The following is a 72,089-nucleotide window of genomic DNA, read 5'->3' as shown; positions in this document are numbered from 1 at the left end:
TGCATCTTTGATCAGCTTTTAGGAGTCGATTACGAGCTCAGACCGAGAGTGATACAGATGGAGAGAGAGCGCGCGCGAGAGAGAAATGGAGACAGAGAGACTGTAATAAAACGGGGGCACTTTAATAAACCACTGTCTTGCTTTCTCTCTCTCTTTGTCTCTCTCGCTGTCTCTCTCTATCTCTCTCTCAGTAAGCCACTCCAGTGATTATTTCCAGTACGGATCTCTCAGTAAAGGGAACAGTGATGATTATTTACAGGTGAGATCATGAAGGACGCTGTTATTACTGTCCATCATGTCTATATTTGAGCATTAATAACGTCTCTAAGCCAGGACTTTACACTGCTGTAAATCGTCTTCAGTGATCCGAGTGTGAACAAACCTGCAATCCCACCATCACTAACTGACCTGCTGAGATGAGCTCTGTTTTATATAGGAGCCATGATTATTTTACATAAAGTATGAGAATGAGTGAGAGATCACCAAAATACAACCAGCTGATGATGGAACACTAATATTACCACTTTAATATCAAACATGTTCTGGTTCACATGTTTACATCAACAATAGAAATGAGGGATAAAATTAATGAGAGTAATAATATTGACACCATTAATGACAGCAAAAACATTAGTGACATTTCCACTCCTGAAAAGCCGATGCAGGCAGTGGTGGCTCAGTGGTTAAAGGCTCTGGGTTACTGATCAGACAGTCAGGAGTTCAAGCCACAACATTGCCAAGCTATCACTGTTGGACCCTTGGGCAAGGGCTTAAGCTCAATTGTATAAATGAGATAAATGTAAATCACTCTGGATCAGGGCTTCTGCCAAAAAGCCGTAAATGTAAATGTAATGCTATAAGTGTGTAATGAAATCAGTGGTGTTTTGGAGCCGGAACACAATTAAGTGAATGAAGACCAGCAAAGACTGAAGTGCATCACCTGATATAGAGTTTAGTAGGAAGTGAGGATCACATCATCACACAATCACAGAATCCACCATCACATCATCATGGAATCACTTAATCACAGAGTCCATCATCACATTATCTCATCATCCCAGAATCCATCATCACATCATCATGGAATCTATCATCACAGAATCACAGAATCCATCATCACATCATCACAACATCACAGTGAATAAACTAAACCCTGAGCTGAACTGTGATGAGGAGGTGAGTCTCAACAGTGCTGACGTGTGGAACTGAAAGAAAACCTTCAAATAAAAACTTCATAAAACTTGTTTAAGTATCACCTCTGCACTTTATTTTCCCTTAATATACATTTCTTTCCTGAGATGATGGAGGGATAACAGCAGAATGACTGATAAATATTTTTGCATATTAATAGTTTCAGCTTCTCCTTTTTATTTTCAGTTTTGCTGTTTGAACTCAGTGCACATCGATTCTGCTTCTCATTTATCATCAACAATGTTCATATATTGATCCACATGCTTGCAGAAACAGTGGGAATGGAGGTGTGTGTGTGTGTGTGTGTGTGTGTGTGTGTGTGTGTGTGTGTGTGTGCATGTGTGTGTGTGTGTGTGTGTGTGTGTGTGTGTGTGTGTGAGAACCTTTCCTGAAGCCCACTTATCCCCTCACTGACAGCATCCACACTTCACATTGCTGTTTGCATCTGGCCGCTGTTCTCTACCAATCAATCACACACACACACACACACACACACACACACACACACACACACACAGCAGGCTCCTTGTTTCTGTTTCTGTGCAGGGCTTCATCTCATCCTCATTACTAGCTCTCTCTCTCTCTCTCTCTCTCTCTCTCTGTCAATTATTAGCTAAGAATGTGCTAAATTATCAGCCAATAAAAAACATTTCAAGCATCAAATGAGAAAAATAGATAAATCAGACTACAATCTAAATATTTGATATGACTTTGTGTAGATCTCCCCCACACATACACACACAGACACACAAACAGGCTGAGTATCAAGGAACATCACACACTTTGTTATACATTTATACATATTCATCAGCTCATTTACATTTCTGTTCATGTGAGCGGTCCTGCCGTGAATGCACTGTGTATATTCTCTCTCTCTCTCTCTCTCTCTCTCTCTCTCTCTCTCTCTCTCACACACACACACACACACACACACGTACAGACAGTGTGTGTGTGTGTGTGTGTGTGTACACACTGGGGAGAAATGCAAGTGTAAGCTACAGCAGGATCAATAACATACTGACACTCAGGGCTTTTACACAGCTGTGTCTCAGTCACACAGAGAACCAGGTTCTGTAAAGCACTTGACATTTCTTTTAGAAAATGCGCATGTGGTTTTTATTCAGTACATGATCTTTAACACACTGTGCAGGAAAGAAATCAGTAATAAAGTGATAAAGTAAATGAGTGTGTGGCAGTGCTGGGATTTGAACCGACACCCTTCTGGATATTAGAACAGCTTGGTAAACAGGGCCTGTATTCACACTAGAGTTAATTACTTACTGAGGATTAGTACTGAATTTACACACGTCAGTATTTAGAACTCAGACATAAGCGCTATGCAGAAGTTGCGTGAGAGCAGCTGCGTAACCTGACTCTGAATACCAGGAACATTCCTCACGTAAACACTGACATAACTTGAATACGACTCTGTGTGAGCAAGTGCTACTTCAGATAAATCTATTATTAATCTCACATTAAAAGAAATGCAAAGTGAGATCCAGAAGGGTTTACTGATGCAATCTGAAAGTTCATGGCCACGAATTACCAGATCTTTATTCTGTCAACAAAGAGGAAAGAAAGCATGAGCAGAGAGTAAAGAAAAACAAAAGAGAGTAAGCCAGAGCATGATTAAAGCCGTGCTTCATGACAACAAGCTGCTTCTTTTCATTCCAGCAGCATTAATCGTGCAGAACTCTTTTATGGGCTGCAATTACACGCCGCTGAGAGACATGTACAGTACAGCACTGTCGCTTCTCCTGCATCACTCGCCCTTCTTCATGCTGTTCATTTTCTCACGATAAAGAACAGAGCAGGACTTCAAGAAACCGAATCTCTCGGGCTCAGCATCTCAGGATGCGAGGACATGATGAAAGTTTTAATAAAGGAAACGAACACTTTCTACTCCGTAATACTGAGTAACACAGTAAAGTGGATTATTACAGCAGTTGGAGATGATTTTCCTGCAGTATGAGTGTGATATCAGCTCCAGTTCCTGACTCTCCTGCAGCTCGCGATTTTATTACAGAAATCAGGATATTCTGAATAACTCCCAAATCACTATAATAAAAAAAAGTCTGTCCACTCGGCGGCCATGTTGGCAAAACTCCCATAGATATCTCCAGTCCTATCAGTACAGATGTTAAATAATATAGAATACAAATTAAATACAACTACTATACCAATTATAATTTGATATTAATGGTGACAATAATACATTTTCATGCTCATTTATAGAAAAAAAAATCTTATATTAGCAATGTGGAAATATTTTGGTATGAGTGTGTGTGAGGAGTGTAATGCATTAATTCAATTCAATTCAATTTTATTTGTATAGTGCTTTTAACAATGAACATTGTCTCAAAGTAGCTTTACAGAAACATATAAACACAGGATACAGAATTTAAGTGTGTGAATATATCTATAATGAGTGAGCCGATGGTGCTGGTGGTGAGGAAAAACTCCCTAAGATGATTAGAGTAAGAAACCTTGAGAGGAACCAGACTCATCCTCATCTGGGTAACAACGGATAGTGTGAAAGTAAAGGAAAGTTCATTATTGTTTTTATATGAAGTATTTTATTGAACTAATCCACTGTTCTCTAAAGGAGACTTGAGAGCAAAATTGTATGTGGTAATTGCAGTCCTAAGACCATAGCAGCAACTGTAGTCCCAGCAACCACAGCGAAAATGTCATTGTGGAATTGAGATCCAAAACCATTACCATGGTACTTCAAGCGGCACCATCCTCAGCAATCTCCAGGTTGCACTGCTTGGGGTCATCCTCAGTGGCAGAATGTAGCCTCCAGTTGATGAGCGCTCCATCCAGAGGTAGGGCATTATGTTTAAGAAGTGGGTTGAAACTTTTAAAATGCATTTTATGCTAAAACTGAAGGTCACACAGTGCTGGTGAGTTAAATTACGCTCTTAGATCAGAAACATTAACTCTAATTCGTCTATAATATTATTGTTGAGAGCTTGTGTAATAGGTTATTGGTGATGTTCTCACATGGCTGCACCGATAAAAGAAGCAGGACCTCAACGGCTCCCAATTAACTCCCAGGTTGATCCTGTTCGTCCTGTGCTAACTTAAGACATGTGATTTCAACACAATGAAGCAAAAACAGGAAGAAATGAGAAACAGGAGGAAAATTCTAAAGTCAATGAAGATGAAGACAAACAGCAGAAATGCCTAGAAATTGGAGAAATTGGATTCACAATTGAAGGAGGTGAAAATACTCAGACAGATGAATGGTACAGGGATACACCGGGATACACCGTTTGAGATCTAATCAGGAGCAACTCTAATGGAGAAAAGATACCGTTTCAAATTGTTTGAAATGTAAATTTCATCAAATCCATTGTAACATGCGGGCAAAAGAGACAGAATGGCAGTGAGTGTGATCGCTGTGAGAATGATACATTCATTATAATCGTAATTCAGAGCAGTGGTCAATAGACAGATACTCAGCAATAAACTACGGTAATGCAGAATCAGAATGTGGAGAACAGGCGAGAAACTGAGGGAACTCAGGCTTGGATTTACTGACATAAAACATGATCCGACTTCATGCAGATGTTCTAATAATCAAGAACTAACATGAAACAGGTGAACACAATCAGACAACAAAGCAATAACGGCACAGAGGCGGAGACCAGACAAGAATAAAGACAAAACTTGTAATCGTTGTCATAGGAACGGTGACATGAAGGAAGAATCTGTGATATCCTTTGCATGGTGTAAAAGCTGTATAACAGGATTTTTATAGTAAATATGAATCCCAGTAAATACTTGATTGACATGTGAGCGCTCAAACATTACCAGTGCAGGTGTGAACGCCACGTCCTGGGTCTGAGTGTGAAAACACTTTCAGTTTATCAGGTTTGCACTGTAAAACCATCTGGGATACACCAATGCTGTTGTTTTCCCCCCCTATTTCAATTGCTCCTGAGTTCTCCTAGTGTTTGACACATTAAGTGGTTTGGATAATGAGTATGGATTTACACGAGCCTGGATAATGACACGCTAAGAAATAATTCACACTCGTCTTTCACCACTGCGGATGCATTTACATTTTTCATATAATAACTAAATGCACTCTGCTGTTGATAACTCATTAACTTTATTGTTTTGAATCATTTCTTATACTATAAAAGATGTACGAAATCAGAACGAATCGAAATATGATCTCTAATGCACACATGACGCTGTTTCATATACATGAGCTTCAACACTATTTATAATCTATACATTGAAGGTCAGGAGACAGCAACGATGTGGTGAAGCTGGATGTAGTGACCTTTGACCTTCCAGCATGATTACACCTGGTGTCGTTATGAAGCGTCTGATTGATCAGCACCGCAAATGAACAGCAGACGATGTTGTTCAGCACATTCAGGTATTTAATTAGACTTCCTGTCTGTAAATGGATCAGTGTAACAATGATCCTTTAAGTGTCATTAAACTCAGTGTGTACAGAACACATGTGATTGATGTGTCACTTGTTTTAAACCATTAACACTAATCCATGTAGAATAATAAAGTGTTTAATGTGTTTTAAATGTGCAACAGGAACATTTCTACACACTTATCCTTATTAAGACGCAGGCGCTATGAAAATACATGAATATGCAAATTAGGAAACAACATCCATATTAGGCTAATATCACTAACATTACTTAAACAAACTAACTGCTAATAAACTAGCTCACAATAATCAGATTTCAGTCTCAGGGTCTCGATTTACATCCTCATATTCTCACTCATTTATTTAACAGCAGCCCAAACCTGTTAGAATTTATTACAATGGTACCATGGCAACCGACATCTGTTCATTACTAACAATAGTTAAATTAGCTAGCTTAGCATAGAGGCTCTGCGGCTATAAATGTCTGGTTTTCATGTAATCATCTTCTAGTAACGTGACTGGTTTGTTTTGAGGTTTTTTTTCTGACATCACAAGCTGAGTAGCTCCGCCCCTGAATAATTGAATTTGTTGTGGGGGGGTAGACAACAAAACCAGTATGTTAACAAATGTACTAAATCAAAGTTCAGGAGTAGTTTAAACACCACACGGTAAAGTTTGGGAAGAATTTCAACACCATGGGTTAGGATTACGCTTAAGCATAACCCCTAACCCCTAACAATGCACTGTAGAGTTCAGGAGGAGCTAACCACACTACATAGAGTTCAGGAGGAGTTTAAACACAACACTGTAGAGTTCAGGAGGAGTTTATACACCACTGTAGAGTTCAGGAGGAGTTTATACACCACTGTAGAGTTCAGGGGGAGTTTAAACACCACTGTAGAGTTCAGGAGGAGTTTAAACACCACTGTAGAGTTCAGGAGGAGCTAACCCCAGAACATAGAGTTCAGGAGGAGTTTAAACACCACTGTAGAGTTCAGGAGGAGTTTAAACACCACTGTAGAGTTCAGGAGGAGTTTAAACACCACTGTGGAGGAAATTGTTTGAGTGATTTTGTTCCTGTTTATTTTCCATGATGAGACCACAAACAGTCATTAGTCAAAGGCAGAACATGGTCTATATATAAATATAAATATCCAGCAGCTCAGTGTGTATGGTAAAGGGGAGGTGAGATGTTTGTGAAATATAGTGTTTAATGTGTGTGTGTGTGTGTGTGTGTGTGTGTGTGTGTAGTAATTATGATGCCATTTGGACTCATATATAGTGTATTTTTCACCTGGTGCCATTTAGGACAAATCTGAATGAATCTGTGTACTGAGGCGAAGGCTTTTAACTCCACTACAGAGAATGAAAAGATGAATGTCCTGATAACTCATACTCTCTCTCTCACTCGCCTGCTCTCTCACTCACCCTCTCTCTCACTCGCCCTCTCTCACACTCACCCTCACTCTCACTCTCTCTCAATCGCCCTCTCTCTCACTCACCCTCTCTCTCACTCACCCTCTCACTTGCCCTCTCTCACACTCACCCTCACTATCACTCTCTCTCAATCGCCCTCTCTCTCACTCGCCCTCTCTCTCACTCACCCTCTCTCTCACTCACCCTCACTCTCACTCTCTTACTCGCACTCTCTCTAACTCGCCCTCTCTCACACTCACCCTCACTCTCTCTCAATCGCCCTCTCTCTCTCTCACCCTCTCTCTCTCACTCACCCACCCTCTCTCTCACTCACCCTCTCTCTCACTCGCCCTCTCTCTCTCACTCACCCTCTCTCTCATTCGCCCTCTTTCTCACTCACCCTCTCTCTCACTCACCCTCTCTCACTCGCCCTCTCTCTCTCACTCACCCTTTTTCTCTCACTCGCCCTCTCTCTCACTCGCCCTCTCTCTCTCACTCACCCTCTCTCTCACTTGCCCTCTCTCTCACTTGCCTGCTCTCTCACTCACCCTCTCACTCAGTCACCTCTCTCTCACTCGCCCTCTCTCTCTCACTCACCCTCTCTCTCACTCGCCCTCTCTCTCACTTGCCTGCTCTCTCACTCACCCTCTCACTCAGTCACCCTCTGTCTCACTCGCCTGCTCTCTCACTCAGCCTGCTCGCCTCTCTCTCACTCACCTTTTCTCTCACTCGCCTGTTCTCTTTCACAGATTAAATAGAAAAACACTACAGTTGAAGATAATTCTAAAAATAAACAAAAAGAGAAATTCTTACAGCACTGTATGTGAGTCATTTTAAACATATATTAAAGAATAAATTAATGTGCAGTTTATTCTCCAAATATCTGGTGTGATGAGGTGATGGATGAGTGTGATGTGGAGGATGGAGGGATGCTGACCATATCAATTCGGACGATCCTTCTGCATTATTCAGCTTCTATTTACAATCGAGCTGTACATCACACTGCTGACAGACCATACATCAATAGTTACTACTAATACAGTGTGTGTGTGTGTGTGTGTGTGTGTGTGTGTGTGTGTGTGTGTTACAGTGAAACACTGAGTGATGAGGTGGTGTGATGAAGCAGAGTTACTGTTACCACTCTGAAGTGAATTATTTGACTATAACAGCACATTCCTGAGTGGTTTATTCCAGCAATTTACCAACAATTACAATTTCTTATTCTTTAAAAAACTGATATGTCACACTTTGTATCTATTTATAGTTCCAAGTAATGCCCATGAAAGTTAGTTCCTGTTGTCCCTTATGTTGTACCAGCTATAAACAGTCGTTTCCTCACCAGCCCTCTCTTTCTTCTCTCTCCTCAAGTTAGTGAGAAACCGCAAAGAAGCGAAACCTCCTCTGTCCTGAAGATATCTGAAAACTTCAAGTTACAGCTTTACCTCTGACTGTTACAAAGCGTTGGCACTGGAGACTCCTTCCATACATGTTATATAAACATCTCCTTACAAAATACTTCACCATATTAACAATTACACACATATTTAAATCTGTTTGCCTGTGAATGAGCTGTTACTATGGAAACAGTAACGTATTAGAACAAGCATGTTAATATAAACCTGTGAAACAAAGATGTTTTCTGCCACATCAAGTATAAATGATGCAGCTACACACACATGCGCGCACACACACACACACACACACACACACACACATGCACACTCACGCACACACACACACACATACACAGGGATCTGTGCATGAACTGTGAATAATTTATAACTGTAGATAAAAATAGACATGATGTTGTACTGCATGTGTATTCATGATGACTGAAAATGGGAGCTTGCTGATGGAGGAGGTGTGTGTATGTGTGTGTGTGTGTGTGTGTGTGTGTGTGTGTGTGAGAGAGAGAGAGAGAGAGGTTTGACGGGGCAGGTATAAGAATATTTCAGATATTATTGAGAGTCAGAGGTCATTAATTTAATTTAAATTTAATTCTTTTGAAATTCTTTATACCAGTATAAGTTATGTAGCCACAAAAAATAAGTCAATTCCTCTATTATTTACAGACCCCCAGGGCCATATACTGAATTTCTTAGTGAATTTGCAGACTTTGTCTCAAACCTGGTTGTGTCTGTAGATAAAGCATTAATCATCGGAGACTTTAATATTCATTTTGATAACCTGGAAGACCCTCTAAGATTAGCAGTTGTGTCCATCTTAGATTCAGTAGGGATTAATCAGAACGTAATCGGGCCTACTCATAATGGTGGTCACACTCTTGACCTCATACTAACATACGGACTAAGTATAGAAAATATTATCATTCTTCCGCAGTCTGAAGTTGTCTCAGACCATTATCTTATCTCGTTCATAATACGAATTGATCATAATATTTCCACCTTGCCTCGCTACCGCGTAAAACGTACCTACACATCAGCTACTGCACCGAGCTTCATAAATAACCTCGCAGAAACATCAATTAGATTTGGATCACCGTCAGATCACATAGAACTCAATCAGGCGACTGAAAGCTTGGAGTCAACACTCCGCTACACGCTAGATAGAGTGGCTCCACTCAAAAGGAAAATAATTAGAGAAAAAAAATTAGCACCCTGGTATAACGATCAAATGCGAACCTTAAAACAGACAACTCGACAATTAGAACGTAAATGGCGTCAAACCAAACTGGTGATATTTCAAACAGCATGGAAGGAGAGCCTACTGAAATATAGGAAATCTCTTGGCGATGCTAGAAAAATCTATTTCTCCACCTTAATAGGAGACAACAAAAACAATTCTAGATTCCTTTTCAACACAGTAGCAAAATTAACTAGGAATAAAACCACTACAGAGAGAAACACTCAATCATTACATAGCAGTGAAGATTTCATGAAATTTTTCATTGATAAGGTTGAAAATATTAGACGTGAAATACAGGCCATTAAATTAAAACCGGACAGTACTGTAACAAACCCATTACATGACAATGTAGCAATATCAGATCAATGTTTAGAGTATTTTGCTCCGCTTAGAGAGACCGAACTAGCTACATTAATCTCTTCAGCCAATTCATCAACTTGCATACTAGATCCCGTACCTACATGTTTGTTTAAACAGATTTGTCCAGGAGTAATTGAACCACTTCTAAATATAATCAATTCTTCCCTAAGCACTGGCTATGTACCTAAATCACTTAAATTAGCAGTTATTAAACCCTTGATTAAAAAACCTGATCTTGACCCGTCTCAATTGTCCAGCTATAGACCAATATCAAATCTCCCCTTCATCTCTAAGATTTTAGAAAAGGTTGTAGCAAAGCAGTTATGCTCATACTTAGATAGGAATAACATTCATGAAATGTATCAGTCAGGGTTTAGACCTCATCATAGCACAGAGACAGCATTAGTTAAAGTAGTAAATGACCTTCTACTGACCTACGATCAGGGTTGTGTCTCTCTGCTTGTGTTACTCGACCTTAGTGCAGCTTTTGATACTATAGATCACACTATTCTCCTTGATAGATTAGAAAATGTTGTTGGTATTAAGGGAACAGTCCTCTCCTGGCTCAGGTCTTATCTGACCGATCGTTATCAGTTCGTAGATGTAAATGGTGAATTCTCCATGCGTACTGAGGTTACTTTTGGAGTTCCACAGGGTTCTGTTTTAGGCCCACTGCTCTTTACTTTATATATGCTACCCCTAGGTCAAATTATTCGTAAACATGGAATTAGCTTCCACTGTTATGCTGATGATACACAGTTGTATGTTTCAGCGAAGCCAGAGGACAGACAGAAGCTTAGTAAAGTTGAGGATTGTGTAAAGGACATTAGACATTGGATGTTAACTAACTTCCTTCTACTTAATTCTGATAAAACAGAAATACTTTTATTAGGCCCACGTGTAGCTAGAAGTAATTTTTCTGATCACATGGTTACTCTGGATGGTCTTTCTGTTTCATCATGTGCAGCAGTTAAAGACCTTGGAGTGATTATTGACTCCAGCCTATAATTTGATGCTCATGTAGATAATATTACTAGGATAGCCTTCTTTCATCTCAGAAATATTTCTAAAATAAGAAACATATTGTCACTACATGATGCGGAAATACTAGTTCATGCATTCGTCACCTCTAGATTAGATTACTGTAATGCCTTACTGTCTGGATGTTCCAGTAGGAATATAAATAAGCTCCAGTTAGTCCAGAATGCAGCTGCTAGAGTCCTAACTAGAACTAGAAGGTACGACCATATCACACCGATATTATCAATACTGCATTGGCTCCCAGTAAAATCTCGCATTATCTATAAAATACTTTTATTAACCTATAAAGCACTAAATGGTCTCGCGCCACAATATCTAAGCGACCTTTTGGTTTTATATAATCCGCCACGCCTACTTAGATCAAAAGATGCAGGCTATTTGACGGTACCTCGAACAGTGAAGGCTACAGCAGGGGGAAGAGCTTTCTCTTATAGAGCCCCACAGTTATGGAACAGTCTTCCTATTAGTGTTCGGGACTCAGACACAGTCTCAGTGTTTAAGTCTAGGCTTAAAACGTATTTGTTTACTCAAGCCTACCCTGACTAGATTCTGTTCTACTACTTCGCAGTCATAATTATCTTTTTTCTCCCTCTCTCCTTTCGCCGAGCCCCACACGAATTTATGGAGATACTAGAGATCCAGATCCTTTCTGCCTCTGGATGGAGCTCAAATCTTCTTTAATTCCAGACTGCTGGGACTACGGCTGCTCCTAAGGCCATACAGACTTCATATAAATCCATAATGAACTTTTTCACACTATCTGTTGATGATGATAGGATGGGTTCCCTTCTGAGTCGAGGTTCCTCTCAAGGTTTCTTCCTCTTAAAACATCTTAGGGAGTTTTTCCTTGCCACCGTCGCCACTCAGTGGCTTGCTCAGTTGGGATAAATTCGCACCTTTAATATCTGTATACCATGTTGATATTTCTGTAAAGCTGCTTTGAGACAATGTCTATTGTAAAAAGCGCTATACAAATAAAATTGAATTGAATTGAATTGAATTAACGTGGCTGTAATTTAAAATCTGAATGAGAGATGCAGCAGTGATGTGAACGACGTCCTGAATCTCACAGCAAAAACTGATTAATTATAAAACAAAGTGTCTAGATTCACGGACGGATTATTATTATTATTCTTTAAAGAGCTGAATAATTCAGGTTTATGGAGTCCAGGATGAGGCGTGATGGAGGAAGTGAACCTGCTGAAGTAAATAAATGATTAGTGGATTTATGTACGAGTGAGTAACATCATCAGACATCACTGTGTTCAGCGTAATACCCTGTGTGTGTGTGTGTGTGTGTGTGGGTGTGTGTGTGTGTGTGTGTGTTGGTCACATTAATGTAAATAAATGGTAGCCTACACTTTTAAAGTGATAGTTACTGAAGCGTGCGGATGGACGCTCGGCTTTTCTCTGCCGTACATTTACATTTATTCATTTATTCGTTTGCCAGAAGCTTTTATCCAAAATGACTTACAAGTGAGATCGCATCTCTCTCTGATGTTGGACAGAAAATGGCTTTAAGCCTCCGCTGCAGGCGTCACTGAATAGAAATGTTGCTGTGATGAAAGTCCTGACTCAGTCTCAGCGGTCTGATTAAACACTAATGTTACCTGTACTGATGGAACTCGGTTGTGTTTCCGCGGCTGCAGTCTGATGGTTTATCTGTGCATTGGAGTGTTGCTTATAGTGAGAATGCTTATTTATAACCCTGCATGTCATTCCCATCATAATTCCATGCACGGTCCTCACACACTCATGTCTCAGCACGTCTGATCTCATCTCAGATGGCAGCTCTCCACTGGGGACCGAGCTGAGCTGCTGTGTGTCTCTGGAGATACGTCTTTACATCAAGATTTTTATTTTTTGTCATCTCACTGGAGGAACATCTCACTCAGATCACACCATCTGACTAAGCTCGGTGTGCTTCTGGACAAACCGATATCATTCTTCTCTCGTGGTGCTAATCTGACTGGGTCATGCAGCCTTGTGCCATGTGGGATTGTGCTTTAGATTATCAGGAGACATTTCTCATCACTCACTTCTTCACCTCATTGTTCATATTCCTGTATAGCCGGTAAGTCAGATTCCAAGCATGGAAATCAGGCTCGACGGCATGTTTTTTCCTCATCACACGAGCGGTGCCCAATAACGTCATCTGAGCAAGTGGAAATGTTTGAGTCTAGTCAAATACTCTGCATCTAATCTCATTTCGACAAATTAGCACAAAACTCTAGAAGTAGGTTTAATAATCTTGTATTTGGATGTTTGAGTTTTTAAATACAATCCCTTTACAGAACCTTCACACTAACCGTCCCTCAGTGGTGAAATGAACTTCTAACCTGAGTCCGGACGGCAGAATCTGTCACTATCTTCAAAAAACAGCTAAAGACCCATCTCTTCCAAGAGCATGTAACTAACCTCTAAAATGCCAACCCCACATTATCCTAAAAAATGATAATAATAAAAACATAATAAAAAAAAAACCTCTGGCTCTTACACCTCTACTCTGTGCACTTTGTGTTTCTATTATTATAAATCTTGTATAGTAGCGCTACGTTGTTCTCTGCTTGATACATCGCTTTGCTTGTATTTCCTCATTTGTACGTCGCTTTGGATAGAAGCGTCTGCTAAATGAATAAATGTAAATGTAAATAAATGTAAATAGGAAATGCTAGACAGATTTGACGTTATATTTTTGCGTATTTTGGAAAACCTGCATCAACACTCTTGTTCTTTATCTAAACAATCTGAATTTTAAATTTCATTTGGATTTAAAACTCACACATTAAATAAGAAGGGTAATATCACTTCTCTGCATATAATGATAATGAGTCTTTATTGATCACAGATACGTTACAGCACAGGGAAATTCGTTTTCTTCACATATCCCAGCATGTTAGGAGGTTGGGGTCAGCCATGATTTGGCACCTCTGGAGCAGAAAGGGTTAAGGGCCTTCCTCAAGGGCCCAACAGTTGCAGCTTGGAAGTGCTGGGTCTTGCGTGGACCTTGCGATAAGTAACCCAGAGCCTTAACCGTCAAGTTACCACTTCCCCACATGTCTGCTATCTGACCTACATATCACATTAATCTAAATGTTAAAGGCCTGAGCCAGTGAAAAGAAAAGAGAATTTGCTCATTAACACACAGCGCTCACATCCTGATGTGCATTTGCTTTAGCTGGTTAATGCCTCCACTGCGTTCGCTCCAAGAGTCCACAGCTTCTTTTTTTTTTTTATTTGTTTGTGGTGAAGAAAACAGCAAGACAGAAATTCCAGAGCTTTACACTCTTCCCTATTTATCTGTCTCTTTATCCCTCATTCTATTCTGTGTCCTCTGTGTGATCTGTCCATCTCTGTATGTATTCATCACCTGCGCTGGATGAGCCTAGACGCACGGAGCATAATCCCCATTATTCGCCATTAACTTGTCTGAGCTGTTTGAGATCGGTTTCTGTGGCTTGCTGCGTCTCTGGAATACTGATGTTCCCGTGGGTGATGACGAGGAAGCTCGAGGACTTCACTGAAGATGTGGACGATGAGAATGTAGTGTCACTGAATAATTGAATAAATCGGGCATTTTAAAGAGATGTTTATATTATTTTGTCATTTCATGTTCTGAATTAAGCTGTAAGAAAACCATGGGAGGTTTTATGGAGCAGTTCTGCTTTAGTCCATTTGTGTGTGTGTGTGTGTGTGTGTGTGTGTGTGTGTGTGTGTGTGTGTAACCCTAACCCGAATTTTATCACAATATCACAAAAATAACATAAACCTCTGTAGTCTAAGTGATCCCAGTGATTAGTGCTTTATGTTAGGAGAACTCTCTCTCTCTCTCTCTCTCTCTCTCTCTCTCTCTCTCTCTCTCTCTCTCTCTGTGGGAGGAGTTTGTGTTGAATTTGGTCACATACAGAGAATAAACCTCCCAATTTCAAGATGCAAGTCACTGCTGAGTTATTAAACCCTCAGACAGACAGAGTATAATGCCTTAGTGCTCTCTCTCACTCGCCCTCTCTCTCTCTCGGTCTCTCTCTCTCTCTCTCTCTCTCTCTCTCTCTCTCTCTCTCTCTCTCGGTCTCTCTCTCTCTCGGTCTCTCTCTCTCACTCTCTCTCTCTCTCTCTCTCTCTCTCTCTCTCTTTCTCTCACTCTCTCTCTCTCAGCTTTGTATTAATCCTCATTCTCAATGCTGCTATATTTCAGTGCACAGTTAATGGACTGGACTGCAGAACACCAGAGCATTCAACACGTACACACACACACACACACACATGAGCTCGAGTTACTGCATTTACACCGAAAAACAAAATTATATTCATCATCTGTCTGTTTATCAGTCGGCTGCAGAGATTACAGACAGAAAGTCCAAATCAGTGTTAAAGCTTTGAGTTAAAACATGAAGATCCGTCTCCACGTCTCTGTCATTTACTGCATATAAATACAGTCCCTTCCGAAAGTATGGAACAGCAAGGCCAATTCTATTGTTTTTGCTATACACCGAAGACATTTGGGTTTGAGATCAAAAGAGGACTTTGAGATGATAAATCAGAATTTAAGCGTTTCTTTTCTCATACTTACATTTAGATGTGTTCTAACAGTAAATATGACAACTTAGAACATTTTGTTTGAGCCCACAAATTTGTCAAGTGATCAAAAGTATTGGAACATGTGACTGACAGGTGTTTGTTGTGACACAGGTGTGTCCTGTTAGATTGACTGTTTAAACAATAAATAGCTCTGAACAGATACTCTTGGTTTTAGCCTTCATTTTGGAAACAAACAACAATGGATAGAAGCTGCAGTGAAAGCCTGAAAAAGCATGTGTGTGGCAGTGTGGCTCAAGAATCTTTCCATCTTTACTTCTCTCATCATCTCATCCATCTATCATCCTTCATTTATTGCCTCATCACTGTTTATTTATCTGTCGCTCTGACCATCCCTGTCTCGCTCACTCTCTCTTTTATCTCATTACTGCATTCTGTTCTTTTAGCTTAGCTTAGTATTATCTCCTCTATAGCTGATAATGAAAAACTGAGTATGTGCTGTGGAGGAGGAGAGTAACAGAGAGAGATGGAGAGAGAGGGAGGGAGAGAGAGAGATGAAGGGATGAGTGGAGGAGGAGAGCTGAAGGCTGATTTACAGTACCATGGTGAAAGCTCTCGCTGCAGGATGATGAGTCTGGATATAAATGAGATTTTATTGAGAATGAGGAGAGAACACACTGTGTCTGAAGATTCCCTCAGATTACAGCTCTCTCTCTTTATCTCTCTCTTTCTCTCACTCACTCTCTCTCTTTCTCTCACTCTCTCTCTCTCTCTCTTTCTCTCACTCTCTCTCTCTCTTTCTCTCACTCTCTCTCTATCTCTTGCTCTCTCTCGCGCTCTTACTCACTTTTTATACTACTCCATCTCCCAACTGCAGATTTTGATGACAGATGTTTTTGCACAATTCTGGACACTTCTACACACACACACACACACACACACACACACACACACATCTTGCAATTTACACTTCCTGTTTCCTCCCACTTGTATTTATTTGCACACTACAGAAACACACACACACACATCATACACACACACACACACACACACACACACACATGGGTCTCAGCCCACTCAGTGGTGCTGCAGTTAAAGAAATATTCCATCATCAATTCAACATGTCACTCTAATGTCTCTCCAGTATGTTTAGATAAGAATAAAAACAAATCCTCTTTACCCCAAACTCACACAGAATGGACGTCTAACGATGTTCAATGCCATCATTTTTTTTTTAAATTCACTCTTTGAATATTCATGTCTTCAGTAAACGGTGTTTGTGTATAAATAAAGTGAGATGGAACTACTTTTTCAGAGGGAGGATTCTGACCGGTGGAGTTGTGTAGTTTGAGTTTAAACTGAGATTTTCTCAATTCTACACAAAGTAGTTAAGATGCCGTAAAGAAGCAGCAAATCCCAACGATCAGCTTGAATGATTCCTCGGGCCAATCCTGTGGTCCGATGTGTCGTCAGTTCTCCCTCATGCGATGTGTATGTATCATATAGTGAGATCTATTATTTCTACTTTGGCTCATCCTGTTTCTCCAACGCTGGATAGGCCACACCCACAAGCAACTAACTACAAGCCTCAGGATATGAGAGATGATCAAAGGTCCATTAGAACAGCTTTGGGAAGATTTTCTCTCATCTGACCAGCTGCAGGTTTGAGTTTGTGTGACGTAATTGAAACGTTTATTGAGGTGAACATCTGCCCTTACTCTTCCCTAGCACTGCTGCATGAGTTTGGAGTAAACTGGTTTTCTGTTCTGTTCTCAGTGGAGAGAGAGATTAGCGTGAAAAACACTACAGTTAAACCTGAACAGTTTCAGTGAATCAGTCGAGCAGAAAATCCACCTGACCCTCACTCTGCCCTGCTGCTGATCCTGCTCCTGACCCCCGCCGGCACTCACATCCTGGCACAGGAAAAATCCCACTCAGTGCCCACTTCATGTCTGATATATAGGTGATGAGGCGCTGATCTCTCGCTCTGATGTGCGCTGAGAAGAGATTCAGCTTTTGGAGATGAAATAGAGAGAAAATGTGTGTGAATACGGTCAGATTCTGACAGATGGAGCGAGGACGAGTGTAATCCTCTGAAAGATTAGGGTCAACTGTATGACGCGCAGATTTCTTTGTAGGTCGCCGTGAAATCTCTAAGCATCTTGTAAAGACATTCTACTTTGAATAACTTAACTTTGTAAAAATAGTTCTTTACTGAAAACAGGCAAAAACACACGAAAGCACTTGAACAAATATGGAAATGGGACTGAGTGCTTTATAGAAGTCTTTTTAAAAGATACACAAAATACACAACAACGTACAGTATATTCTAATGCAATCAGAAGACGAGTCGGTCAGTGTTTACATGAGGAAAGTTCCTTTTATTCAGAACTTCACATTCAGATTACCTTCAGATTGCCAGATCACCTGCGTGTAGGTCACACCTCCGAGACTATGTATTTCACTAGCATTTAGACCAGCGCCATTAAACACAAACACTCACCTTCAAACCTGAAAAAAATTAGCGATAGAAAATACAGACTGAAGATGGAAATAGCGTTTAGAGACAATTTTATGAATGACATCATGCAAGAAAATGTGCTTAACTTCAAGGTCAGAATCGAGCGTAACTGAGACACGTCTCTGTTTTAGACTAACTCCGTACAGTACGTCTGGAAATGAATTGTGCAGTGATGAGAGCTCACATTCTTCAGATGTTGTAAAGACCAAGAAATCTGTGGGGTCAGAATGTGATCTGAGAAGATCAGCTCATCACCTAAAAATCACGCCAACATTCTTATTCATGTGTGGCAGATCTGAGGATTTAGAGTACGACAAGAAAAAGGCTGGAGAGAGTACTGAACCCTGAGGAGCTCCTGGAGTGAGGTGATGAAACCAGGTGACGAACCTTCTCAGATTCTGTGGTCTAGTGGATCTTGTTGAAAATCTGGTGATTCACATTATAAAGGCTGATAACAGGAGGGGAAGGATGAGACGTGAGGTTTCTCAGGCTTTGTGTGCAGCTCCAGCGGCTGAGCAGGAGGAGAACAGTAGGGGTTCAGTATAAAGCAGAGCCTTGTGTCCAGACTGGACACCATCCAGGAGCTCCAGTCTTTAGCTGGAGATTTAAAGATAGCTGTGTGAGAAAAAGGAAAACCTCCCACCATCACAGAGCCTGTATTCCCACTACTAACTAACTCCACTCCTAATCATTTCTCATATAGATCTGTGTACTACAAAAATTTACAAAGCCCATTCAACGTTTCTTCATTAAAATCCATCCATCCATCCATTTTCTGTACCGCTTAACCTTACAGGGTCGCAGGGAACCTGGAGCCTATCCCAGGGGGCATGGGGCACAAGGTGGGGGACACCTTGGACGGGGTGATAATCCATTGCAGGGCACAATCACACACATTCACACTCCCATTCATACACTACGGACACTTTTGGACATGCCAGTCAGCCTACAGTGAGTGAGTGAATGAGTGTGTGTGTGTGTGTGTGTGTGTGTGTGTGTGTATGTATGACAGTATAAAATCCAGCCAGTGTCACTGCAGAGCTGCTTAGCTTCCACATGCAGCCTGAGGGAGAGAAGTTTAAACACACACCAGGTGATGCAATGTGACAAAAAGTTTACACACCCTGCACATTATAACTGTCTGTCTGTGTGTCTAACTTTCTGTGTGCCTAACTGTCAATGTGCCTAACTGTCTGGGTGCCTATCTGTCTGTGTGTCTAACTGTCTGTGTGTCTGTGTCTGAAATGAGGAGTGGATATCAGTAAGTAAGTAACGTTGCTTCATGTTCTTCTTCATCGTAATTGGTTAGGGTCTGAAATAAAGGTTTGTGTGCTTTTATAAATTGTGATTCAGTTTAATGAAACACACTGTAATACTGTGAACATATTAATAGATTAGATTAATTTATTTCTCTAATTTTTATATTTAGTTTTATATCCTGGTTTCTAATGCTTAAGTTTATTATCAATATTAATGTGTTAAAAATGCTGCAAAGTTATTCTTCACCTCTTGTTATTATGAATGTCATTATTGTTGCTGTATATGACCACGCATTCAGCGTTTACACACACACACACACACACACACACACACACACACACACACACACACTCTCTCTCTCTCTCTCTCTCTCTCTCTCATGTCTCATATGTGATGCTAAACTTGTAAATGATCACATACATGCACAGAATCAGAGAATCATACAAACTCAAACACTGACACCTGCTGGACTACACCAAGTGAGACAGGTCAGCTGAGTGCACTGAATGGTGGAGCCTCGTCACGTCCTGCAGCTCCATCAGCATCGATTCAACACATGAAGAATGGACGAGTGAGAGGAGACATCCTTCTCCCTTTACCATCCGTCTCCTCAGGCCTCACACACACACACACACTCTGATCTGAATCAGACATTCCCACTTGCTCCTCTTCCTGTACACTGTTCTCTCTGGCTGCATGGAATCACATGCATGGTGATGAGGAGACAGAGAGAGAGAGAGAGACAGACAGAGACACAGAGAGAGGCAGAGAGAGACAGAGAGAGAAAGACAGAGAGAGGGAGAGACAGAGAGAGAAAGACAGAGAGAGGGAGAGAGACTGTAAAAGATGATGATAGTGATTATTTCACATGGCTTAATAAAGTAAAAATATAGCTCTCTCTCTCTGTATGATGAATGAAAGAGTAATTAAACAAATTGCTGAACATTTGAGCACACACACGTACGCGCGCGTTATGAATGCTGGGTTGATTATGATTCTGAGGTGCTGAGTCAGGGGTCTGTGTGAGACAGTACATCACACTGCTACACTTTTATTACACTTACACTTACACACACACACACACACACACAAACACTAACACTGAGAATGCTAAATGTAGTGTATTGAGCAGTGCTTTAATATCAGCACGTGCTACAGATAAAGACACTATAACACCTTAAAACATTTTGACTTTTTTTTATTCACTTTAACTGAAATATGAGCTGGTTTTAAATTACTGCACAAAATACTGTATAAACTGCAGATAAAGTCCTTAGAGACATGAATTCCAGACACAGAGAAACCTGCATACATTTGAAAATTGGATCAAAATGATTCATTTTAAATTAAAGTGGAAAATAAAATCTAAATTAAAATATGCTTGGCTTATTTTTTGTCTTAAAGCAAAAATAAAAATAAAAAACAATATTTTTCAGGGCATTTGAACCTTAAATAATGATGCAATATATCAGTGATTGGGGTCTTTGAGGATCCGGAGTGTATCCTGGAACGCTGGGAGTGAAATGGGAATGCAGACTGGATGGAACACCAGCACATCACACATTCATTCACACCTACAGGGGAGTTTATCTTCACCAGTCCACCTACTGACATGTTTTTGGTAGGTGGGAGGAAACCAGAGAACACTGAAAACTTGGGACAGCCTTGGCTAGGGGAAGCCCTACAGTAGTACTGGGGGCTAACTGCCCTAACAACCTCATGTCCCCTGATACGTCCCTCCACGGCCCCTCAGGACCACTCCTCCTTTGTCTGCTTGGCCTTTATGACCATTCTCAAATCAGGCCTAGTAGCAGGCTGTGAATCTGGTCGCCCGGTTCCCCTGGTTGTCTGTGGGAGAAGCCGGGCCGCCACACATGACTTCTGTGCCTCCCTCGAACTAGCACTGGTGAACACAACAGGGAAAGAACTGGCTGAATGCTGCCAAATGTCGAGCTCACTCAGCAGGTCTGTTTGGTAGGCCTGCAACACAGCCACTGTATGCAGTGACCCACAAGCAAGACCCACTACTGCATAGGCCTTGCCCACCAACTCCGTGGTGGCCTTACGTGGCTTGGATGGCAAAGCCGGTCCCCCTAAATTACCTGCCATCGATGAAGAGAGGTAGCCCACAAGCGCCTCCTCCACCTTCAGCATAGCTAAATAGCCATGCCCACGATGGCCGAATAATCAGACATCACGCTGTTATAAATACGGCTTTTGTATGGTTTTCCCCAGAAGTATGATATTTTGTCATGCACTTCTGGAAAAAAGGGGAGTTTTCTGCAGTGTGAGGGAGATTCATTTTCAGTGGGGAGAAAAAAGCTCATCCAGCCTTAGTAATCACTTCAAGCAGCTCTTTATATGCTTGAGAGCTACTCTCAGATTTTAGCACACCCTTCTGGCTCCTCGGAGTCAGAGAAGAATTTTTTCTTTATTTATTTATTTATTTATTTATTTATTATTTTCTTTTTTTTTCCCCCCACAATGTGTAGCTCACGCAATGTCTCGTTCCCTTCTGAGGGAACAGGGTTTCATGTGTAACTCATGTTTTTGGGAGGTGGGAGGAAACCGGAGAACCCAGAGGAACCCACAGAGACACAGGGAGAACATGTGAGACACCACACAGACAGACCCTGAGCTCAGGATGGAACCTGGAGCTGTGAGGAGACACCGCTACCTGCTTTACCACCGTCTTATTCATCACACACATCTCTGTGTTACAAATAACAAAAGGGGAATCTTAAATATACACAAATAACAAAATTATCAAAGTGCTTTCAAGAAATGTTCAGCAGAAATGTTCAACATAAATGTTCAGCAGAAATGTTTAGCAGAAATGTTCAGCAGAAATGTTTAGTTCAGCAGAAATGTTCAGCAGAAATGTTCAACAGAAATGTCCAGCAGAAATGTTTAGTTCAGCAGAAATGTCCAGCAGAAATGTCCAGCAGAAATGTTCAGCAGAAATGTCCAGCAGAAATGTTCAGCAGAAATGTCCAGCAGAAATGTTCAGCAGAAATATTTAGTTCAGCAGAAATGTCCAGCAGAAATGTTCAGCAGAAATGTTTAGTTCAGCAGAAATGTCCAGCAGAAATGTTCAGCAGAAATGTTTAGTTCAGCAGAAATGTTCAGCAGAAATGTCCAGCAGAAATGATCAGCAGAAATGTTCAACAGAAATGTTTAGTTCAGCAGAAATGTTCAGCAGAAATGTTCAGCAGAAATGTTTAGTCCAGCAGAAATGTTCAGCAGAAATGTTCAGCAGAAATATTCAGCAGAAATGTTCAGCAGAAATGTTTAGTTCAGCAGAAATGTTCAACAGAAATTTTCAGCAGAAATTTTCAATAAAAATGAAACTGGAAAAAAAAAGTGCTTTTAAGCACTTTAAGACTTAAACATGTGTAAAACATTGGAAGTGTGTGTCATTACTAAAGTAAAAGTGGAATAGTGGTCATATGACCTCCATGTTTTATAAAAAGCATTCAACAAAAGAATATGGGTTATTTTGTTAGGCACTGAAATATATGTAGGTACATCTTAAAAATTTTTAATATTGTGGAAAGTTAATTTTGTTCTGTAATTTAATTCAGAAAGTGGAACTTTTATATATTCTAGATTTATTACAACTTCTGAAAAGTATGTTAATTTATGCACTCAATACTTGGTTGCAACTCCTTTTGCATGAATTACTGCATCAATGCGGCGTGGCATGGAGGCAATCAGCCTGTGGCACTGCTGAGGTGTTCTGGAAGCCCAGGTTGCTTTGATGGCGGCCTTCAGCTCGTCTTTATTGTCGGGTCCGTTGTCTCTCACAGATTCTCTATGGGGTTCAGGTCAGGCGAGTTGGCTGGCCAATCAAGCACAGTAATACCATGGTCAGCAAAGCAGTTACTAGTAGTTTTTGTACTGTGGGCAGGTCCTGCTGGAAAAGGAAATCATCTCCATAAAGCTTGTCAGCAGATGGAAGCATGAAGTGCTCTAAAATCTCCTGGTAGACACTGCATTGTCTCTCGACTTGAGAGTGGACAAACATCAGCAAATGATATGGCACCCCAAATCATCACTGACTATGGAAACTTCACACTGGACTTCAAGCAACTTGGATTCTGTGCCTCTTCACTCTTCCTCCAAACTCTGGAACCTTGATTTCCAAATGAAATGCAAAATTTACTTTCATCTTCCCCATGATTGTGGTTGTGTGTACTGAACCAGACTGAGAGATTAAAGGCTCAGGAACCCTCTGCAGATGTTTTGAGTTAATTAGCTGATTAGAGCTCTTCTAAGGTCGACATTTCTCTATTATAAATTCTTTATTCTAATATTTTGAGATACTGGATTTTTGATTTCCATGAACCGTAAGATGTAATCATCAAGATTAAAACAAAAAAAAGGCTTGAAATATATCGTTAATGAATCTAGAATATATGAAAGTTCCACTTTTTGAATTCAATTACGGGAAAAAATGAACTTTTCCATAATATTCAAAAAAATTTTAGATGCACCTGTAAGATATTTTACAATACAAAATATTAAGATGAAATAAATGGCCTTGGTCAATAATAGTTTTTTAAAGTATAGTCTTAATCCTCCTGTATGCAATTAAAAGAAAATCTTTTCTTTTCTTTTATTTAAATTAACGAACACGCACACTAAAGGCTGAACGCTGACGTCATCAGTTAGCTGGAGGCAGCGGAGGGATATTTACTGTGACTGAAGGAAATCCCATCCATATGGAACACTCTCCTGGGGTCAGAAATATAGCTTTATCGTTGTTTTCACACTTGGGTGTAAAAACATAACAAACACAAATGAGTAAAAAGCGAAATACTGAAATATTCTCCTGTTTGTTTCTCTTCGTGTCTCTTCGCTGGCTGTGGAACCACATTTTCGTGCGGAGGAACACGTGTGAGATCAGCAGGCGAACGGGTCCGTGACGCAAAACAAAACAGAGCTGGACTCGGAGCTAAAGCTAGGACGTTAGCATCATCGGCTAACAAACCGGCTAAACAGCTCCATTTAACACTAACATTAACACTGATACAGAGGGTGGAGGTGTGTGCAGGTGGAGCTTAGTCATGGTGTAAAAGGTGAGGTTTTATTCTACTTTTCTGGAGCGGGTATGCTAGCTGTTAGCAGTAGTTAGCTGATTAGTTAGTGTCTTAGGTAGAGATGGAGGAATGGAGAAAATGTCGTGATATCATTTAGTGTTAAATATTATTTATCCGGCTGATTTTTGAAGTCCAGGTTAGTAAAGTCATTAATAGCGAAGCTGCTCATTAATGTTAATTATGCTTTAAAAAAATAACTTTTATACCTTTTATTATTGTTTATTTTTGCTATAATGCATTCTTGATGTGATATTTTGCAGATCAGATGTTTAGGAGTCTCTCAGAGTTTGCTACTAACCACAAACAGACTTTATTTATTCATGAAACGTGTACATAATTTACCTGAGCAGGACTCACCTGTTTACGGGACTGAAGGGGGTGTAGTCAGGTGTACGGGACTGAAGGGGGTGTAGTCAGGTGTACGGGACGGGAGGGGGTGTAGTCCAGGTGCGCGGGGACCGGAGGGGGTGTAGTCCAGGTGCGCGGGGACCGGAGGGGGTGTAGTCTAGTTGTGCGGGGACGGGAGGGGGTGTAGTCTAGTTGTGCGGGGACGGGAGGGGGTGTAGTCCAGTTGTGCGGGGACGGGAGGGGGTGTAGTCCAGTTGTGCGGGGACGGGAGGGGGTGTAGTCCAGTTGTGCGGGGACGGGAGGGGGTGTAGTCCAGGTGTGCAGTCCAGGTGCGCAGTCCAGGTGCGTGGGACGGGAGGGGGTGTAGTCCAGGTGCGCAGTCCAGGTGTGCGGGGTAGGAGGGGGTATAGTCCAGGTGTACGGGGACGGGAGGGGGTGTAGTCCAGGTGTGCAGTCCAGGTGCGCAGTCCAGGTGCGTGGGACGGGAGGGGGTGTAGTCCAGGTGCGCAGTCCAGGTGTGCGGGGTAGGAGGGGGTATAGTCCAGGTGTACGGGGACGGGAGGGGGTGTAGTCCAGGTGCGCAGTCCAGGTGCGCGGGGACGGGAGGGGGTGTAGTCCAGGTGCGCGGGGACGGGAGGGGGTGTAGTCCAGGTGTGCGGGACGGGAGGGGGTGTAGTCCAGTTGTGCAGGGACGGGAGGGGGTGTAGTCCAGTTGTGCGGGGACGGGAGGGGGTGTAGTCCAGGTGCGCGGGACGGGAGGGGGTGTAGTCCAGGTGCGCGGGACGGGAGGGGGTGTAGTCCAGGTGCGCGGGACGGGAGGGGGTGTAGTCCAGGTGCGCGGGGACGGGAGGGGGTGTAGTCCACGTGTACGGGGACGGGAGGGGGTGTAGTCCAGGTGAAATGGAGCCTTTTTTTTGTCCTGATGAGAAACAACAGTAGCTGTACACTTGTGTATATAATCTTCCAAAGCTAATGAGTTAAAGTGAATGAAATAAGGCACTAATCAGTGTGATTGGATTAGCATAGATTCTCAGATTAGATTATCAGACACACAAGTGATCTCTGCTACTTTCATTCCAGCTTTATTTATTATTCTTCCTAAGGTCTCTGTACACATTTAGTATGAAAGGAAAAGATAAAGCCACGCTGAGGTTGTTTTTTTCTTCTGAGCGAATCTCAGGCAGGAAGTAAAGTCCTAAGCGGGGAACTGAAGAAAGATCAGACCACACGCTCTGTAGGAAGCATTTCAGAATCCCAGAATGTGTTGCCTTCAGTGGGGGGCCATTACTTTTATACAGTGATGTGTTGCATGTACTGTACACAGCCTGTGTTGCTGCTCTGTGTGAACTTGTTTTAGTGTGTGTTCAACATTTGAGCTGGTTTGTGTGTTAGCAAAGATTCCTTTGTGTGTGTAGTGAAAGGTTGGGTTGTGTTTGTCTATGGTGGGTCTCTCTCTCTCTCTCCCTTGCATACACACATACACACACACACACACACACACACACACACACACACATCTGTACATCCTGCTGAAACATAAACATAAAAACCAGTGAGTCTCAGATCCGTCCTGTTTAATCTCAGTTAACTGTGTTTGTTCCTGAATCAGACATTCCCACTTCCTCGTCCTCCTGTACACTGTTCTCTCTGGCTGCGTCGGAAATCGCGTACTACCCTACTACACAGTAGGTGAAAAGCAGTACGCCAGAGGGGTAGTATGTCCAAGTTCTCAGTAGGTGAGAAAAACCTGGATGGCATACTGCTTCCGGTGAGATTTTGCAGTGTGCATCCGATGGACACTACGCGAGTCAAAAATCCCATAATGCAACGGGACCGGTGCGGACGAGCTCAGAAAATAATGGCAGAATACTCTTTTTAAGTATTTAACCTGGGTTAAACAGGATTTGTTTAACAATACCCAAATAAATCTTTAACTTGTTGAAGGTTTAAATAAGAAAACTGTTGTCACAGCGTTTGAAAACTTTTTTTTGATCTCCATCATGCCTTAGCCGGCCAAGCTAACGGTAACGAATTTACCTCAGCCTGTTAACCCCGCCCACATTACATTACTAATTCAGTTAACTTTCCTGATGTGCATTTTGCCGTTAGTGCAGTTGCTATGGAGCGGTTGCACACATACTGATTAGTACGCACTGTTTCAACAGCAATGCAGTAGGTACTCCATCGAATTCATTACGTGATTTTGGATGCAGCCTCTGTCTTGTAGTGGTGGGCGTGTCTTATCAGTAAGTCACATGACCATAACATGTCTCATGGTGCGCTAAACTGTTCCTCAACTGTGAAGAGAACTCAAATTCCTCAGTAGAAGTTTTTAGGTTCTTTACTGGTGTTGGTTCCTGTTTCAGTGAATCCTCCTCAACGCTTTCTGTTAATATCAGCACGGGGGTGTGTGGGTGGGTGGTGTGTGTGTGTGTGTGTGTGTGTGTGTGTGTTAGGAGAAATTAGGACATATGAGAACAGGAAGAAGGAAAATGAGAAGCTGAGAAATCTTTATCTGAAATCCCCTTTAAAATGGCATTCCTCTTTCTCTATTCACAGGGTTAAGGAAGTAGTGTGTGTGTGTGTGTGTGTGTGTGTTTGTGAGTGTGTGTGTGAGAGAGAAAGAGATTTAGTTGATTGTATTCTCTCCTGGTTTTCAGAGTTTAGTGAACCTCCCTCTGGATCTCCTGTCTCTCTCCCACCTTTCCGCCATGTCAGGTACCTCCTCACTTTCACATCATCAGGATAGAGCTGTGTTTATAATGACACACAGTAACCATAAGAACGCTGGCTAACTTGCTAGTTATGTGTATTAATATTAATCATGTGGTTTCCGTCTCTGTGTAAAGATTAAAATCCGCTTGTGCTCATTCACTCAGTAACACGAATGAACCTGCTCTCCATCAGAGATGTGATTGGCTGTTGGCTGTCACGCCCACTTAGCTGTGACCCGATTGGTCAAGTGATGAATAAGAGCCTCCACTGGCTGTAAAAAAAAAAAAAAAAAAAAAAAAAAAAAAAAACCATCTACATGTAGTGTGAACTAGTGCTGAGCGATACAACAGTAATATATGATGATGATACCTGCAGATGTTTTTACGATACATGAGAAAGATCACTGTATAGAAGTATTTAAATAAATTAAATCGTGACATGATTTATCACCATATCTGTATTATATGACACTGCCTTAATGTCAGCACAGTGTTTATTCATGAATTCTTTTTATCTAGTTAACTTATAGACTTAAAATCGCATGTGTGTGTTTGATGTACAGGTAGTTACGCTCCGGCCCCCGGAGGTCCGTTCTCCGCACTCACTCCCAGCATGTGGCCTCAGGACCTCCTTGCCAAACACCATCAGGTATCTCTCTCTCTCACTCACACTCAAACTCTCACTCACTCTCTCTCTCACTCTTACTCACTCACTCTCACTCACACTCTCTCTCTCACTTTCTCTCACTCACTCGCTCTCTCACTCACTCTCTCACTCACACACTCTCCACTCTCACTCTCTCACACTCTCCCACTCCCACTCACTCTCTCTCACTCTCACTCACTCACACTCACTTTCTCTCTCTCACTTTCTCTGTCTCACTTACTCTCTCTCACACATACACTCTATCACTCTCACTCACCTGCACTCAACATTCCCTTACTGATTCACACATTTACTCTTATTATTGTTGTTATTATTATTATTATTATTATTATTATTAATATTATTTCACTTCACTGCTTTTTAATTGCTGAACTTAAATGTTCATGTTTACAGAAAGACCAAAATCTGGAATCAGATTCTCAGTATGACGAGTTCGGCTTCCGGATCGACAGCGAAGGTAAGGATTTTTTCTTTTTCTTTTTCTTTCTTTCCTATTCTATTTTTTATTTATTTTTTATTTTAAAGAGTATCCCATGTTTCCTGCTTGTCTGTAATGCTAATATGTTTGAGGAGCTTCTTCACCAGGACTGTGTTTTATATACATACAGTATCTCACAAAAGTGAGTACACCCCTAACATTTTTGTAAATATTTGATTATAACTTTTCATGTGACAACACTGAATTAATGACACTTTGTAAAGTAGTGAGTGTACAGCTTGTGTAACAGTGTAAATTTGCTGTCCCCTCAAAATAACTCAACACACAGCCATTAATGTCACCACTGGCAACAAAAGTGAGTACACCCCTAAGTGAAAATGTCCAAATTGGGCCCAAAGTGTCAGTATTTTGTGTAGCCACCATTATTTTCCAGCACTGCCTTAACCCTCTTGGGCATGGAGTTCACCAGAGCTTCACAGGTTGCCACTGGAGTCCTCTTCCACTCCTCCATGATGACATCACGGAGCTGGTGGATGTTAGAGACCTTGCGCTCCTCCACCTTCCATTTGAGGATGCCCCACAGATGCTCAATAGGGTTTAGGTCTGGAGACGTGCTTGGCCAGTCCATCACCTTCGCCCTCAGCTTCTTTAGCAAGGCAAAAGTCGTTATCATGCTGGAATATTGCCCTGCGGCCCAGTCTCCGAAGGGAGGGGATCATGCTCTGCTTCAGTATGTCACAGTACATGTTGGCATTCATGATTCCCTCAATGAACTGTAGCTCCCCAGTGCCGGCAGCACTCCTGCAGCCCCAGATCATGACACTCCCACCACCATGCTTGACTGTAGGCAAGACACACTTGTCTTTGTACTCCTCACCTGGTTACCGCTACACATGCTTGACACCATCTGAACCAAATAAGTTTATCTTGGTCTCATCAGACCACAGGACATGGTTCCAGTAATCCATGTCCTTAGTCTGCTTGTCTTCAGCAAACTGTGTGCGGGCTTTCTTGTGCATCATCTTTAGAAGAGGCTTCCTTCTGGGAGGACAGCCATGCAGACCAATTTGATGCAGTGTGCGGCGTATGGCCTGAGCACTGACAGGCTGACCCCCCACCCCTTCAACCTCTGCAGCAATGCCGGCAGCACTCATACGTCTATTTCCCAAAGACAACCTCTGGATATGACGCTGAGCACGTGCACTGAACTTCTTTGGTCGACCATGGCAAGGCCTGTTCTGAGTGGAACCTGTCCTGTTAAACCACTGTATGGTCTTGGCCACCGTGCTGCAGCTCAGTGTCAGGGTCCTGGCAATCTTCTTATAGCCTAGGCCATCTTTATGTAGAGCAACAATTCTTTTTTTCAGATCCTCAGAGAGTTCTTTGCCATGAGGTGCCATGTTGAACTTCCAGTGACCAGTATGAGGGAGTGTGAGAGCGATGACACCAAATTTAACACACCTGCTCCCCATTCACACCTGAGACCTTGTAACACTAACAATTCACATGACACTGGGGAGGGAAAATGTCTAATTGGGCCCAATTTGGACATTTTCACTTAGGGGTGTACTCACTTTTATTGCCAGCAGTTTAGACATTAATGGCTGTGTGTTGAGTTATTTTGAGGGGACAGCAAATTTACACTGTTACACAAGCTGTACACTCACTACCTTACATTGTAGCAAAGTGTCATTTCTTCAGTGTTGTCACATGAAAAGATATAATCAAATATTTACAAAAATGTGAGGGGTGTACTCACTTTTGTGAGATACTGTATATACAGTGTGTGTGTGTGTGTGTGTGTGTGTGTGTGTGTGTGTGTGTGTGTGTGTGTGTGTGTTAGATGGGGTGGAGGCACGTGATTGGCATGGAGCTCCACAGAGAGAAGACCCCCAGCAGAGACTGCGCTGGCAGGCCCACCTGGAGTTCACACACAACCACACAGTGGGAGATCTCACCTGGGACCTGATCTCTCCCATCCTGCCCCGCTCCGATCGCCTCCGTTCGCTTGTCCTGGCCGGAATACCGCACAGTATGAGGCCCCAGGTGTGTGTATGTGAGTGTGTGTGTGCATGCTGCAGGGAGCTAGACTACATTGTTGCTTTACTCTGCTGTTTGTTTCTCTGTCTGTGTTAGTTATGGATGCGTCTGTCAGGAGCTCTACAGAAGAAGAGGACTTCAGACATTTCTTATAGAGAGATCATCAAGAACAGCTCAAACGATGATACTACAGCAGCCAAACAGGTACACACACACACAGCTCTGATACTCCAAAGTACAGATGGATAATGAATTTGCTGTGTTAACCTTTATTACACAGCTTCACCTGTTCCTTGTATTATAGAGGACGTGTGTGTGTGTGTGTGTGTTTTCTCCACAGATAGAGAAGGATCTTCTGCGCACCATGCCCACTAACGCCTGTTTCAGTACTCTGAATAGTGTGGGAGTTCCACGCCTCAGACGGGTTCTCAGAGGCCTGGCCTGGCTCTACCCAGACATCGGCTACTGTCAAGGCACCGGCATGGTGAGACTGCCTGCCTGTCTGCCTGTCTGTCTTTCTCTCTGTGCATCTCTCTCCCTGTCTGTCTGTCTATCTATAACTCTCTCTCTCTTGCTGTATTGTTTTTAGTTGTTCGTTAGTTATTAGGTTTTTCTTTTTTACTTAAAGGTGATATGTCAATAGCAGGAACAGAACCATATGGACTATATGGACAACTATAACTACATTTACAATTATATACTGAATATTAATGAGTGTATAATGTTATGCATGTTGTTCTCAGTTTATCCTCCGTACTGTAGTGCTCAGTGACTGTCTTACTGTCTTTACTGCACTAGTGGTGACCTTACACTCACTACTGTTGTTGTTGGGGTGTGTGTGTGTAGGTGGTGTCGTGTTTGCTGCTGTTCCTGGAGGAAGAAGACACTCTGTGGATGATGTGTGCTTTAATTGAGGACCTGCTACCTCCATCGTACTTCTCCTCCACCCTGCTGGGGGTGCAGACAGACCAGCGTGTCCTACGCCAGCTCATCGTCCAGTACCTGCCCCGTCTGGACCGCCTGTTGCAGGAGCACGACATCGGTCTCACGCACACGCGCACACACAACGTCTTTATCACAGAGGAGATTTTTATTTATATCATCTGAATAAGGCGTTAGACTAAAGTGTGTTTTGTTCTCCACAGAACTTTCCCTCATTACCCTGCACTGGTTCCTCACCTCGTTTGCGAGTGTGGTGGATATCCGGGTTCTGCTCCGGATCTGGGATCTGCTCTTCTATGAGGGTTCTATCGTGCTTTTCCAGGTGACACTGGGCATGCTGAAGATCAAGGTGAGTCCACTAAACACACTATAAACACACTATAAACATTAAACACACTATAGACACAAAACGCTACAGGTGATGATGGTGTTCCAGCAGTAATTATGTCCATTAGCCCTGTGAGATTTAACACTCAGAGCAGAAATGAAAGATTTGTGTACCTGAGTGAAGCACCTGGTCAGTATTTCAGAGGATCACCAGAGGTGTTGTGTATGAGTGGTGCTTCAGAGATCAGAGAGGATGTTCAAGCACAGGGCTTCATGGGTTTAAAGGTCATCAGACAGTTTATTAAAGCATTGCACCTGATTTAATTAAACACACGGGCCTATCCACAGTGCTGTGCATAAGTAGTATTGAACTTTTCCACAATTTGTAGTGTGACAACCTGGAACTGTAATGGAATTTATGGGATTTTATGCCTTGAATCTATGCAGAATAGCACATAATATTGAAGTGTAAGGAAAACATCCATATAATTTGATTAATTATTTACAAATGAAAGTTGTAAAAGTTTTTGTAAAAGTCCTGAATTAGCTTTCACCAGAAGTGTCATAATTAGCTGAATGGAGTCAGTCTGTTTGTAATGAAAGTCCTGTGACCTCAATATAAACACACCTGTTCCTGGTAAAGATTCAAATAAAAATTATTCAGAGAAAGGACTGTTATTCAGAGAATGAAGGGGAAGTCAACATGATGGTACCACCACCATGTTTCACTGCAGTTATGGTGATACCAGGGTTTTGCACTGACTTTTATGTTTGTTTGGGTTTTTTTGTAAATAATTGTACAAACTATATTGATTTTTTTCACCTGCTTCAGTATTATGGGCTGTTTTGTGTCCAAATTAGTCCCAAAAAAAAGTCCAGATAATTTTGAGGCTGTAACACTACATAATGTGGGAAAAGTATGTGGGTGAATACTTATGCACAGCACGTGCTTTTATTTTATTTCCATTCAGAGTGAGAAATGTTTTGGTTTTCTCTCTTTACCCCTGAGAAAGAAAGAACCAATTCAATAATCTTTTTTTTTTTTTTTTGTTTTTTTTTGGAACATCATCATTAGGGTGGCCTAATTATTTCACATCTCTGAGTTTACACACACACACTCGTGCTGGATAATGTTGTTTGACCTCGGCTACACGCTGTGTTTAGTGCATCACTGCGCATTCATCTTGCAGCAAATAGTTTGATTAATTACAAAATGATTGATGGGTTGGAAGAGTCTCAGACATCGAGTAGCTGTGGGTCGTGACCCCGAGTCTCCTCACCGTTCTCTCCGAGAGCCTGTTAGGAGCAAAAAGACAGTAAAATCAATCAGAAGAAGTCTGATCCTGCAAGCTGATTAAACTGGCCATTATAATGACTTGCAGCTGGAAGAAGGTTTTGTCTTCATATAGAGGTCATGACTATAATGGTTATAAATCACGTCATGATACTTCCATGTTACTTCAATGTTAGCTGGTTAAAGAATAGAACTGCTAATTGCTTTATTTCAGGACTGATGGCTCAGGAGTGAAACTGTGGAACCATTTAAGGGTAGCTTAGAATTTAAGGTCAAAGAGTTCTAAGAATTAATTTGAAGAAAGTGAACTTGATTTGACTTCCTGCTTGCTGTGGATATCACCGTGTCCATGCAGGACTAAAATAAGCTCTGTTTGTGTGTGTGTGTGAGTGTGTGTTTGCTAATTCGCTGAGGTTCCAGGCAGGTGTCAGAGCGACGCCCACATCCACATCGTTACTGTCTCTCACCAGAGTTTTTCTCCTCTAACTGGTTCCTCTGTGCAGGAGGAAGAGCTGGTGTCATCCGAGAACTCGGCGTCCATCTTTAACACGCTGTCGGACCTGCCGAGTCAGCTGGAGGACGGCGCGGTGGTGCTCGGGGAGGCAGTGAGACTGGCAGGGTCGCTCTCTCAGGACACACTGGACGCTCAAAGACATAAACACCTGGCGTACATCCTGGCTGAACAGACACAACTCAACTCCAACAACTCGCACACACTCAACACCAGCCTCAATAAGGCAAGTGCACACACACACACACTCTCAACACCAGCCTCAGTAATGCGAAACACACACACCCCATTTAAAAACAGTCTTTATGAAAACATTCCATGTGAACTGCATACAGTTCATCTGGAAAGTAGTCACAGCATTTCACTTTTTCCACATTTTGTTATGGTACCGCCTTATTCCAAAATGGATTAAATTTATTATTTTCCTCAAAATTCTACAAACTATACCCCATAATGACAACATGAAAGAAGTTTGTTTGAAATCTTTGCAAATTTATTAAAAATAAAAAACAAAAAAGCACATGTACATAAGTATTCACAGCCTTTGCTCAGTACTTTCGTTGAAGCACCTTTGGCACCAATTACAGCCTCAAGTCTTTTTGAGAATGATGCTACAAGCTTGGTACACCTATTTTTGGGCAGTTTCTCCCATTCTTCTTTGCAGGACCTCTCAAGCTCCATCAGGTTGGATGGGGAGCATCGGTGCACAGCCATTTTCAGATCTCTCCAGAGATGTTCAATCGGGTTCAAGTCTGGGCTCTGGCTGGGCCACTCAAGGACATTCACAGAGTTGTCCTGTAGCCACTCCTTTGTTATCTTGGCTGTGTGCTTAGGGTCATTGTCCTGTTGGAAGATGAACCTTCGCCCCAGTCTGAGGTCCAGAGCGCTCTGGAGCAGGTTTTCATCAAGGATGACTCTGTACATTGCTGCATTCGTCTTTCCCTCGATCCAGATGCTTCCACCACCATGCTTCACTGTAGGGATGGTATTGACCAGGTGGTGAGTGGTGCCTGGTTTCCTCCAGACATGATGCTTGCCATTCAGGCCAAAGAGTTCAATCTTTGTTTGTCATGGTCTGAGAGTCCTTCAGGTGACTTTTGGCAAACTCCAGGCAGGCTGTCATGTGCCTTTCACTGAGGAGTGGCTTCCGTCTAGCCGCTCTGCCATACAGGCCTGATTGGTGGAGTTCTGCAGAGATGGTTGTTCTTCTGGAAGGTTCTCCTATTTCCACAGAGACATGCTGGAGCTCTGTCAGAGTGACCATCGGGTTTTTGGTCACCTCCCTGACTAAGGCCCTTCTCCCCCGATCGCTCAGTTTGGCCGGGCGGCCAGCTCTAGCCAGAGTCCTGGTGGTTCCAAACTTATTTCATTTATGGATGATGGAGGCCACTGTGCTCATTGGGACCTTCAATGCTGCAGAAATGTTTCTGTACCCTTCCCCAGATCTGTGCCTCGATACAATCCTGTCTCGGAGGTCTACAGACAATTCCTTGGACTTCATGCCTTGGTTTGTGCTCTAACATGCATTGTTAACTGTGGGACCTTTATATAGACAGGTGTGTGCCTTTCCAAATCATGTCCAATCAGCTGAATTTACCACAGGTGGACTCCAATCAAGTTGTAGAAACATCTCAAGGATGATCAGTGGAAACAGGATGCACCTGAGCTCAATTTTGAGTGTCATGGCAAAGGCTGTGAATACTTATGTACATGTGCTTTTTTTTGTTTTTATTTTTAATAAATTTGCAAAGATTTCAAACAAACTTCTTCCATGTTGTCAAGATGGGGTATAGTTTGTAGAATTTTGAAGAAAATAATGAATTTAATCCATTTTGGAATAAAGCCGTAACAACAAAATGTGGAAAAAGTGAAGCGCTGTGAATAATTTCCGGATGAATTGTATGTATCAGATGTTTAACTTCCTCCTCATCTTCCTCCTCTTCCTCCTCCAGGTTGTTCGGAGACAGAGTCTGCGCAGGAAGTCCACACTGAGCTCTCTGCTGTTTGGAGAGGACGAGGCTGAGGCACTCAAGGCCAAAAACATCAAACAGACCGAGCTGGTGGCGGCGCTGAGGGAAGCAATCACTCGAACCGCAGAACACTTCCACTGCCTTGACCCTGACCACTGCACCATGGTGAGTCCTTCATCATCATCATCATCATCGTACACACTGACCACTGCACCACAGTGAGTTCTTCATCATCATCATCATCATACACACTGACCGCTTCATCTAGGTGAGTCCATCATCATCATCATCATACACACTGACCACTGCACCATGGTGAGTCCTTCATCATCATCATCATACACACTGACCACTGCACCACGGTGAGTCCTTCATCATCATCATCATCATCATCATCATACACACTGACCACCGCACCATGGTGAGTCCTTCATCATCATCATCATCATCATCATCATCATCATACACACTGACCACTGCATCTAGGTGAGATCATCATCATCATCATCATACACACTGACCACTGCACCACGGTGAGTCCTTCATCATCATCATCATCATCATCATACAAACTGACCACTGCACCATGGTGAGTCCTTCATCATCATCACCATACACACTGACTCACTGAGTCTTTTAGTCACTGAGTCCTCTGACTGACAGTCATAAATCATATTAAACCTTATAGCTGCTCATGTCCCTGATATTCACTCGGTGTTTGTTCTGGTTAAACCATTTTCCTTCACTCTTATTGTCACTCTTTTATTCATACTCTGTTCGGGTCCTGCAGAACTAAAATGATCTGTGCAGTTTCTCTAATTTAACGGAGTGCTGTGTAGGAGTTCTGCCCTCAGCCGTATCATTACTGTCACTCATTCAGCGACAGGAACTCTCTCTCTCTCTCTCTCTCTCTCTCTCTCTCTCTCTCTCTCTCTCTCTCTCTCTTTTTCATATCAGGACCTGACCCCAGACTACTCCATGGAGAGTCATCAGCGTGACCACGAGAACTTCCTGGTGGTGTCTCGGAATCGCAGGAGGCGGGCTAAAGCACTGCTGGATTTTGAGCGCCATGAAGACGACGAGCTGGGTTTCAGAAAAAATGACATCATCACAGTACGTTTCTGGGCTACCTGAACCATACATTTGTGCTGTGGAAAATCGACTATTATTTGTGTTATCTGTTATTCCCAGCTGAGTGTGTTCTGTGGTCTCTGCTCTCCCTCTCAGATCGTCTCTCAGAAGGACGAGCACTGCTGGGTGGGAGAGCTGAATGGCCTTAGGGGTGGGTACGCACTGTGTGCACGTGTGTGCACGTGTGTGCACATGTGTGCACGTGTGTGCGCGTGTGTGCGCGTGTGTGCACCTGGTGCTGTGTGTCTCTGAATAACATGTTGCTCCGTATTGTTCCAGGTTGGTTTCCAGCTAAATTTGTGGAAATCCTGGATGAACGGAGTAAAGAGGTAAATAAATGAATAAACTCCTGAGGGTGTTTGTGTAAACTGTTTTCAGTGTAAAAACTCTGTGTGTGTGTGTGTGTGTGTGTGTGTGTCAGTATTCCCTGGCAGGTGATGACTCTGTAACGGAGGCTGTAACAGATTTGGTTCGGGGAACACTGTGTCCTGCTCTAAAGGCCATTTTTCAGCATGGTCTGAAGAAGCCCTCTCTACTGGGAGGGCCCTGCCACCCCTGGCTTTTCATTGAGGAGGTGCCACATTTTAGGAATTCAAATGACTGTCTGTGCTTTAAAGTGTGTGTGTGTGTGTTAATCAGTGTTGTCTGATGGCAGGCAGCGAGTCGGGAGGTGGAGAGAGACTTTAACTCGGTTTACTCCAGACTGGTGCTGTGTAAAACCTACAGGTGAGAGTTTAGCTCCGCCCACAGCGCATGGTTCAGCTTCTCACAATCATCTCACACTCAGCATTACGGTTTGAAAATATCGCAGATGAACAGCATTAATCGACTGTGTACAAAAGCACAAGGCCGTGAAAATGAAAGAAAATATTTATTATGAAATTATGAAAGTCTCTTTGCACATCCTTGTATGTATAATAAAACTCTCATATTCTCTCTCTCTCTCTCTCTCTCTCTCTCTCTCTCTCTCTCTCTCTCTGTGTGTGTGTGTTCCTCCAGGTTAGATGAAGATGGGAAAGTTCTCACTCCTGAGGAGCTGCTGTACAGAGTGAGTCATTCAGAGGTTTTATTAGATTCACTTCGTTCTCTGTGCAGATATGGGGGCAGGGCTATGTATGTCCTCATTTTGTGATCTCACACTGGGGAGTGTGTGTGTGTGTGTGTGTGTGTGTGTGTGTATACAGTATCTCACAAAAGTGAGTACACCCCTCACATTTTTGTAAATATTTGATTATATCTTTTCATGTGACAACACTGAATTAATGTCACTTTGCTACAATGTAAAGTAGTGAGTGTACAGCTTGTGTAATAGTGTAAATTTGCTGTCCCCTCAAAATAACTCAACACGCAGCCATTAATGTCTAAACCGCTGGCAACAAAAGTGAGTACACCCCTAAGTGAAAATGTCCAAATTGGGCCCATAGTGTCAATATTTTGTGTGGCCACCATTGTTTTCCAGCACTGCCTTGACCCTCTTGGGCATGGAGTTCACCAGAGCATCACAGGTTGCAAGGTAGCAAGGCAGTGGTCGTCTTGGAGGTGTGTTTGGGGTCGTTATCATGCTGGAATACTGCCCTGCGGCCCAGTCGCTGAAGGGAGGGGATCATTCTCTGCTTCAGTATGTCACAGTACATGTTGGCATTCATGGTTCCCTCAATGAACTGTAGCTCCCCAGTGCCGGCAGCACTCATGCAGCCCCAGACCATGACACTCCCACCACCATGCCTGACTGTAGGCAAGACACACTTGTCTTTGTAATCCTCACCTGGTTGCAGCCAAACACGCTTGACACCATCTGAACCAAATAAGTTTATCTTGGTCTCATCAGACCACAGGACATGGTTCCAGTAATCCATGTCCTTAGTCTGCTTGTCTTCAGCAAACTGTGCACGGGCTTACTTGTGCATCATCTTTAGAAGAGGCTTCCTTCTGTGACGACAGCCGTGCAGACCAATTTGATGCAGTGTGCGGCGTATGGTCTGAGCACTGACAGGCTGACCCCCCACCCCTTCAACCTCTGCAGCAATGCTGGCAGCACTCATACGTCTATTCATTGAGGGAACCATGAATGCCAACATGTACTGTGACATACTGAAGCAGAGTATGATCAGTATGCAGTATTCCAGCATGATAACGACCCCAAACACACCTCCAAGACGACCACTGCCTTGCTAAAGAAGCTGAGGGTGAAGATGATGGACTGGCCAAGCACATCTCCAGACCTAAACCCTATTGAGCATCTGTGGGGCATCCTCAAATGGAAGGTGGAGGAGCACAAGGTCTCTAACATCCACCAGCTCCGTGATGTCATCATGGAGGAGTGGAAGAGGACTCCAGTGGCAACCTGTGATGCTCTGGTGAACTCCATGCCCAAGAGGGTCAAGGCAGTGCTGGAAAATAATCGTGGCCACACAAAATATTGACACTTTGGGCCCAATTTGGACATTTTCACTTAGGGGTGTACTCACTTTTGTTGCCAGTGGTTTAGACATTAATGGCTGTGTTGAGTTATTTTGAGGGGACAGCAAATTTACACTGTTACACAAGCTGTACACTCGCTACTTTACATTGTAGCAAAGTGTCATTTCTCCAGTGTTGTCACATGAAAAGATATAATCAAATATTTACAAAAATGTGAGGGGTGTACTCACTTTTGTGAGATAATGTATATATGTACATATGTATGTGTATATATAATATGTATATATATGTGTGTGTGTGTGTGTGTGTGTGTGTGTGTGTGTATATATAATATGTATATATGTATGTAATATATGTAATGTATCCTGGTATGAGTGCAAAGATGATCCCAGTTGGTTTTGTGTTAATCCTGGGCCTTCAAATTAATCAAAAACACACTTTAATGGTTTAAAGTCATGTGTGAGACTTTAAATCCTCTCTCTCTTTCTTCAGGCTGTACAGAGTGTAAATATGAGTCACGACTCTGCACACGCACAGATGGACGTCAAGTTCCGCTCACTCATCTGTGTGGGACTGAAGTATGTACATCTCTCCTCTCCTCCCTCTATCCTTATTTCTAGATCTCTCCTCTCATCCCTGTAATCTGTGTGTGTGTGTGTGTGTGTGTGTGTGTGTGTGTGTTACAGTGAGCAGGTTCTGCACTTGTGGTTGGAGGTTCTGTGTTCCAGTATCTCAGCAGTAGAGAAGTGGTATCAGCCATGGTCATTCCTGCGCAGTCCTGGCTGGGTGCAGATCAAGTGTGAACTCCGGTAAACAACACACACACAGTTAAATTAAGAATGATGATGTAATGAAACACTTTAGGCAGCAGCTGTTAACACACCAGGATACAGTGATGTTATTAATATGATATATTACCTGCTGAGGCTGTTCAGCCTGGAACTCGTTACACTGCCCTCTGCTGGTGGCACTGTTTATGCTTATAACAGAGATTTTATTAACTATAGGAATGTTTGAAAATAGTCTTCTCTCTGTCAGCATGAATCTGATGTTTTTTTCTGTTTCAGAGTTTTGTCCAAGTTTTCCTTCAGTCTCTCACAGGACTGTGAACTTCCTGCCAAAAAAGAGGTGACTTTCCTTCATTTGTATCATCATCATCATCATCATCATCATCATCATCATCATTTTGGTGTATTCCACACAAACTCGTCCACACAAGCTGAGCACAGGATCGTGTGTGTGTGTGTGTGTGTGTGTGTGTGTGTGTGTGTGTGTGTGTGTGTGTGTGTGTGTGTGTGTGTGTGTGTGTGCTGTTCCAGAAGTCTCCCATTCTGAAATCAGAAGTGGTGGACGTCTTGGTGCAACATCACCTCTTTAGTTGGGATCTTTAGGTAAAATGAGTCGGACCCTCGTGTTCTGTTCACGTCACTACGGTTCTAGTAAAAGTTGCCCGGTGATGAGATTCAAAGTTCAGTTCCCTCGTGTTCTCTAACCCCCCTGAAGAATCATCTATATAGTGATGAGATTGAGAGTGAAATAAAAGGACTAAAATGTTTGTAAATGGGAAACAGTAAGGTGATGTTTCAGTGTGAGACACGTCCTGGTTGCAAAAAAATACAGAATATAGAGAACAGCTAACTAACTTAATTCAGCTTACAGATGGGTTAGTGGCATGTGTTTGAGCAGCACCACAGCTTCAAGCACCACGACAATGTCCTCTCAAACCGGTAAAACATTACGTCTTGAACGTTCGCACAAACTATATTATCAGGAGACTTGTGCGACTTCAGGTTCTCTCCAGTATAAACGCTCTGTGTGTGTGTGTGTGTGTGTGTGTGTGTGTGTGTGTGTGGTCACTGCAGGTTAGAGTACCGCTTACCATCATGTAGCCACTGATAGGACGCCGAGCCGTAAGGATCTTCTACAATTACGCCATGTTAGAGTATTAGTTTAGCCGAATAGACACTCCCCGTGATTCAGAGCTGATCCATATTCCGATAATAAATGGAAAATATTTTAGCATCAGTCCCGTCCTAAATATAATTCCACTCAGATTATAACTCAGTAGTAACAGGTGTCTTTTTGCAGCCAGGTTGTGTGTACATCTCTTTCTGTGTAAAAACCCAGAAGGGGTCTATACACTCCCTCCCTCACACACACACACACATACATACACTCACAGAGTGCTGTGAGAGAGAAGGTGTGCCCTGATCTCACCCGCCTTTTGTGAATAATGAACCGAACCGAGGCCCAGACTGAAAGTAAATGAACTCAGTCACTCCACAGTGTGTGCGTGCGTGCGTGTGTGCGTGCGTGTGTGCGCGCGTGCGCGCGTGTGTGTGCACCGGTAGTGGGCTTTGCTTTGGGATGTGTCCCTCCTCCCTATTTCCTCCTCCTTCTCACACCAGAGTTAAACTAACTCATGTCCCGCCCACTATATAACCCCGCTCCTTTAATAAACACACTTCAGCCCTCTTGGTCAAGTATGTATCTCTGCATATACTGTCTATGCTCCGCTTCTTTAGAGCCGTACTGCCTTTTTTTTTTTAAGCTGCTCCGCCTCAGCTTCAGGCTGCAGAGATACACACCTCACCTTGGTGTGGTTGTGAAAGTAAATGTGCCCCCTCACCCACCACATACTGTTTATCTGTGGCACAGTAATTATTCTGATTCTCTCTGCTCCATCATTCACATCTTTCTCTCTTCACTATATTTACTTTATTTTTACGTTCTATATTAACTTTAGGACATTTAGGGGCTGTTACCATGGTAACTCAGTTGACTGTCCGTGCACAGGCCTAATAAAAATGTAAAGAAAATGGGGAGAGGATTTGATCAGTGCTGTTTGTTCTTATTGTCTCTGCTGTGGTTGAATGAGAGGCTTCAGATCCGCTTCCAGCTTCGACAATTCATTCATTGACGTTGATTAATTTCCTTTTCCTGCTGCGCTGAGTAGTGGACACTAGTCATGTGCTCTAATTACTGATATAATAATTATAATAAACCCTGATATTTTCTCATAATGATACTCACCCCGCTGTTTTATCTCTTGTGAGGTGACTGTGTGATTTTCGGCACATGGCAAGTGGACAGTGCAGATGCTTTACAGCTGCAGGGTGTGTGTGTGTGTGTGTGTGGCGTGTGTGTGCACCATATCATGTTCTCTATGTTTCTGTAGGAAAAGGAGCAGAGACCCCTGAAGGAGGGCGTTCAGGATATGCTGGTCAAACATCACCTCTTCAGCTGGGACATTGATGGATAGATAAAAACTACACATTCACAGACACACACACACACTTGTTTCTTTAGATACCAAAAGTGACATGTAAGCAGCTTTATATAATAATGAGGAACGTGTGTGTGTGGGTGTGGGTGTGGGTGGGTGGGTGTGTTCATATAGCAGAGCTTTTCAGCTGTGGTCTCAACATGTCTTCAAGGACTTCTGATGTTCCTCTGCTGGAGAACACGAAGAACTAAGCATGCTCAGAGCAGTTTCTATATTTCTGTAGACATTCCTCTCAATTTCTCACACACACACACACACACACACACACTTCCTGATTTATTTCTGTTATTTGGTGAAGGGGAAGTTCCAGCATTTATGTAGGACCTCAGTGTGAAACCTGAGCTCTGTGTATATAATGTAGATGAACTGAACACTTGTTCAGGTCTGTTCACTCATTTCAGGTTTTTTTTTCAGGAATGGTGTAAAAATGTGTTTATGAAAATCAGCTGATCAGTTATGATGATGTGCGATGCTCATTTCTCTGACGTGTGGAGTTTAGAGTGTATTTTCTAACATGTCTCTGTAGGACGTCTCTGTCGTGTCCTGCATATCTCTCTCGCTCTCTCTCCACCCATTTATTTTTGACTTGTAGAGTAAACAGTCTGGGTGTAAATGTGTTAAAGTGCTGTTCTGGGGTCAGTCTTTACATCACCTTTCTCACACTCCTCTGCTGTAAGTCACTGCCGTGTCCTGCAGAGGGCACCGCACTGAGATCAGTGTTCTTCAAACGGAGCACCATGGGGTTTCAGATGGTTATAGGATTGAGTGCTCACTCTGGACCGGGTCGGGTCAAATGCTTAAAAAATAATCACGTTTTATCAGGTATCAGGTGTGTGACGTATTCTCATGGAGAACCCACAGGGCTCTAGAGCATTTCCTCACTGTGTGTGTGTGTGTGTACACTGATCATGTAGAACAAAATAAATCTGTAAGAGAATCTTCTGTTATTTTCTCATTACTGCTGTTCTACCTTACTCCCCAACTGTTATCCCCTAACCCTTACTCCCTAATATAGATAGAAGTTAGGGTTAATCTTCTGAGTTTCAGCTTTTCCCAAGCTCAGATCCCAATTCCAATATCCTCTTGCTGTAACTCGCTGGTTGATTTAGAAACAGTGATTACTTTTTGTCACAGTTCTATGTGCTAAAATTTTCCCTGAACAAATTCCTGCCGATTTTTAATGTTTACAAAACCTGTGCATATATTTATTGACCAGAATTAATCAGAAATATGAAATGGAAACCTACAGAACTTGTACTCTTGTTTATGTTTCAGCTTCAGAAAGCAACAGTGAGAGGTTTTTGCCCCCAACGCATGTTTTTTTGTGGGAAATTTTCAACTTTCTCAGACTTTCCCTCAATTCACACTGTGGGTTACTGAGGTAAAGATACAAACAAGAAGTCTGGTTTTGTTTTCCAGTCCCACTGTAAAGCTGTAGAAAATGTCAAATTTGCCCATGTGAAGGTTTCCCCACATGTTGAAAAGAGGAGCCTCGTATCTCAGGTTTAGAGTGTGATCGGAAAACGAAACCTGTGCTTCTGTTTATACCTCGGCCTCCCTAAGCAATGTTGGGAACTTGTGGAAAATTTTTGACCCTCCAATTTTCCCCCAAATTCCCACCATTGCTTAGGGAGGCCGAGATATAAACAGAAGCGCAGGTTTCGTTTTCCAATCACACTCTAAACCTGAGATACGAGGCTCCTGTTTTCAACATGTATCAGAACCTTAACATGAGCAAACAAACATTTTCCTCAGATTTGGAGTGTGATAGGAAAATGAAACCTGTGCTCAGGTGAATGTCTCAGCCTCATGAACCCAATTTGGTGAAGATTTTCTTCACACCGTAGGTTAGAGAAGTCGAGACATAATCACAAGCGCAGGTTTAGTTTTCATATCACACTCCAGAGAAAACAAAGAAACCTGAGATCTGAGATGTGGCGTCCTGGAGAAACCCTTCAGCGTGGTGTAGTTTCGTTACTTCTCTGTGGTTGCTGCAAGTGTGAAGATCTACAGGTGTTAAACATCGCCCCCTGGTGTTCATAGAACCACAATGATTTACAGAACAACTGTTCATCTTCTCAAAACTAATTCAGCAGGAACCACTTCAGCGTACACACTCGGTTTAAACGTCCCTTTTTAAATATATTTAAATCGTGGAGAATAAAGGAACATGATTTAGGTTTGACACCCTGTATCTTTCTTTTTATCAAATTTCCCTTTGATTGGAACGTATATCAGTCAGTTTACAGTTTATTTACATTTATTCATTTAGCAGACGCTTTTATCCAAAGCGACTTACAAATGAGGAAATACAAGCAAAACAATATATCAAGCAGAGAACAACATGTAGCGCTACTATACAAGATTTATAATTGAGTTCTAGAGAATCAAAGTGCACAGAGTAGAGGTGTAAGAGCCAGAGTATTTTTTTTTTTTTTAAATCTCTTTATTTTTTTTTATAGGATAATGTGGAGTTGGCATTTTAGGGGTTAATTAAGTGTTCACGGAAGAGGTGGGTCTTTAGCTGCTAACCTGTTCCGGGGCAGGTGATGTTCTGGGTAAGAGAACTCAAACCCAATTTGGACCAATTAGCTGTGAGCAAAGTGACATATAAGTAACGTAGCTAATTCAACTCCCCCGCGCACACTGTAAGAAGAGAACTTCGCAGAGAAACATTTCATTAAAACAATTTGCATTTATATTAAATGAAATTACATGAAAGATGTTGGGGTTATAAACTTTCAATCCGTTTATTCTCATTGTGAGCCTATAAAAGTAAACTTACGCATTTACACTATCAGTAATGTTCTCGAGCTTTGGCAGCCGCAATGGTGTTGCTTTTTACGGTTAATGTAGGTTTAAATTCCTCATATTTCCGCATAATCATTTCTTGCTTTTCACCCGGAAGTAGGCACACCTGCTTTTTCCCATGTTGAACGCTATTGGCTGTTCGGTGCCGACGTCACGCGTTTATGTGCACGCACTCGTGGACTAATAATAATTTAAGGATCAAAGCCTGAGTTGACAGAGAAAGTTGATAACCAGCGTCATGTTTCCAATAAATAAAGCCTGACTGGATTGGTTTGGTTTTGTCAACTCGAAACTAATCCCGTAACCTTGAGTTTGTTCAACTAGCTTCATGATACAGGCCCATTTTCCGCTATTAACATAACTCTCTCTCTCTCACTCTCTCTCTCTCTCTCTCTGTGTGTGTGTAGGTGTGCGCTCCTTCCTTCAGATTGTTGAGACCCGATGTTTAGGGTTTCCTTTATTTTCTTTCATACTGGTGGTATTTTGTATAGGATTTGTGCTGTTCTGTAATTACATTTCTGATCTGCTCATTCATCTGTCTTATATAAAACACATGAGACTACTTGGTAAGAAGCACCAAGAAGAAGAGCTGAACTGTATTGTTTTTATTATACACAGTAAAATCCCTAGTGTTGAATTAACACGCAGAGTGTTCATTTGTGTCCAATGGACTTACATAAACACTGTAGGGTGTAATTTCAACACTCTGGCTGTTCAATCAACACTGGGGATTTTGCTGTGTAATATGAATATGATATCTGTGCTTGTTTTTTTTTTTGTTATTGTTTTTTTTGTGCAAATAACATAGTTTTTAAAGAAATGAAAAAACCCCATTATCATTTCTCATGTTGTAAGAGTTTCTTTTCCATTGAGCTGAGTTCAATTTGAAAAGCTGTTTACAGTAGCTTTAAGTAAATATAGTGTTTTTAATTATATTTAATACCACTGTAGTAATTCCTTGGTTTCTAATTTATGTTTATTTACAGAAAATACTTTTTACAAGTTTTGTGCCAGTATTTTTGTCTATTTTTGTCTTTCAGTATTTTGTGCCTATTGCATTTGTCTGTTGACTTATTGCTTACTAGTAAACAACTTAATCTTTAAAACTTATATAAATATATACATATATACATATTTACATGAATATACCATACTAATTTGATTAACCTACACATTTTAGCCATATAAATGTAATTAATATACATAATAAATTATACATTATTTAAAAAAAAAGACTAATGCTGTAGTCTAGGGGTTAAATACAAATCACACATAATTAAAAAAGCATTACTGCAAGAGCCTACAAGTGAAATACTAAGCACAAATAAAATAACAACAACATTAATAATAATAACAACAACGATAATAATAATAATAATAATAATAAAAGACTAATGCTGGAATCTAGGTGTTAAACACTTACCACTGATACTTACAACACACTTTATGACGGGGGGGATTAAACTAGAACGGATTCGGATGGGCCTCCTGATAAATTCCTCCTCCTCTTCAACAGGCCTTCTACTAGAAGTGGCTTCTCATTGTCCTCTTCATCCCTCCTCCTCCTCCTCCGGTTTTGGACGGGAATCAACATGTGGGCTACAAGATAAGGCTGACCAGCCAGAAAGTCAGTTAAGTTGACATTGATACGAGGAAGGGGCGCAGGCGTAACAGAAGGGGGTGGGTTCGTCACAGTGGATGGTCTTCTTACAGGAGATAGCCTCCTCACAGGGGTTTGTCTTATAGGAGAGAGCCTCCTCACAGGGGTTGGTCTTTTTATAGGGGATGTTCTTAAAAGGGATGAGAATCACAAAGCAGATGGGCTTCTAAAAGGGGGTATGATTCTCAAAGGGGATGGGCTTCTTACAGGAGACTGCCTTAGGAAACTGGAGTACCCGGAGGAAGCCCCTACAGCACAGGGAGAACATGCAAACTCCGCACACACAGGGCCATGGTGGGAATCGAACCCCCGACCCTGGAGGTGTGAGGCGAACTTGCTAACCACTAAGCCTCCGTGCGCCCTACGTTTCTGTATATTACTGTTTATTTGCTAATCCCCAATGGTTGACATCTTTTGCGTGTCCATCTGTGGCTCCCCAAAAACTCTTCGCTCCCTCTTTCTCCTAAATCACACAACTCCTCTTTATTACACATCGACAGCTATGAAGAATAAAGCATCGCTGACCAGAATTAAACCAAACATCTTATTATTTTTGCCTAAGCAGCACTGCACTCTGGTCAGATTTATTATTATTTATTTTTCTCAGTCAGCTGCATTTCCTCACAGCAGCTCTCTCTCTCTCTGTGCCTCTCTCTCTCTGTGTGTGTGTCTCTCTCTCTCTCTCTGTCCGTCTCTCTCAGCTTTTAACAACTTTAACAATACTTTTCGTTCTCAAAAATATCAGAAACAAGAACAATTAGGAAATTTCATGTTTGATTGCTTTTGTTAGATATACATAAAGATGTGCAAAGACAATTCTGTACAAAGAATAATTATTTCCTTCAGTTTTCACCACCTGCTTGTGTGTTTTTAAAACCGATTAAATACCACAATCCCGACCATAAAAACATTTTTAAACTTAGTTATTACACTCTTAACATTTCTAGAAATGTTTTACTAAATGTTTGAACTCTTTTGCCTATTGTAACACTGTTTATAACTTAATTTCTGCCCACTTTAACACAGTTTTCTTTCCTAATAGTTGTACAGAAGTTGCTGAATCACAAAGATGAACAACTAGCTAATACGCTAGGACACAGTTCATCTTATTGAGTATTTACACCTGTTTTAACACGATTATTACTTTCCCAAGTCTCTATTCACTGTTTACAGCCCGATAAAAATTACACAAAACCCCTGAACACTGAAAATTAATTATTTAGCAGCATTAACCATGCTAACTAGCCAGCTAGCTAATCTTAGCTTCGCTAATGTTCCTCCTCAGCGTAACTATTTGACTTTGATAAACTTTTAGTAAACTTGAAGGAAAAATAGCGGACTTTTCTAACAAGATAGCAAACACAAAACAAGTGCTAACAAGCCCCGCTAACAGGCTAAATTATCATGGATGTAAAACAATTAGCCGAACAATAACGAACACACATTTACCAAAACCCTCTTGACGCTGTTAATGATATTCCTGATCGCGTTTCCACCTGTTTAGTGCAAATGTGAGCATTTTATTGTAATAACGCGGTGTTTTAAACACTTGTTTAACTGAAAACGAGAAAACTCGGAAACTCACCATTCCAGGGGTCGTACAGTCCGCTCCATCCGGGCTGAGGCTCTTCCTCCTGGACCGCCATCACCTCTTCTCCCACGAAGTTCATCGTAGACGAAGCAGAGGTGGTCCAGTAATAATCCCAGAGATGGTGCAGTAATAATCCCAGAGATGGTGCAGTAATAATCCCAGAGATGGTGCAGTTTTAATCCCAGAGATGGTGCAGTAATAATCCAAGCAGTTTTGTAGGAATAATCGCAGTGTAAAAGTCGCACGTCTGGAGCTTGCTTGAAAGTTTTTTGGAAAATAAACATCCCAAAGATATAAACAGAAACATTCCAAAGATTTAAACAGAAACACCCCCAGAAGCTGGCTACAGTGGCCAGTGACGTCACACATTATTCGTTCCCTCTTGCAGATAATATATCATGAAAATAAAAATATATTGAATCTATCAAGTGTAATTTGAATATCTGAATAATTTTTTTATATTCTCGTATACAATGTATTTGTTATTATGATAAATTGTGTGTGTGTGTGTATATATATATATATATATATACACACATACATACATACACACAGTATCTCACAAAAGTGAGTACACCCCTCACATTTTTGTAAATATTTGATTATATCTTTTCATGTGACAACACTGAAGAAATGACACTTTGCTACAATGTAAAGTAGTGAGTGTACAGCTTGTGTAATAGTGTAAATTTGCTGTCCCCTCAAAATAACTCAACCCACAGCCATTAATGTCTAAACCGCTGGCAACAAAAGTGAGTACACTCCTAAGTGAAAATGTCCAAATTGGGCCCAATTAGTCATTTTCCCTCCCCGGTGTCATGTGACTTGTTAGTGTTACAAGGTCTCAGGTGTGAATGGGGAGCAGATGTGTTAAATTTGGTCACACTCCCTCATACTGGTCACTGGAAGTTCAACATGGCACCTCATGGCAAAGAACTCTCCGAGGATCTGAAAGCCTGTCAATGCTCAGACCATACGCTGCACACTGCATCAAATTGGTCTGCATGGCTGTCGTTCCAGAAGGAAGCCTCTACTAAAGATGATGCACAAGAAAGCCCGCAAACAGTTTGCTGAAGACAAGCAGACTAAGGACATGGATTACTGGAACCATGTCCTATGGTCTGATGAGACCAAGATAAACTTATTTGGTTCAGATGGTGTCAAGCGTGTGAGGCGGCAACCAGGTAAGGAGTACAAATACAAGTGTGTCTTGCCTACAGTCAAGCATGGTGGTGGGTGTGTCATGGTCTGGGGCTGCATGAGTGCTGCTGGCACTGGGAAGCTACAGTTCATTGAGGGAACCATGAATGCCAACATGTACTGTGACATACTGAAGCAGAGTATGATCCCAGCATTTATTCCAGCATGATAATGACCCCAAACACACGTCCAAGACGACCACTGCCTTGCTAAAGAAGCTGAGGGTGAAGATGATGGACTGGCCAAGCACATCTCCAGACCTAAACCCTATTGAGCATCTGTGGGGCATCCTCAAATGGAAGGTGGAGGAGCACAAGGTCTCTAACATCCACCAGCTCCGGGATGTCGTCATGGAGGAGTGGAAGAGGACTCCAGTGGCAACCTGTGAAGCTCTGGTGAACTCCATGCCCAAGAGGGTTAAGGCAGTGCTGGAAAATAATGGTGGCCACACAAAATATTGACACTTTGGGCCCAGTTTGGACATTTTCACTTACAGGTGTACTCACTTTTGTTGCTAGTGGTTTAGACATTAATGGCTGTGTGTTATTTTGAGGGGACAACAAATTTACACTATTATACAAGCTGTACACTCACTACTTTACCTTGTAGCAAAATGTCATTTCTTCAGTGTTGTCACATGAAAAGATGTAATCAAATATTTACAAAAATGTGAGGGGTGTACTCACTTTTGTGAAATACTGTATATATATAATGCACACCCCCCCCCCCCGCCCTTTTTTTTACATTGCTGAAAATGGTGGGCAATATCTGGTTGGAGCACGCAAGATTAAAAAAACGTGCTCTACTTAACATGTACAGTGGTGTAGGTTGTATGTAGTGTAGCTTTAACACGTTCTCCCCCAGTTCAGATCTGCCTTTTACCGAACTCACTCTTCTCCCTTTTCCATCACATTTCAGATCTGAAAGACATTTATTTTCAATAAAAATCAAGAAAATATTTGATAAGTGGAAATAAAGTGCCTAACAACTTTAATAATAAAGTGTTTACTGGTTAGTGGTGTCACTATAGTGACAGATTCTGTGGTCTGGATTCAGGTTGGAAGTTCATTCCACCACTGAGGAACAGTTAGTGTGAAGCTTCTGGAAAGGGACCTTTCCGATTTTACGATTCCTATGACAATTTTTTCAATACTTTTAACAATTTTTCTGAACTCTTAACACACCTACAACGCACAATTAGCAAAACGCTTAATTTCATGCTCAAAATCACATTGTAAACTAAACTCCAACACTAATTTTCAAAATACAATAATACACTAACACAATAAACTATGTCTACCAAAACACTAACACATGTTCTCTTCCAACATTAACATTAAGTCAATCATAGCACAATGTCACTTTTCCACACAAGATCAGCCCAAAGAGGTCCTCTTTTACTGTATACCATATGGCCATGCGATTGAAAGAACCTCAACACCTGAGTGTGTTTCCTAGACGGGAATCAGCCATGATTAATCTATTTGCATAACTTCAATCAGCTGTTTCTCAGTAGCAATGGAATAAAGTACAGTGGATGTATATGTGTTTCAATTCACAATATGAACAGCTGTTCTTGTTGACATCATCCTATAAGTTAGGTTTAGAACATGATGTTATCTGTTCTGACAAAGTGTGAAAGCATTTGTAAATTTGTTAGTAAAGATCCATTGTTTTGGTCTTGGTTGAGCTTGTGTGTAAAACAAGTTCAAACATATTAAGTTTGTGTTAACTGTATACATTTTGAGTCAAAGCAACGAGAAATGTGTTAATTGTTTAGTCTACACAGATGGATGTTATGCTAACTGTGTTAAAAGTTTAGGAAAATTGTTAAAAGTATTGAAAAAAATTGTCATGGCAATCGTAAAAAAAAAAAACACTGTAAATTCCATCGGTCAGTGACGTCACAAGAAGCTTCATAGCCAACCAATCAGCAACTCTACTTTAAATGCTTTAAACAAACAGCACACATGATCACTGTAGGATTTTTCATTTTCTTCCTGCTTTTCTTGTTTGCCCTTTCTGATTTACTCTCTCCCTCTTTGTCTTCTCTCCAGCTCTCTCTCTCTCACCTTTTCTTTCTTTTAATTCCTTACCTTGTGTATATCTTTAAGGGAATGTAAATCTATTTTATTTTATTGCTCAGACAAAAGGAGAAACCCAGGCAACAGAAAGCCGTTCTCTTCTGTCAGTTTATTGTGTTGTGTAGCAGAGTGTTAATGAGGAACACCGTGCGAGTTTCACAAACATGTAAACAGTAATGCAGTATTTTAACTTTAGAGATCAAGTGTGTAAATTGTGAGGATTTCCAGTCAACACTACTGACGATGTGATGAAACATTTTTCTTTATTTTATCGTATGATCTTTTATAATCATAAACCTTGAACAGAATATTATCTACAAAGGTTACTAGAACAAGTTGTTTAGTCTGTGAATAATGCCATATTTAATGCAGAACAGCTTCACTCATACTCATCATCATCTTTCTTCCTTTACACGAGGCAGCACCACTGATATTTTAAAACAAAACAGAAAAAAAACCTCAGTAAAGAACCATCATGCAGCTTCTCTGCTTCTTTCATGAGAACTTTAATAAGGACAACGTGAAGCTCTAAGAACACACCATTCATTGTTTATAAGTTAAACTGTGCAGGACACTGCATGGTGGTTCCATGTGGTTCTGTGTGGAGGAAGCAGTGCTGTGGTCCAAGTTTAAAATAAAAGCGTAAAATAAATGAGTGGTGGAGGCAGCTGCCCATTTTCATGTCTTCTATAAGCTACAAAATTGACTGTAATGGAGTGGAGCGGGGTTTAACAGCCGCCGACTGCACCAGCAGGGGGTGCTGTGGTGCTGGACTGACTTTTACCCTTGTGTCTCTGCCCTCCTCGTCGCCTGCCTCCAGATTTTGGCTGAAAAGAGAAGAAAGAAAAAAAAAAAAAGAAGAAGCAGAATATAAGAGTCCTGTGCATGACCCTGTGAATGAGCTGTTACTATAGAAACTGTAATGTATCAGAACAAGCGCATTATTAATAACCTGCACTATTGTCAGAGCTGCTGTTATAGAGAATTAATCAACATCTGACCAATCACAATCCAAAATTACGGTTTAAGGAATAATTATTATTAAATGTGATAATATTTTGTATCTGATATGTACCTGATTCCATGTGTGTCAGGAAAATAAAACTGATGTTTATGATGTTAAATTAAAATATCAATTTAGAATAATTTACATCAAACTCAATTGAGGTCACATGGGTTGAGGTCGGTGATTAATACTCAGTAGGTTATGAGAGTTTCAGTACCAGAGAATCGGCTCATTCTTATTCAGTGTGAAATAAACTGTAGCACTGCAGCTCTCCTGTAATCTACACTGAGGGACTGGACCTTTCTCTCAGGGTGTGATGCGTGTTCCCTTCTCTCATACTGTAACACCATACTCTCACTTTACCTTGGAGTCTTTAGTCTGACTGTCTTCGTCTCCTTCAGTCTGAGACACAAATGGACAACACGGAAGGAACACAAAGTGGAACAGGGGATAAGGGGAACCGGGGGATGAGGGGAGTGCGGGATGAGATGAAGGATATGAGGGATAAGATGAGGGGAATCAGGAGAAAAAGTAGGCAGGGTTTGAACATGAATAAATAATAAAATGGGAGGATAAGAAAGGAGTGGCGTTTGTGGAAGAGAGAAAACAGAGAGGAAGTGATTAGATAAACATTAATAGAGAGTGTAAAGTTGTGTACGAGTCCCAACCCTCACTCTCTAACTGTAACTCGTTTATATAGTGCGTGTCTATGTGTGAGTTGTGTAGTGTGAGAGTGTGAGAGAGAGAGAGAGACCTGCTGTAGAGGAGGGATGGAAGCGGTCGGCGCTGTGTTGCTCAGCGTTTCCTCTGCAGCTGCTGTCTGACCCTCGTCTCTCTTCACCACCTTCTTAGTCGACTGCATTTTGATTTGTGGAGGTTTGGAGTTTGACGGCTGATTATTTGTTGACTGAAGAAGCTGTAAAAAGATTAATAACTAAAATCACAAATTTTATTAACTGGGTAAAAACCTGCTAGTTAAAGTCTCCTTACATTTTAAATCAGTAAAAATAATTGCATATACATTAAATCCTTTAATGTGATTTTAAAGCATCATCTAGAAATAGCAGAGAATCGTCTCTACAGCTTTACGCTCATTAAAATGCAGGAGCTATGAATATACAAGAATATGCAAATTAAAATCGCCCCCGTTAGTAAATTCATTCATATCTCAGTGTCTGAAACTTGATTTACATCCTCACTCTCACCTAGTTATTTATAAGCAGACATACTAGCCACTGTATTTCTACGTTACTATGACAACCACCATATGTTTTGGGTGTCATCGTTTTGAGTTACCACACTGTCATCCTAGAGCAACTTGCATATTCAAATACTTTTAGTTTGTTTAGTGAAATTGTCATGACAAGTACATCATGATAGAGGTCATGTAGCTCCGCCCCAAAACAGCTTTCAGTCTTTGTTCTGAATAAAGAAAAAATAGATCCAAATTCATAATAAAATTCTGGAAGTTGTTAATGATTTTAAACCTCACTTAAAATCACACACAGTTTATTGACTTATCATTTAGAGAGATAGTACTCATGCAGTGTTTTTTGTGTGTGTGTGTGTGTGTGTGTGTGTGTGTGTGTGTGTGTGTGTGTGTGTGTGTGTGGTCAGGACCTTGGTGATGGTGCCCACAGCTTTCGTCCTGCCCTCTCTGAACACCAGTCTCTGGTCCACGTGCAGGTACTCGGGTGTTTTGATGAAGCGGAAATGCACCGTGGCCTTGTCTCCTGTTCGTAAACAGTCTCGGTTCATCGTCAGGATCGTTGCTGTCTGTCTGATGCTCCCACAATGCACTGCACACAGAGTGGGTACAGGTCTCAGATCAAAACCGGGGGAGTGCTGCGAGTCAGGTCAGTTATCACATTCGAGTGTGTTAACACCATGTGTGTGTGTGTGTGTGTGTGTTAACATACTGATCACTGCATGAGCATATTTAATTGCACTGCTCATTTAATACAAATGTGGTTTATAACTTCACCCATGGCCTGGTATCGGGGTGAGATAGTCGTCGGGTGATGGAGCACCAGGATCTCTGCCTCAAACTCCCATGATGCCTGTGGGTTTAACCGCGGTGATACCATCACCATCCCTTTCCTTATAGACGAGCGCTTTATCTGAGAGAGAGAGAGAGAAAATACGACAGCATTATGACATGCCATAGACTCATAGCATGTGTAAGACAGATGTTTTAAACAGTAATTCTGCAAGTCTGAACCTTTTTGAGAGCGAAAGATGCTGTCTGTCCTCCTCGCACCTCCTTCACAGGCATCCTCTTCCTGTGGATGGATTTAACAGCGATGGAGATAAAGGCACCGAGGGGGTCCGGCCCCAGCAGCATGGTATCATTCAGCCGGATTAGCCCCCGTAATGTCGTTCCTGATACTACAGTCCCTACACCCTAACACACACACACACACACACACACAAACACACACAAGCTTGTATTTATAATTCTCAGTCATACAGGTGAGTTGGGAGTGAATAAGTCACTCATCCAGGGAGTGTATTAACACGTTAAACAAAAGGATTTCTTGTTGCTTTTCATCAACTTTCGGTTTAATTTTTCTTTTCCCCAAATCCGTATGGCTCCGTGATCTCGTTAATGCTTTCACTTCTAAATTACAGGCCTCGAATATATGAACTGTTTTTGGTTCCGAGTGCCTGCATGGATGTTATTGCAGTTCTGAATATATCCAGAAGGGGGCGAAAAAGAACTGACCTCAGCTGTGGAGATGAAATAAGGCTGAGAGAGTTATTACTGTAGTTCTTTAATCATCACACAAACAGAAAGTCAGTAACACACCAGTCTAAATAAACCATCGGAGACAACCTGTGTCTGGTGGTGCGATTGTTTTAGTCACTCTGGATCAAGTGAAAGGAAAGTACAGAAAACAATAGATTTTATATATATGTACGAAACATTTTAAAGACACACACACACACACACTTACCGGTACTGAGTAAGTGTCGTCTATCTGAAACTCGGCCGGCTCGTCATCTTTAAACGACGTTCTGGAGGACAGCAGGTTCAGGAACATCTTCAAGAGGTCCATGTTCTCCCCAGTGACATTAGAAATCTGGAAAATTGGGCACATTCTGAGGAAGACACACACACGAAGAGAGAGAGAGAAAGAAGGGTTAAAGAGAGCCGGTATAGAGATGAACAAACTGCCCTACAGGATCTTGCGTGTTAGGTGTACATGTGTTGAGTGTGTGTGTGTGTGGGGTGTACCGCTCGGAGCTGAAGTTGGAGGCAGTGACGATGACGTCGTCTTTGTTCTGCACCAGCACCGGGATCTTTCTGCAGCCAGGAGACTTCAGCAACCTCTGCAGCAGCTTCAGTGTCTCTGGCACATCAGCACCAGTGGTTTAGTTAATTATTCGGTGGTTTAGTTAGTGAGTGTTACTGTAACAGTACACCGTAGGTGAGTTTATCAAGTAAACTGGCTGTAACAAACATTGTCCGATCTACTTTAAACATTATTATTATTGAATAAAATAATTCCTACAAAGAATATAAAGTTTTGGTTTTTTTTGCATATACACAACAAGGTTTGAAAAAAAACAAAACAAAAACAAAACAAAACAAAAAAAAAAAACAGGATGTAAAAGTAAAAAAACAGCAGCTGAATCACTGAACTCAGACTGCCCTGGTGGGTGTGGCTTAATATTCTAATAAACATATTTTATCATCAGTTCTCTGTCCCAGACTCCAACACCACTTAAACACAGAATCAGGATTCGTGCCTCAACACACAGTTATAAAGTTATACAACAGATATGTTGGCTAGGTTAGACAGCAGCCTTATAAGTGGTGAGGGTGGAGCTTATGTAAATATACTCTCTGCTAACCACACGCACCTTACATTCAAGAGACAGGGGAAAGTGATTAAGCTGATCAGCAACAACATTGTTACTTTAAATATGTGGGCACTGTCCCAGAGCTTTAACACACATAGGTGTAAAGTAAACGTGTGTGTGTGTGTGTGTGTGTGTGTGTGTGTGTGTGTGTGTGTGTGTCTCACCTTGCAGGATGTTAGCAGGACACATGTCTATCTTAGTGACCACCACAAACACGGGCACGTTGAGAGCCAGCGCTAAGCCCAGGTGTTCTTTAGTCATGCCCACTATACCTGCATTACTGCCCACCTGGAACAGGTCAGAAGGAGCACACACACAGAGTCACAGAGAACACGACACACACACACACACACACACACACACACAAACACACACGAGTGTCCCACCATGAGCATGCAGAAGTCGGGCAGGTGGCCTGTCATGCCGAACACGGTGGTCTTCAGGTACTTCTCGTGTCCCGCCAGGTCGATGAAGGTGATGACCTTGGAGGACTTCTCACAGATCTTGGTCCAGTCCAGACTGCCGCCGTGGCTATCGGGTTTGTTGACGACATGGCCACGACGGTCGAAGCCCAGGATGTCGTTCCCCACACTGCTGGTACGGCCGCTCTCCAGCTCATGCTTGTGACGGAAAAGTTTCTGACGAGCGAAACCTCGACCGTTATCCAGCTCTCCATGTGTAAGGACTCCAAGGAGCGTGCTCTTTCCCGCATCCACATTTCCTACCACCGCCACCCTGAGAGAGAGAGAGAGAGAGAGGGAGAGAGAGAGATAAAGAGATGCCCTCCAGAAAGGTGTTCTCCAAGATCTGTAGAACATTTAAATGTAAATATCTAGAAAATATATCTAGTTTATTTTCATTATACATAATCTAAATTTCCTCTGATCTTTGCCATGTCCTCTTTCTTTCTTTCTTTTTTTCTTTCTTTCTTTCTCTCTCTCTCTCTCTCTCTCTCTCTCTCTGTGCATGCTGGGAAGCAGAAGTGTGGGAGGGTGTTCACTGTTAGAGGGAAACTAGAAAGGGTCTTTTCTATGGTTTGTTTCGGTTTATTTCTGATCAAATCAATTATAAATTAGTATCATGTACAGTATCTCACAAAAGTGAGTACACCCCTTACATTTTTGTAAATATTTGATTATATCTTTTCATGTGACAACACTGAAGAAATGACACTTTGCTACAATGTAAAGTAGTGAGTGTACAGCTTGTATAACAGTGTACATTTGCTGTCCCCTCAAAATAACTCAACACACAGCCATTAATGTCTAAACCGCTGGCAACAAAAGTGAGTACACTTTTGAAGAAGGCTGAAGAAGGCTGAAGGCGGCTATGGTGTGTTTTTTCTGAATCAAGAGCAACTAGTGAATCAGTTGGTCGAGAGCGGGATTTTGGCGAGTGGCGTTTTTGCTCCTGTTCAACCATTAGTTTCTCCAACAACTAAGGTAACGATTTCTAATGGTCCACCGTTCATTCCCAACGTGGATATTTTAAGTGGGCGCTCTCTTGGTTTCGGCAGGTTCACCAGTGTAGTTAGAAAGGTTCCAGTCGGCTGTAAAAATGTCATTGAGTCCCATACAGTGGAGACTCATCCACGGTGCTGTATCTACAGACAGACAGGTGGCACACCTGAATCCAGCAGTGGGGAGGGATGGTCCATTTTGTTTGGTTGAAGAGAAAGTTGACAATTTGTTTATTCACTGTGTGAGATAGAGACGGTTTTGGAAACGTTTTAAAGAACTGAAAGAAAAAAAAAAAAAGTAATCCGAGGTATACTTCCAACTGAAATGATTAAAAAGCCGTTATTTAAATGGATATTTCACAGTAAGGAGCTGCAGACCCACTCATTTCAGCAGAAATGCCTTCTTCAGGGTGCAACACCCAAAAACACAAAACTGCATCGAACGTGCTCTCACCTCAGCTAAATTAGATACACCTTTTCAAAAGAAAAGATAAAACAAGTGGCTAGTGTCAGAATGCCAGCTGGTGGAGTAAATCTAGAGCTAGTCTGAAAAGACGTCTCTAGGTGGTGCCACAATAGAGTGGTGCAGGGATGACGTCATTTTGAAGGACAAAACCCGGAAACGAGCCGTTCCTGTTCCATCGTCCCGAAGTCAGTGGGTGTTCTGTATGAAAAAATTTCTCATAAATGCTTTATTAGTGGCCCCAGGTATAAGGATCTTCAAAGGAAAAGTTTGTTTAATTAATTTTCTGTTGGGATCAGCCAAGATGGCTATTTGGAAGAAACCGAAATACAAGATATTAGGCAGTGGTTCAATTGATGTAGGGAATGTGCTAAAAGGGATGATGGCTGCTCGAATTAAAACAGAGAATGTGTATTTTAATTTGGTCAATCATATGAAAGAGTTTTCTGCTGTAAGGACTGGGGGTGGGGGGAGTATTCTGTGAAAACAAGTATGAAGAATTGTTGGTTTTAAAATAGAATTATTGTAAGGTATCAGAGAGGTATTATTTATTGTGTTTGAAAAGTAATCATGTGAATACTTGGTTAAGAAAGTTGGATTAACAATTTGTTAAACCTCTAGAAATCTCTCTCCCTGGTTAGTTGTTGCTGTGGTGAGGAACAGAGTCAGTCCTGTCATGATGATGATGATGATGATGATGATGGAGTGTTGATCTCAGGGTTGCTCACCTGACCTCCAGGAAGTCCGCCTCGCCCACACGGCGGCGGATGAGGTAATCTCGGACCTGGCCGCCGCTCTCCGCGCGCTCTCTCAGGAGGATGAGGTCGGCTTCGATCTGCTCGCACAGGGACTGCACCGTGGCCACCGACGCCTCCATGTCGCTATCGTTCAGACCGTAATCACCGCCGTCTGACACAGGAATGTGTACACACTGATGATTTTCTGTCTTTCACTCTGCTCATCATGTTTACGGAGAAGTGTAAAGCGTACACGCTGTGAGTTGAGTCTCACCTGACCCCACTCCCACCACATAAATAGTCTCTCCACAGCCCTCATCCATCCGCTCACGCAACTGCCGCAGTAACGAGTCATACTGCTCTCCATTAGGACTGACCAGAGCCAACTGTGGAACATACACACGCACGCACACACACAGTTAGAACCTCAGCTTACAGAGAGAGAGAAAGTTAATTAATAATAAGTAATTAATAATTCACTAATAAATCACTGAGATACAAGATACAGTTGCAATCAAAGTTATTCAACCCCCATTGCAAATCAGGTTTATTGTCAAAATTTACAGACTTTCAGCTGTTTGCAACGAACAAATCAAACAAAAGCAACTGAAATAGTTCAACACAATGACTGCTTCAAGTGGTTTCCCCAAATTCAACTGAAAATGCAACTTATAATGATTTCTCCAGTCTCAAAATTATTCGACCCCTTCATGGCAAACAAGGATTTCCTGATACTTCAATGAATCCATGTTGCCTTCCACACACTGCAAGTTTCCACTGCCAGAGGATGCAAAGCAGCCTCAGAGCATCACTGATCCACCACCATGCTTGACAGCATGTTCTTTCTTCATTCTTCTTCCTCCAGACAAACCGCTGATCCATCGTGTCGAAAAGTTCCAGTTTTGTTCCATTGCTCCACAGAACAGAATCCCAAAACCTCTGTGGCTTATTTACATGATTTTGAGCTTTTCTTGTGCTTTTGGGTCAGTAGTGGTGTACGTCTTGAAGTTCTGGCATGGAAACCTTCTGCGTTTAGTACACGCCTTACTGTGCTCACTGAAACCTCAGTGCCTGTTGCCACCAAGTCTTGCTGCAGGTCTTTTGCAGTCACTCAAGACTTTTCCACAACCATTCAGGTATTTCATATTTTTTTCTGCCCATAGCCAGTTCAGGTATTTCATGTTTTCCAGCTCAAGCACACCTGGTGTAACTAATGAAGCCCTTGATTAGTTGTATCAGGTGTGCTTGAGACAACACCTGTTTTGCATATTTGTGCTGTTGTGAGGGATTCTATTCAGGGGGTTGAATAACTTTGAAACTGGAGAAATCATTATTATTTGCATTTTCAGTTGAATTTGGGGGAAACCACTTTAAGTATTTATTGTTTTGAAATATTTCAGTTGCTTTTGTTTTATTTGTTTTTTGCAAACAGCTGAAAGTCTAAATTTTGCCAAGAAACTTGATTTGCAATGGGGGTGGAATAATTTTGATTGCAACTGTATAATAAAATATAATCAGAATATAAAATAATATACAGTTCCCTCTGAAACTACTGGGACAGCAAGGCCAAATCATTTGTTTTTGCTGTAGACTGAAAACATCTGGGTTTGATATGAAAAGAGTTTAGAATTTCAGCTTTTATTTCCTGTTATTTATATGTAGATCTGATGAATGACATACAACATAGCACATTTTGTATCAGACCACCCAATTTGTAGGCAAGCAAAAATATTGGAACACATGACTAACAGGTGTTTCTTGTTACCCAGGTGTGTCCTGTTAGATTGAACATTTAAACAATAAATAGCTCTGAACATCTAGTCTTGGTTTTAGCCTTCAGTTTCACCTGTGAAGACTGCATTTGTTTTTTAAAAAGCCAACATGAAGATCAGAGAGTTGTCTATGGGAGAAAAGCAAGCCATTTTATGGTTTGAAATGAGGGAAAATCAATCAGAGGCACTGCACAAGCCTTGGGCATAGCCAATATAACAATCTGGAATGTCCTCAAAAAGAAAAGAACCCGCTAGTGTACTGAGCAACAGACACCGAATGGTTCAGCAGTGACATCAACAACCTCCACAGGTCAGGGGTGAAGGTATCACAATCCACCACTGGAAGAAGACTTCGTGAGCAGAAATATAGATGCCATACCACAAGCTTCAAACCACTCATCAGCAGTAAGAATTGGGAATCCAGATTGAAATTTGCAAAGAAATACTGAGACAAGCCACAATAGTTCTGAAACCAAAATTAACTTCTACCAAAGTGATGGTAAGGCCAAAGTGTGGAGAAAGAAAGGATCTGCTCATGATACAAAACATACAAGCTCATCTGTGAAACATGGTGGCGGTAGTGTCATAGCTTGGGCTTGCATGACTGTTCTGGAACAGGCTCAATAATCTCATGACGGTAGCAGCAGAATAAATTCAGAAATCTACAGAAACATTGTCTGCCAATTTACAGAGAAATGCATCCAAATTGATCAGGAGGAACTTCATCAAGACAATGATCCAAAACACACTGTCAACTCAACAAAGGACTATCATGGGGAAATGTGGAAGGTTTTAAACTGGCCATGTCAATCACCAGACCTTAACCTAACTGAGTAGCATTTCACCTCCTGAAGAGGAGATCGAAGGGAGAAACCCCCAGAAAAAAAACAGCTAAAAGAGGCTTGGAAAAGCACCACAAAAGAAGAAACCAGCAGTTTGGTGATGTCAGTGAGTCACAGGCTTTATGCAGTTATTACAAGCAAGTATTTACCTTCATTTACTTCAAGACTTGTCTGTTCCTATGCTTTTGCTCACCTGAAGATTTGATGGCATTTAAACACAGCTAGATGTAAATACCAGGAAATAAAAGCTGAAACTTACAAACTAATGAATTGGCCTTGTGTTCCAATAGCATCCAAGGAGACTGTATGTGTAGTGCACTATAATGTAATGTACAACTGAGAGATTTTTAAAGCTCATAGATCTGGATTATCTCTATAGGACATTTAAAAAGGTGTAATGTTATTTCTGCTTTGATGTTTCTCCTTGTACAAACATGCACATTATCTCTCTCTCTCCGTCTCTCTCGCCTACGTTGCACTGGTATTTCATCAGTATAGTTCTGTACTTTCAGAGTGACAGGTTTACTGTGTCCGTGTCTCACTTGGCGTACTACTCCCCTATGTAAGTGCACTACAAAGGCAATAATATAATGACATTTTCACCCCATGTAGTGAACTCAGGTTTGCACATAGAGTCATTTGGAATTCAGCCAATGGTAGTCTGCGCTAGCTCTCTCTCGCTCTGTAAAATAAATAAATAACCTTGACCCAGCTGTATACCTTCTAGATTGCAGTTAACGTTTGTTTATTATTAACTATAAGATAAGATTATATCATCTTAGATACAATTATTCTATTACATATTTAGCTAGCTACAGTTCTGTGTACACTTCATACCGAACCGGTGTAGTAGCTAGTGTATGGTTTCAAAATATTTTAAATAAACATGTCAAATATTTAATAAACAAAACACAAATAAGACAAAATAGTTTCATACGTTTCTTCGAGAGTGCATATAAACAAAGGCTACTCGCTAAATAAATCAGCCAGCTGTGTGAGGCCTAGTAGCGAACCTTGCTGGAGAAATCCCCGGTCTCGCCGTTGAGCGCCTCGCCGTCCTCGAAGCACTCTGCCCCGTCGTCGTCCCCACAGCCCCGGCCGAGTGGAGCGAACATGCTAGCAGGAACCAAAGACTCAGTGGCTGACATTGGCCCTGGGTTTAAACCGGGCTCGGCAGTCGCCATCGATGCCATGTTCTAAACAAAATATATCTAAAAGTAAAATAATAAAATCTACAAGTAAAAGTAAGAATCTTTAAATGACGCGGTTTAAATTCCAGAGCTCAGGGAGAAGATCCGCGTAGCTAAGTTAGCTCCTCATACAGTAACAGCTGCTGCAGATACTCCAGTCAAATTCAACTCCAAACCACTGATGTACAGATTTACACACTGAATCCTGTCATGAGTGTTAACTACATACTGAAAAGCCGAAGCCACACAAACCAGCATACCATCCGTGTTTCGATGTTTATTACACAAGTAAAATAAAAAACAGCTAGCATGTGTAGTTTATCCAGGGAACGCCTCCTTATTAAATATTCATAAGTCAGCATCTGTGCGAGCCAATCCTGATTTTACTTTTCAATCCATGTACCACGTGCCTCTAACAGCCAATCAGAGTCGGTGTGCCTTTCTCTCAGAGTGATGTAAACATTTCATACTGTATAATATTTTCTTTTATATATAATCAATATGACTTCTTGTTCTTATTTACTGATGATTATTACAGAAGGATATTTGATGTTATATTGACCAAAAAAATCCAATATAAGTTTTCCATTCATGAATATTCACATATGGAACGTGACGTCATACCTTCAGCAAGGTGTGTGTGTGTGGGGTTGAAAACAAACATGTCACACAGGTTACCTTCCAGTCAGGTGTGTTACATCAGACGTCACGTAATCAAGCCTCAGCACCATAACAGAGTTTTATCTAAAATAACAAAACGCCACATGAATGAATCCTTAGGCTAAATCCATCACACAAAGAACTAAATCAACCAAGAATTCTGGATTGTTATTGGTCAGAAGGTGTTGATTAATTCTCAATAAAAGCAGCTCTGACAGTAGTGTAAACTTTATTATTATTATTATTATTATTATTATTATTATTAGTGCAGCTGCAAATCACAGGTTTATATGAATGCACTTGTTCTAATAAGTTATCGTTTCTATAGTCACAGCTCATTCACAGGGCGTTTATAGTGGACGCTCCAGTGATAATAAACAGATTTTAAAAAGTTGACGTAGTGAAGTTTTCTGTAAGGAGAAATGTGATTATGTAACGTTTATGGAAGGAGTCTCCAGTGTCAGCGCTTTGTAACAGTCAGAGGTAAAGCTGTAACTTTAAGTTTTCTGGCATCTTTAGGACACAGGAGTTTACGCTTCTTTGCGGTTTCTCAGTAACATGACAAACTGCGTTTTTTTTTCTTTTTAACTTGGAGAGAATAAAGAGAGGCTGGTGAGGGAACGACTATTTATAGCTGCTGTAACGTAAGCGACAACAGGATCTGAGTCCTTTAATTACATTACATGTAACTATAAACGGAATGTCAGCCCAAAGTTTCAGTAACTCAATGCTCTCAGAATTCTATCATATTTAGTTTTTAAGTTCTTTGACTTCCACTGGTTCGTATTTTTGTACCACCTTCTGAAATTATCCACTAAGAACACAGAAAACACATTTTTGTAAAATCTTTTACACATCTGTATGTGTAATTGTGCTTGTAGAATTGGAGCATAGGGGAAATAACAAATTAACATAAGGAGCACAGCCATAGTGTCCCACATGTTATTTTCTTATTAAAATCAAATGAATTTTTATTTTAATTGTGTAATATTTTTGTGGCTTGTTTCTACGTGTTGTCATACAAACGTGCGCTTTTTTCTATTTTGAGTCTGAGGGAAATTACTCATTTTTACTTTGTAATTGTTTTGTTCTTGTTCTGTTTCATTCTCATGTGAGGATAATGCCTAAGAAGGCCATGTCATGTCACTGAGATGAGTACAGAATGTTTATCTGCTTACAGAGAAACAAACATGTTCTTCTGTTCAAGGTTCGTCTAAACATCTTCCAAGATCCTAAAGCAAAGCCTGTTTGAACTGCCTCAAACTGCTTCTCATCGGTACACAGAATTGTCATGCTCTGTGTTTCATATATATATATATATATATATATATATATATATATATATATATATATATATAGTAGTGGTTTAGTACAAGGGCTTCAGAGCGCTGTCATTATTCTATCTTGCTTTATTTTATCCTGTATTAACCATCTTTCTGTAATGAACCTTTTTACCTTCAGAGGACGAGTCCGCGAGTGTTGTCTAATTTCCAAGACAATTTGGCTTATCCTGGCTGGGCTGCGCAAGTCTTTTCGGCTTTTCTGGACAACAAGCAAACCGGAGGACACCCGTGGAAAAGTTTCACCCTGAAGTCTGTGTTGACGCAAAGGCGGTTTGCCCTTTATTATGCAGCGCGAAAGACCGATGCAGCCTTACCACTGATTGGTAGGAATCATCAAGAATTTAGAATTTGAATTTTATGAAGTCATAGTGTATTGCTGTCTTTATGGAAGGGAGTCAATGATATAGAATTAGAATTTTAAGAAGTGATTGTGTATTGCTGTCTGTGTGGAAGGGAGTCAGTGATATGAGAAATGCACATATTACATTGAGAGAAGTATTACATGGAGCGATTTCTTATAAGAAGTTCCAGGAACGTCGCCCCTGCGACGGCAGAGATATTGGTGTTTCTTAGATCACAGCTACAAAACTAAGATATATACCGACGGGTATATATATAGAGAGAGATAATAACAGTGAAATATTTGCTAACGGAAAAAGTGAGGTTCGAGCAATAAATAAGTAAAGAGAGTACTTATTGAGAAGCGCAAGAGGTGCAGTATTTTTGCGGCAGGTTATTATCAAGTGGCATGCCCCATTGACTCATTCCATCATATCAGCAGTACATGATATATTTGGCAAATTTAACGCACAAGTAAATTCTACTGAGATAAAATAAATAAATAAATAAACAAACAAACAAATAAATAATAATAATATATATATATATTTTTTTTAAAAAAAGAAGGGAAGAGAAAACTGTAAATCCTACCAAATTGCTGTATGTGGACTCACAAATAATCATTCACAGTTTTTTTCTTTTTATACTAACAAAGGAAAACAAAATTAAAAAGTACAAACACCAAAAACATGTGGCTAACCAATAACTATCGCTGGTTATATAGATATTGTAAAACCCAACAACAGGCACAAAAATTTAAGTAGGAAGTGTCTGTGACACCATAAAATATATGCAATAATATAAACTTGTCAGTACAACCCCTCATCGTATACCTTATTTTCTCGAGTTTAAAAAAAAAAAAAAACATCACGTCCTTTAGCCACTGGGAGATAGATGGATATTTGGCAGACTTCCAATGCAACAGTAGGGAACGTCTTGCTATAAGGGATGTGAAAGTGATAACATCCTTTTGTATCGAGCTCAATGGAACTGAGGCATCAGGAATCCCAAATACAGCAATCAATGGGCAAGGCTTTAAATCTACCCTGAGAATAGTGGACATGATGGTAAAGAAACCAGACCAAAAACCATGGAGATCAGGGCAGAAAAAAAAACATATGGCCAAGATGACAGGGAAAGCCATGGCATTTATCACACTTGTCCTCTACGTCCGGATATATTACAGAAAGTCTCGACTTGGACAGATGGACTCTGTAAAACTTTGAACTGGATAAATCCAAGACGAGCACAAAAAGTGGTAGACTGTACCCTCCCTATAGCGTGTTCCCAACACTCTTCACTTATCTGTACTCCTAACTCCGTTTCCCACGCTTTCTTAATTTTGGTGCTCGCCTCACTACCTAGCGCCAGAATAAAATAAATCCTACAAATCATTCCTCTCTGATGTGGATTGTTTCAAAACAAGCTTCCCCAAGCCTGTTCAGGAGGCGCACAGGGGAAATTAGGAAAACATCTAGAAACGAAATTCCGAATTTGAAAATAACGAAAGAGATGCGTCACAGGGAGGTCATAAGTAGATGACAGATTGGCAAAGCTATCAAAGACACCATCGGCATACAGATTTCTAACTTGTTTAATTTCCTTGTCATACCACACTGAAAATGTCGAGTCCAAATACGATGGAGGAAATAGGTGGTTGTTGTCTAAAGGACCCAAAGAGAATGCACCTACAAATTTAAAGTGCCGTCTAAATTGATACCAAGTCTTAAGTGTGTTGATGACAACTTGATTATCAGTATATAGGGAGAGTTTTGTAGGTAGAGAGGAATAAAATAAAGAAGGTAAAGAGGATTCCCTACAAGAAGATAGTTCCAATTTACACCAAGAAGATCCAAGAGATTTAACCCAGTAGCAAAGTTTATGGATGTGCGCAGCCCAGTAATAGAATTGAAAATTGGGTAATGCAAGTCCTCCACTAAGTCTACATTACTGCAATAAAGATTTAGGAACCCTTGGTGGCTTCCCACCCCAAATAAAAGTACTAATTATCTAATCCAATGAATCGAAAAATGATTTTGGCAGAAAAAGAGGAACTTGATGGAACAAGAAAAGAAACTTCGGTAATATATTAATTTTGACGACATTAATCCTGCCAATTAGAGAAAGGGGTAAGTTACCCCAACTCTGAATGTTGGATTTAACCTTTGAGATAAGGGGAGTGAAATTATCTGATAAAAGATTATATAAAGAACGTGTCACATTGATACCTAGGTATTTAAACCCTGACTGACTAAATCGAAAAGGTAGATCTGACTGTTGAAGAGAAAATGCTGCAGTATTGACGAGAAAACAGTCACTTTTGTCCAAATTTAATTTATAACCAGAGACAACACCGAAGGTCTCCAGAACACCCAAGACAGCAGGCATAGAGGCAATAGGATCGGTTACATACAATAACAAATCATCATCATATAGCGACAATTTGTATTCTACACTGTATCAAACTATTCCTTTAAAGAAGGGAGAAGATCTTAATACAATAGACAGAGGCTCGATAGCGACAGCAAAAAGCAGAGGTGACACGTTCGAGAGCAAAATAATCTGAATAAATATCATTTGTCTGAACCCTGGCTTTAGGGGATGAGTAAAGGAGGCTAATCCAAGAAATAAATTTATCCCCGAATCCGAACTTCCTCAAGACTGCAAACAAATACTCCCACTCAACTCTATCAAATGCTTTTTCAGCATCTAAAGAAATCACAATCTCAGGAAGCTCAGCCGAATGCTTTGAATAAATTATATTAAAGAGTGTACGGGTATTGAAAAACAATTGACGTCCCTTTATAAAACCGTTCTGCTCTTCAGATATAATATAAGGGAGTACATTCTCTAAACGAGATGCCATTACTTTCACCAACACCTTTACATCTGCATTAAGCAGAGACAGCGTTCTATAAGAACCACAGGAGGATGGATCCTTACCCTCCTTAAGAAGGAGAGCTATAGTGGCTTGTGTCAGAGTTGGAGGCAAAGACCCACATTCCAAGGATTCGTTGAACATAGCCAAAAGCAATGGAGCTAATTTTCCAATAAACGTTTTAAAAAATTCAATTGGAAACCCGTCCGGGCCAGGAGCTTTGTTAGATTGCATAGTTTTAACTGAATTTAAAATTTCTTCAAGAGAGTTTATCGCCCTCACAGATAAACTCTTTTACATTCTTAAGGTTTGCTCTATTGTACCTATAAGTTATATGATTAATTGAATGTCTAGAGATTTGGCACACATTTTGAACCTTATCTGTCTGTGCACGAGAATGCATATTCACTTGATTTTCATAGCATGTTAAATTGATTAAACTTTGAAAGTTATAGAAGCTGTAAAAAAGAATATATATGTTATAATTTCTCTAATTACTCTAAAGAAAAACAAAAATTGTTTATGCTGTTTGCGCCACTCATAACGTGGGTTGAGATTAAGAGTCTTAGCGGTTCTGAAAGTTGTTATGAATTAGGGCCAGAGACTTGTTCTTGTTCTTGTTCTTGCAATGTTTGTTTGTTTGTTGACGAAATAAAATGATGTTGATATGAATTTATGTGGTGAATTCTGAAGTACTGATTCTTGGTTACATTCCCTCATAATTCCCTGAAGGTCCATTTCACTAAAATGAAATGTTGTGCACTAATTCATTCATCCTCACAACCCCATATATATGGTGGTTTAATCATACTCTGATAAACTTAAGCATTTTAATAATAAAAAAAAAAAATTCTGTACAATATTGAGAACAGCAAAACTTTTCAAAGAGAGATCTCATCACCTGTCTTACTGCTGAAGTATACGAAGGTAAACTGTCCCCTGGCATGAACCAGCTGAATGTAGGACATTTTTATGAGTACCTCATGTTGTGTTTTAACAAATTTGAGAGAATTTTTAAAAGACCAATACTTTGGGTGTTTAGCTAAAGAACCAAAATGGCCGTGTGAGTTACAAACTCATTGCCTTGTGGGTAATTACACAGGTTGCAGTGACGTCTGTGAAAACAATGGATAGTAGCTCTAAGTGAAGTTTAGATTATGCTGTATTATGTTGTACTTAGCATTCTCTACAAAAAATTATCTTGATCAATTCCATAAACCCATTTAATAACTGTTTTATTTATTAGTTTATCTGTATAATATTGTACAAAAGTGAGATATTCACTTGTCTGTATTTGTTTTATACCTCTGTTTTTTTTGTTAAAGTCAGAAGTGTACAGTATGTGTTGTATAAAATTAAGTAATATTTTCCTTCTTAAGACCACATTAACCCCAAATCTAAGTAGAACAGGGAATTTTCCAGCCGCAGCAGTAACATGGCGGTGCACAGGTGTGTCACAGTGCTGACCTCTGCTGCTCAGCATCATCATTACACATCACTCACTCTGAGCACATTCAGCTTCAACACTCCGCCCATCTACACTTCTCTCACAAGCAATAATAAACATACAAACATATCTGAACGAACGGATTACTGCTTTTATTTATATCTTATCAAAACATTTTTAAAAAATGTATTAAAATAATCTCTCTGGCTCTGTGGTTACCATAGTGACCAGCTGACGCGCTCGTACTTGTCTTGACGTAACTAGCTAGTGTTAGACAGCTAGCACGAGTGACTAACAAAATTATTTCCCTTAAACAAATATAACAGATTTACAATAATCACATTCCAGGAATTATAACATGTAATATAAAAAAGTAGGTTCACTGTAAATGTGTCATATATCAAGGAGGTAACTCTGGACTTCATTTCCCAGCAGCCACTGCACCATACTACATGATTGTCACATGACCACCTGCTTTCTCAGAAATTTGGTTGCAGCCGTTGTATAGCTTCCTTTTCTTCCCCATCCAGGTATTTCATGTATTTTCTGCCTATAGCCAGTTCAGGTATTTCATGTGTTCCAGCTCAAGCACACCCTGTGCAACTAATGAAGCCCTTGGTAAGTTGCATCAGATGTGTTTGAGACTGCATCTGTTTTGCATATTTCTGCTGTTGTGAGCCATTCTATTCAGGGAGTTGAATAATTTTGAAACTGGAGAAATCATTATAAGTTACATTTTCAGTTGAATTTGAGGAAACCACTTGAAGCATTCGTTGAATTATTTCAATTGCTTTTGTTTGATTTGTTCATTGCAAACAGCTGAAAGTCTTTCAATTTTGACAATAAACCTGATTTGTAATGAGAGAATGGGAGTTGAATAATTTTGATTGCAACTGTATATAAATATATAAATTAAACTACACATTAAACTATAGAGAAGAAGTGGTATTTTGACACGTTGAGCAGTTTATAACCCCTTGTTGTTAAAGTATGATAAGCGTTCTGCAGTGTAGAAAGGGAAGTGAAACTTACAATACCGGGATAGATGAATCACTTCACTGAGTCGATTCTTTCAAACAAATCAGTTTAAATGTATCACTCATTGAGAGTTTTATTAGATTAATTTATCTACGGAGAAATATTCTCCAAACTACAATTTTACACCTGTATAATAACCCACTGTTTTTGTAACAGTTTTTGGTGACTACACAGACCACTGTTCTAATGGCTGCTTACAACCATATTTATGATGATTCATTATTATTGATTACAAATGAATGAAACATAAATAAAGGAGAGCCATCTGTAAAAATAAATAAATAAAAACCATAAAGATAATAAATCTGTGGGTGCCTTGTGAATCGATTCGTTTGACTCACTTGAAAGAGTCACTTAAAAGAAACCAAAATTTGTTATCTGGATATAACGGGTACAAAGTCCAGCATTTCTTTTGTCTTGGGCAGAAGAGAGGGAGTTCATATCAGACTCAGAGTTCCTGAACCGAGCAGGATGATGAAAAGGTAAGTCCAGTAAATTTTCTCTTGTGATTTATTTTATCATATTTGATCATAGAGTGAATTATAGTCATAAAGAGTTTTGGAATCTTTACTGTTTTAATAAAGTTTTCTAAACATTTCTCCATTCACATATACCATTTCCTTGCTTATAAATATATAGCGTGTTCAAAAACATTTGGGAGTGTATATATAATAATAATTTGTGTACTAAATAGTACCGGTATAGTATGTTGAATTGAGTATCCTAAAGTTAGCCGGATGGTCTACCATTTCCGGTAGATTTTCGAAGTGTGGATCCGTGGACACTGGCTGTTTACCAATATGCGTTCTTATGCGAGCTGCCGTCCTTATGAACTCGTTCTATGTCATCATCCACCGCCGAAGTTCAATTTCAATAATTGAATGATAACGAGGCTGCACCGGATGCAGACCTGAGTGCACTGAACCTGCTAGAAGTCCCAGGAGTCATTGCAGCATAACAATAGCGGCTGATGGAAGCCTAACCCATACTTGTAGTTTTAACATCTTTTTAACAACAATAATCTAAATAAAACAAAATATGTATCTAAAATCCATAAGTAGCCGAATTTATCCCTCAGAAGTATTTTAATGAAACTGCGCTAGCTTCCATCCTGAGGTAAATGTAAACTCTTTA

General features: G+C 41.0%; 3 protein-coding genes across 8 annotated transcripts in view; 2 read left to right on the top strand and 1 right to left on the bottom strand.

Annotated features, from left to right (window-relative positions):
* Window positions 1-24,274: 24,274 nt before the first annotated feature.
* On the top strand, window positions 24,275-43,670 carry sgsm3 (small G protein signaling modulator 3). Its single transcript, XM_053652532.1, has 21 exons — window positions 24,275-24,457; window positions 27,487-27,544; window positions 28,104-28,189; window positions 28,601-28,664; window positions 30,490-30,692; window positions 30,783-30,890; window positions 31,027-31,170; window positions 31,533-31,728; window positions 31,832-31,977; window positions 33,753-33,986; window positions 35,713-35,895; window positions 36,688-36,843; window positions 36,958-37,012; window positions 37,141-37,190; window positions 37,283-37,435; window positions 37,517-37,587; window positions 37,861-37,909; window positions 39,775-39,860; window positions 39,969-40,091; window positions 40,350-40,410; window positions 42,461-43,670. The coding sequence occupies exons 2-21, from the start codon at window positions 27,538-27,540 to the stop codon at window positions 42,542-42,544; spliced, it is 2,259 nt and encodes a 752-aa protein (XP_053508507.1). The 5' UTR covers window positions 24,275-24,457; window positions 27,487-27,537; the 3' UTR covers window positions 42,545-43,670.
* Window positions 43,671-51,475: 7,805 nt separating this feature from the next.
* gtpbp1 (GTP binding protein 1) lies at window positions 51,476-65,583 on the bottom strand. Of its 6 annotated transcripts, none has more exons than XM_053652556.1 (15): window positions 65,366-65,583; window positions 63,929-63,994; window positions 63,074-63,271; window positions 59,721-59,832; window positions 59,438-59,618; window positions 57,174-57,522; window positions 56,952-57,075; window positions 56,159-56,273; window positions 55,878-56,022; window positions 55,142-55,324; window positions 54,905-55,040; window positions 54,541-54,719; window positions 53,675-53,836; window positions 53,284-53,322; window positions 51,476-52,741 (listed from the first exon to the last, which is right to left on the bottom strand). In XM_053652556.1, exons 3-15 carry the CDS (start codon window positions 63,251-63,253, stop codon window positions 52,643-52,645), a joined length of 2,004 nt encoding a protein of 667 aa, XP_053508531.1. In that variant the 5' UTR covers window positions 63,254-63,271; window positions 63,929-63,994; window positions 65,366-65,583; the 3' UTR covers window positions 51,476-52,642. The 6 variants fall into 6 exon arrangements, with proteins under 6 accessions (XP_053508531.1, XP_053508521.1, XP_053508548.1 ...); XM_053652546.1 differs by having other exon boundaries at window positions 63,074-63,256; XM_053652573.1 differs by lacking the exon at window positions 63,929-63,994.
* A 4,750-nt stretch (window positions 65,584-70,333) lies between these two features.
* Window positions 70,334-72,089, top strand: part of LOC128624826 (uncharacterized) — a 7,622-nt gene continuing 5,866 nt past the window's right edge. The window contains exons 1-2 of the mRNA XM_053652605.1: window positions 70,334-70,535; window positions 71,381-71,437. Of these exons, the coding sequence (XP_053508580.1) occupies window positions 71,427-71,437 (11 nt within the window). The 5' untranslated portion in view covers window positions 70,334-70,535; window positions 71,381-71,426. The remainder of the gene's footprint in view (window positions 70,536-71,380; window positions 71,438-72,089) is intronic.

This window comes from Ictalurus furcatus, chromosome 2 (genome assembly GCF_023375685.1).
Source record: "Ictalurus furcatus strain D&B chromosome 2, Billie_1.0, whole genome shotgun sequence".
Lineage (NCBI taxonomy): Eukaryota > Metazoa > Chordata > Actinopteri > Siluriformes > Ictaluridae > Ictalurus > Ictalurus furcatus.
Note: the sequence above shows the minus strand (reverse complement) of the source record. Positions and strands in the feature narration are given on the sequence as shown.

What these genes read in the sequence shown, in the direction of transcription:
- gtpbp1 (XM_053652556.1), bottom strand. Translation starts at nt 63,253, where the DNA reads ATGGCATCGATGGCGACTGCCGAGCCCGGTTTAAACCCAGGGCCAATG. An exon ending in CATCTTTCGCTCTCAAAAAG is followed by an intron (nt 55,041 to 55,141) that starts GTTCAGACTTGC and finishes TCTCTCTCTCAG; the next exon opens with ATAAAGCGCTCGTCTATAAG. An exon ending in ACCCCGATACCAGGCCATGG is followed by an intron (nt 54,720 to 54,904) that starts GTGAAGTTATAA and finishes CTCTGTGTGCAG; the next exon opens with TGCATTGTGGGAGCATCAGA.
- sgsm3 (XM_053652532.1), top strand. An exon ending in TCCTTGCCAAACACCATCAG is followed by an intron (nt 28,190 to 28,600) that starts GTATCTCTCTCT and finishes TCATGTTTACAG; the next exon opens with AAAGACCAAAATCTGGAATC. An exon ending in GAAAAAATGACATCATCACA is followed by an intron (nt 36,844 to 36,957) that starts GTACGTTTCTGG and finishes TCTCCCTCTCAG; the next exon opens with ATCGTCTCTCAGAAGGACGA.